Source organism: Panthera pardus, unplaced genomic scaffold (genome assembly GCF_024362965.1).
Source record: "Panthera pardus isolate Hobbes unplaced genomic scaffold, ASM2436296v1 HiC_scaffold_13, whole genome shotgun sequence".
NCBI classification, from domain to species: domain Eukaryota; kingdom Metazoa; phylum Chordata; class Mammalia; order Carnivora; family Felidae; genus Panthera; species Panthera pardus.
Genome location: NW_026526688.1, coordinates 171271960 through 171332907, shown reverse-complemented (window position 1 = coordinate 171332907; position 60948 = coordinate 171271960). Strand labels below are relative to the sequence as shown.

Sequence of the window (60948 nt, the reverse complement as noted above, 5' to 3'; positions counted from 1 at the left end):
CTGCTTCCGATTCTGTGTCTCCCGCTCTCTGACCCTCCCCCGTTCATGTTCTGTCTCTCTCTGTCTCAAAAATAAATAAACGTTAAAAAAATTAAAAAAAATAATAGCTACCATGTTAATTTGTGTCTCCTACATTTCAAGGACTTTACAGCTTTTTTACAAAAATCCTTCCAAGAAAGTTCTTATTATACCTATTTTCCAGATGGGACAACTAGAGCCGTATCCTTGCAATTAAATGGAGATGGAATTTGAATCTTGCTTTGTCTTAATTCAAATTTATACTTTCTCCAAAATGTCAGATTACCTTTGGGTACACACTTCAACCTGTTCCCTCCAGAACTGTGCAGGAGATCTGTTATTTTGAAGAGATGGCAAGTTAGCACTCACTGGTCTCTGCTTTATAACTGAAACGTTTGCAACCCCCGCTCCGAGCAGGTGTGCTGAGTTGCAGTTACCCTGTGATGTTTGTGCCCAAACTGAAGATCCCTATCAAGGCAACGAGTAAAATATGAATGTGAGAAGAAGCAGTGATGGCCTTCTTCCTCTTTTTTAAACAAACCAGAATTTCTGCATCAGAGTGAATGTTGCGCCCTTTGCAGGGGTCCCACGGGAGTTTATGCACTTGACCCAAAGACACTGCTCTTACATCATGTCTCAAGCTCCTCTTCTGGATTTGCTCTGAACCCGAGGCACATTCTTTTAAGTTTCTTCAATGATAGCAAATCTTTGTCCTTTTCAGGTGGATTTGATTTTGGGAGACAGCCCTTTGGAGCTTCAGCCAGTGGATAAGGTGGGTGACCAAGCCAGATTATATTTGGAGTTAAAAACACGTTGTGAACAGAGGGTAGTGATTTTGGTTTTCTTTTGTAGTTTGTTAAACCGTGTCAGGAGGATATTGTAAACGTTTCTAAAAGCGCTTTGACTAATGCCTGCAATGTCGGAAAAGTGCATCAACTACCAAGTGACTGCTTTGCAGGATAATGGTCATTTGACTACATTAGCTCTGTTCCAACAGTTAAAAAAAAAAAAAAAGTACCATAACTTTAGAGCCACAGCTTGAATGATTACTTTGGGTGCTATCATCTTCTGCAACAAGACCCTGCATTGTTATGAATTATGGCTTTGCAATAAAAAGAACCAGGATGTAAATGTTTGCTAGATAAACACAGTTACACAGGGCAAACAGACCAGGATAAAAATGGCAGTTGAGAATCCGGAGAACCTAATATTCACTAACACAAAAAGCAGCATGTTGCATTAAAACAGTTAAAGAGAAGATAGATGATGGGAAGAACGGCGGGGAAATGATAGTCTTTATGGTTATGGCAATAAGAGAGAAGCTAGAAGATGTTTGAAACGATATTCTTATCTGGTTAAGGTGGCTGTTGTTTATAACGAGTTAAAATGTGCAAGGAAGAAATTGTTCATGTGATTTCTAGCCTGTGGCGTTCCTAAGATATTTTAATATGTAGAATTTTAAAGGGTATTTTCTATGAATGTATTTTACACTGATGTATTATACATCAGAATTAACCTCTTTATTTTATGAAGGGCTAACATTTTGCAATCCCCATCATGAAATCTCTCAATCAGAAGGATACGCGTTTTGGTTTAATACAGTTATCACGCAGTGGGGAGCTGGGTAAAAATAATTACAGTATGACCAATGCCCTGGGTTTCAAAGCATTCAGACAAGGTTTTAGTACCTATATCCATCTTCAGAACCCACTGAAATATTTTATCTTATTAGGTGGCATATCACAGATGAGGGTCTGTGTAAACATTAAAAGCTACCCACTACATCTAAATCATTTCAGTTAATAAGCTAATAGTAAGAAGAAGGAGAGGCATCTTACTAACCAAGGGCAGAAATAATTTAGTAAATGATTGATATCGCAAGGTCTCCAAGATTTTACTATACATTACGATTACCATTGTCATTAAGAGTCCTCTTGGGAATAAATGGCAAAACGTGTTTGCAATGGGCAAAAATACCACTTATGCCTGAGTTCGGGGTATACAGACATTTGTCTTATTATTTAAAAATCCTCAATAAAAGAGGCCCTTGTTCTTAGGAGACTGTTAAAGAGAAAATAAACTGTTCTTCTGCCATATCAGAGGGCATTTCAAATGAAGGTGTTTTGAGAAAGCAAGTCTTGACCTTAAGCGGATTGTGTTTGCCTGGGAATCTCAGAGGAGGGGTACCCAAAAGAGGAAAAATGGACCCGTGGCCTGGGGGCTCTGGCTGAATCTCCCTCCCCTCAATGGCCCAGCTCTCTCTATTGGCGTAAAGAGCCAGGACAGCTGGATGGGGTAAAACTTTTGTCACCTTTTCATAGGCCATAGAGTTTCATTTAGCCAGCTGAGGTCTCCTTGTCTGTAAAACATATTTTAAAATGTTTACCACATAGAGTCATCGTGAGGATTAGATGAGAGAATCAGTCTATCGTTCAGCAAATGGTTCTTGCATGACTTTTCAGTGCCTAAGATACACCAGTGCGCAAGGCCAGGCCATAGGGCTCAAGGGCCTCAGTACTAGACTTTATAAGACTGTTGGTGAGGGCTCTGGCAATGTCAACATGGGTGGTATGGGAGCTCATGGGAGGTGAGTTCCTGGAATATGGCTTATAATAGGGTCTGTTCCCTGTTAGGAGGCCCATACCCATAGCTGAATTCCCCAGGATTTCCCCCACCTTGGGCCCAAGTCATCAGAACTGACGCCCTGAGAGGTTTGGATGTGTGTGTGTCTGTGGATGTGTGGTATATATGTGTATTTTAAGTCATTTGCTTCCACCCCCAACAGTATCCCTGTCTATTAACAGAATGAGGGGGAGAAAGAGAGAAAAAGAGAGATTGGGACAGAACAAAAAGAGAGATATCCAGGAAAGGAAGAAAGTTAGATAGCTCTCCCCAACCCCCTCCCACCCTTACCACGAAAATACCGTCTGGGATTAAACTCTATGTGAAGATTAGAGGTGTGGGAGAGACATTAGGAAAAACTGTTTCTCACGTCAAGAACAGGAGGAAGCACAACGCCTATATGAGAACACCGGAAACGACAAATTACACACACAGAGTGAGCCAGTCCATCAGAAGAAGAGGGGTCAGCCAGGGAGCCAAGCGGGAAAGGGCAGTCTTGCAGCCAGACCCAGCAATGCCCTTCCCAGCACCGTCCAGGATGCTACGGGAGTGCTTGGACCTGCAGACACACCCCACGTGGCCTGACCCTGGGAGTATGCGTGCCCTTTTGTGGAAAAATGCACAAGGCCTGAGGCCTCATGCTTATGGCACCTCTTGCTTTGTGTCTCAAAGGGCAGAGTCTTGCCTCACCTTCTCCTGCAGGTGGAGGGGGGTTGTCCATGCAGGCCACTGTCCCTGCCCGACTCCTCCACTTTCTCAAAGGAAATGGGGACACAGAAAACCCCTAGGTCTCTTGCTGAAAGTATGACCAATTTTGAAGTCACTGCTGCCCCGATTCTTTTAGAAGCTTGGATGAGAAAACTCTTCTATCCCCAATTTTCTGAAGGAAATCTGAAATTGATCTTCATCTCTGCACTAATTTGGCACCTCATAGCAGTGCCCGGGGATAGTGCACCCTGTATTAACCACCCCCTTCCGGCACACCCTCCCCTACTTGCACCCTGGGATTGCTTTTAGTCAAGTGTTTCAGGAGATGAAATCAGCCTGCACTGAGAAGCAATGTAAGGAACCACCTTGCAAAACTTGTCACTGGCTGTGTTTAGCGTAAAGACGGTGTTTCATTTCAGCCATTATGTCCTTTCTATGAGAATTCAGGGGCTGCGTTTCTCTTTAGTCTCAGAAATAGTCATTTTTATTGAGGGGCACTCAATTTTTTATGTGGAAGAATTTGTTATTTCATATGGTTGCTTAAAAGCTTAGCACCACATGGCATATCGTTTCTGTATCAACCTCACCTCTGGTTTTAGAATCTTTGTCTTCATTTTTCTTGGCCTCATCTTTTCATTTCTTATTTTCAATTGGTTTTATCTTGCTAAGGTATATGTATCCTTATAAGCTGCCCTAAATCTTTCGATGAACAAAACCAGAGGTAAGTAACTAAGGTATCCACAAGTTATATGTTCTACTTATCTAATAATATCATGGCGGTGATCTGGCTTTCCACGGAGAATTTTCTAGAAGGAGATAATATACTCATCAGAGAGCTCAAGGATCTCACCCGGCAGATTGAGTTCTTAGTGCACATTAATAAATGGACACTTACGTTCATGTAAGGGTCTCTTATGGGCTTAGTGTCCCTCTCTGAGAATGCCCGTCTTGCACTGTTTATTCCTGCCACTGCTGAACACTAGACATATTAATCCTCTTCCACTCCCTTGAACACAGCAAACTCTTTCCTTCATCAGGGACTTTGGACATATAAATTATCTCTGCTCGGAATGTCCTTCCTCCTTTTCTCTCCACACCCCTCTTTCTCATCATTAGAGCAGTAGCGGCACATTAGAATGATTGAGGGTGTGTGTGTGTGTGTGTGTGTGTGTCTTATTAATACCCAGGATCCAAATGAGACAAATTAAACTGAAATCTCCAGGGGTGGAGCCTAGGTACTGGTATTTTTTAAAAGCTTCTCAGATGATTCTAATTTTTAGCCAGGACGGAGAATCACGGCTGTAGGTCTCAGCTTAAATGTTAGCTTCTTACAGAGGCCCTCCTTGGCCACCTCTAGGACACAGACATTGTCACGCTCTCCAGCTCACCTTCTTCCCTGATTCCTTTGTAATAATCACTACAATTTGTAACTGTTGCATATATTTGAATGTTTTTGTCCCTCATCCTCCACCCCTCAATTAAGACATAGGTGCTGTGAGGACAGAAAATATATCTGTCTTGGTCTTTGTGCTTTTCTTCTTGGTCTTTGTACAGTGTCAGGTGCATAACAGGATTCTGAGTCTACAGTGATGAGGATGACCCTCAAATAATACTACTGTTCTGTGGGGCCTCCTGGAAGCCAGTGAGGCTCCCTGGAATATTATGAGAGAATCCATATCGATGCTCAGTGGCTATTTTACTGCCAAAATTGTTCCACACTCTTTCCTCTTCCCTGACCCCTGTGTGCCGGGATTTTTTCAAGTGAGATCTATAAATAAATCCTCATTTGGAGCATCTCTTTTATGTCTGTGTCCTCCTTTATTTGATTTTGACCATTGTGAGTGAGAGATTCCAACTTGTTCATCTTTGTGTTCCCACCCTACTCCAGCACCCGGCACTGAATCTTACACATAGCGGGGCTCCATAGCTGTTTGTTGACTTGAATGGAGTTGACTTTATCTTTATGGCATGTAGATATTCTGACCAAGATTTCACCCTGGGCAGTAGCATTTATGACTATCCAGAGACTTGAGGCATGGGGGATCGTGAGCACATCATGAAAGTTAAATTTGTTGGTCTAGGCAACTTCACCATAATCTAAATGCAGATGGTCTCAACACCTGGATTGCACAGAAGGACAAAACAAGTAAATTTGTGTTTGGAGGCAGATAATGAAACTGTGAGGAGTCTGAAAACAACTCAGTCACCTACCTCATAACACAGGTGCTGGTCCAAAAAAGGATAAATTCATTGTGGGGCTGCTTGAGCTTTCGATATGGCTGAGTCAGTTCTTTCTAAATTATTATTTGATAGTTATTAATAAATCAAAGCAAACCATCCACCTACTGTTTTCCCTCCACAGTTAGTATGTTCACCAAGTTGACGTTTATGTTCTAAGGTACTTTTTTCCTAAGCTTAAATTAACTAAGACCGGTTAGAGGAGTGGACATTTTTTTTCTCCTTTCTTCTGCTTTATTTCATTTCCTTAAGGAATCATCTTGGTTTTTCACTCTTCCTTTCCTCAGTTTTACGTAGGTGTTGTGTTGGTGGGAAATGGAAAAGCCTCTTATCTGGGAGTTTTCATATTGTCATGGAGAGAAATGCATGTGCGCGCACGCGCGCACGCGCGGACACACACACACACACACACACACACACACGCTCATAAACCCACACAAATGAAATCCCCTCTTCAGAGGAGCCAGCTACAGGAAATTGACTTATGCACAGGAACTTGCTAATCTCTATTGTCACATTCGGATTGTTCCTGCCACCTCAGTCACCACGCACATTAAACCCAACCATCTTGGGTTGGATTCTCTACCAGCTCAACTCTTATAGTTTTGGTTCTTCCAGTGTGAATCAGCTATATCCTTGGGGAGGAAGGAAAAGTTGATCCCAGAGGAATTTATAACAGCGCTTGGGCAGCTTTTGCTTTTACTTACCTGCACTGAACAAATTAACTTCCGGAGTCCGTCATTTTGGTGTAAAGAAATTTCTTTGGCATTCTACAACAGGTAAGACTTTTGCTTCTTTAAAAATAGTTCCTCGGTGTCAAAAGAAATCTCTCCAATGTATTTAGCTTTACTCTAGGCTAAACACAGTAATTATCTTTTTCTATAGTTGTAAAGTATGGTACCATATTATAGGGGAACGGGGACTTGCCCTGGTATCCAATCCCCCCGCCCCGCCACGCACCATCCTAAAAAGATGCATATCATTTTTGAAACTTTACAAGTTATAATAGTTGGTTTTTGGTTATTCAGATATTCTCTTAGAGAATTCATATGTTTATTATTGACTATGACTGAGTTCAAATATTTGGGTAGTTGAAATATCACCCTATGTTTGATAAGTAAACTTAAAGATCCTCTCAGTTGTATAAATAAGAGCTTTAAAACGTTCTAAATCAAAAAAGAAACCAACCCAAATCCAGATGATGTGGATTTGGAGCTGGAATTTCTAGCTTGTCTGTTTCACCTATTGCCAATGCTTGAGTCCTCTTCCTACAAGTGGTATATGAAGCATAAGTATTTATTTTTAAATTAAATTGAATTAAATTAAATTTAGCTTTTGAGGTGGTTTGATTTGGGGACATGCTATGAGGTACCATCAATAGCCTGGGTTATAGCTAAATGAAGGTAGAGAAATCACTAGTTTAAGGTACTTCACTAAATGAAAGTTGCCATTGAAATATTCAAGCAAGCAACAACTAGTCAATAATCATTTATTGGTTCCGAGCTGATGCTGTGGAGGATATAAGAAAAATATAAGGAAGTCTCTATCCAAAGGAACATATAATCTAGTAGTCATGGCAAGAGGTAAAATTCAGAGGGGAATTGAGTGATGACTGGGATTACATGGGTGGTAAGTTATAAGAGTTCCAAGAAAGGGGGTTTGAGGGTAAGCGAGAATGGTCTGGAAGACATGGCTTTGGAAAAACATGAGATTTGAGTAGATGGAGAATGTGGAGGTTAATTCACATGGGAGGATTGTGTGGGCAAAGGCACAGAGGTGAGACTGACGAGATGAGCAGTCCAGTTGAGGAGACTGGCCCTCAAAAGAGGAAAATTTGTTTTACATATTGGCAGGAAATAAGCTTGGAAAATTCAGGTGTAGACAAGTTATAGAGGACCTTGAGAGGTTGCTGAACAGAACTGACTCCATTCAATAGTTTTCTAGTCTTCTTATGCCATTAGGCTCCTTTTCTGAGCTTTCATAGCACTCACAGAATTCCAGGTGAGTGGGAGCCCAGAGATCCCTGAGTCTTTTCATTTTGGGACTACTTTTTATCTTCTACTTGCCTTCCTTTTACTGTCTTCCTTTACCATACCATTTATGCTAGGAAAGGTTTGTGTGGCTCAGGGATCCTGTAAGACCTCCATTTCTGGTTACTACAGGTCAATCATCAAGTATTAAAGTGGCCTTCCTCTTAGGAGAATGATTTGGTTGACCAAGCAAGCCTATAGTCTTCAAAAGCCAACCCAAAAACTCCATGAAATATGTGTTACTTCCTTCACATGTCTGACTGAGATGCTATGGATCTGCTGGTGTTTTTGTCCTAATGATTTGGAGCACTTTTTTTTTTCTTCTGAAGTGTGAAATATTTGCATCCATATAATAGCAAAACTACAGTATGGTGAATAAGAATCCAGACTTTTGGAGCCAGATTATCTTGTGCTGAACCTGGTGTTATTGCTTCTGAGCTGTGGGAACCTAGGACACATTACTTCACTTCTTCAATCCTCAGATTAAAAACAAAAATCTGTAAAGTAGCTCCAATAACTGAAAATACCTATGTCAGAGTTGTTGTAAGGATAAAAATGAAATATAAATGTGTGCAGCATTTAGCTTAGTGCCTGGCATAAAATAAACTCTGAAGAAATGTAGCTATTATGATTGTTACTAAGACTTGGCTGGGGACACGAGAGTGAAGATGATATGGTGTCTGGCTGGGAACGAGATAACTGCAAAGTAACTCTTTTAATGCCGGTGCTCCTTTCAAAGGAAAATGGGGCTGATGGGTGAAGGCTGGAAATTAATATCTTTTGAGCACCAAGTATGGAATAGGCATGGGGTAGTCTGTTTTATAGCAATAATATATATGAAAAAAGGAAAACAAGATTTGAAACTGATTTTCAAAAAAAAATTTTTGATGTTTTCATTTATTTTTGAGAGACAGAGAGAGACAGAGTGTGAGCACTGGGGAGGGGCAGAGAGAGAGGGAGACACAGAATCCGAAGCAGGCTCCAGGCTCTGAGCTGTCAGCACAGAGCCTGATGCGGGGCTTGAACCCGCAGACCGTGAGATCATGAACCTGAGCCTAGGTTGGATGCTCAACCGACTGAGCCACCCAGGCGCCCCAGAAACTGATCTTTTAAGCCGTTCCATATCTGATTGTCAGACTTATAGGACAACTATCTGAGTGACTGCTGTGTTATTTGTGGGCATCTGTGGCTGATGTTGCTTCCTGAATGCTTTGGGTGGAATTTTAGAGGTGTTTGGCATTAGAGGCAGAGAGTGACTCTCCTTCCTTGGCCAGCTTAAATTAAATTATTTTTAATTTTATTGTATTCTAATTTTAGTGCTAGCAAGACATAGCCAAAAACCATTTCTATTCAAACGTTGTGACCATTTTGACAAGGAGTACCCAAAGCACTTATCTGGATTCTAGATGCTTGGGTGTGGGTGAAAGCTAAGATTGAAAAACGTCTTGCTTGCTCGTTCCACTCTCCAAACTAGAGAGTTTTTTTTGGGGGGGGGGAGGTTAGTAAGCCCCCTTTTAAAAAATGCAAATATGGCCAATATGTTCATTATGCAAGGGATTTCTCAATTATATGTGCAGATTACCTTGGTCAAATAGTAATATTGTTTCCCTTCTAGAGCCCCACTAATAACAAAAGGGAGGAAGATTTGGGGTTTTGTGTATGCAAAGGGGTGGGCCCAAGTCAAGATAGGGTGCGAAAGGGGAGCATGACAGTGGTGGGTGCTGGGATGGGGAGTGCAAAGGAGGGCATCTGAGATGGAAAGGGTGAATAGAGGCAGGTTCGTGCCAGAAACAAAGGCTCCTCCTACGTGGCTTTTAAATCATTTGACTCAAACAGCTGCTTGAAGTCCCAAGCAACCTCTTGGTATTTTGCTTAAGAAGATGTACTGTTCCCTGGATGTGGACAGTTGTTCAGAGATAATGTGATTTGTTTGGTTCTGGCCTGGAATTATAGTTCCTAAAGCTGGCTGGACATCAAAACCACTTGGGGAGTTTTTAAAAAACTAGCACTTCCCAGGTATCACATAGAAGCCCTGAGATTTAGTCCAGGAATCTGTGTGATAATCAATACAAACCCTTTCCCCCAGGTGGCCTGGAGGCAGTTGCTCTATAGGTGAGCATCTGAGAATCATTAATCCAGAACTCTTCTACTGGGGCACCAGGCACCAAGATGGTAAGTTACGTAAGTGCTGAAATGGTGCAAAATGATCCTCCCACTGTTGTGATTAATCTCGACACAAGTAATTTCTGTTGTTTTGAATTTATTTCTTAGGAGAATTCCTGCGGATGGGTTGACAGAGTTAAAGGTGTGAGCATGTTTAGAGTTTTCATCAACCATATTTACATTTTTAACGCTCAAGTGGTAGGGTGCCACTTTCAAAATTCTATAGTGTTAAATACACATGGAGGCTGTTCATTATTACTCAGGGAAAGCCCAAAGAAAGGAATTTGCTTTCAAGGGAGAAAGTGCCAAATCATTCTTCCATTTCTCTTTTCCAGTAAAACAACGCTAATGAATTACGTTTGGAAGAAAATTTCAAAGTATTACAGAACGCTCAATTGCTTCTTAGAGCATAAATTGGAGTCTTCTTATCTCTACATTTAGTTTCTTGTAAAACTGTAGTCAGCAATGACCTCTTCCCCATTTCGTAGAAAAGAAAACCAAGGAAGAGAGTGGTTAAGTAACATGCAGTATGGTTCTCATCACATTTGCCATGAGAACTGAGTATAGTCATCTAGTCAGTCATTGTTCGAGTTAATAAATAATTGAGTAGTTGCTATAGGTGACCCCGTGAAAAAACACTAGTAAATGAGTCCACAAAGAGAGTATTGTCCCAATTGGGGGAGGGTGGGTGGAATTAATTGACTCAGATAGACCTCCTGCTCTATTTTTTTTTTTTTTTTTTGCATTATGCTTTATTCATCATATATTTGCATAACTTGCTAACCTAAAAGCATGGTTATTGTTTGTGACAACAGATGGGAATAGGGTGAATTTTCAATGGCTTCGATGAAAAGAAAAAGCCGTGCTCTTACAAAATATCAAGTGAGATATTTGTAGCTGTGTGCGGGAGCCTGCCTGCATTTGTTTGCAAGAGCTGCCTGTAATATTTCCAGAAATTTTGCAAGCCAGTTGTTGAACACAGACACCAGGAAAAATTAAATTCTATAACTCACAGTTAAACAAGTTATGTTAAAAATAAAGGCAATAAATACTCAAAACTCATTACTTCCTTTTTATTTACTACATTTTACTATTATTTATGTCCTTGAACTTATTTCAATAATAGTGTGCTACTGAGGATCTCTTTCCAACTCTGCATCAAGTTTGTAGCTTGAAACTGGCCATGGTAGGAATATTTACACCATGAAAATTGGCGAACACCGTAAATCAGGCTCCCTATACTTTTTTTTTTGAGGAGAGGCTGTTAAACATTTTATCAGCATGCCATCAAGGAACTGTGTAAAATACAAATATGGCAACTTGGCAATGTGTCAAGAGCCATTAAAACGCGCATACACTTTGATCTCTTAATTCTATCCCTGGGAATTTATTCTAAATAAATAATTCAAAGAAGGAAAAAATAACATGCAGGAACACATTCACTGTATTACCATTTATAACAGCAGAATCAGAAAATAACCTAACTAAGCAATAATGGTTCTGGTAGCGTTAACCCCATGGAATACTTTGTAGTCATTAAAGGTAATACCTATGGTAGTTATATGAAAATATATTGGTATAGTGTTAAATTAGAAAAACAGGACTAAAAAAAACAGGATGAAAAATCTCACTTACATTCTGATTTTGTTACGAATGAAGATTAAATGTGAGTGTAAAACAGTGCAAGCATTTGGTGTGTTAGTATGGTGAAATGATAGAATTTTGTTTTTATTTTGTTTATTGGAGTCGTGATGTGTGTGCATTTTAAAAATGTGGAGAAAGCCTGTAAGTAAGTGATCTTAAGTAGTTTTAACATTTAACTGGAAGGCTGAGCAGTTTTGTGGACCAGATGAGGTTTGGCTTTGACATGCAGATGTGTACTATGATTCTCTGGGCAGGGTATTGTAAAGGGAGTTTGGATGAGGCAGTCTGGAGTGGTAGATGCTAAAGGGCTTTCTTTTTTTTTATTTAAAATTTTTTTAATGTTTATTTATTTTTGAGAGGGAGAGAGAGAGAGAGAGAGCATGCAAGTAGGGAAGGGGCAGAGAGAGAGAGAGACACAGAATCCAAAGCAGACTCCAGCCTCTGCACTGTCAGCACAGAGCCCAGCACAGGACTTGAACCCACGAACCATGAGATCGTGACCTGAGCTGAAGTCAGATGCTTAACAGACTGAGCCACCCAGGCGCCCCTAAGGGTGTTTCTTTGGGGCAGCTCATGAAGGAGGAAGGAATGACTGGATGGGTACTAAAGACTTGCTAACATAGACTGCAGAAGCTGAGAAATAACCCAGAGGAAAAAAAACCCAACTGGCAAAGGCCAGAGAGAGAGGAGAGGGCATTTCTTAGGAAAAGACAGGGAGATGCTGATTTCAGAGATGAACATGATGGATGTGAAAACAGTTCTGTGTAGATCTGAAAACAAGAGCACTCCAGTCAGAGAGGAAATGATTCTTCTAAATCGTGGGTTCTCAAATTGTAGTTCATTTAAGGGTCACTTGGATGGATGTGGGGGTCATGTTAACAAATGCAACTTCCTAGGTTCCACCTCCATGGATTCTGATTCAGTTGGTCTGGGGTTGGCAGGAATATGCATTTTTAACAAGTCTTACCACGCCATAAAGCTTCTGACACAAATGGTCTGCAGATCATACTTTGAACAACACTGCCAGATTAAAGGTAATAGTTTGGATTGGCCGAGGGAATGTATACCAATGTGTGTGTGTGTGCGTGTGTGTGTGTGTGTATGTATGTTGGGGGGGCGGTGAGGCTATTACCTTGAGGCTTAGGATCTAAGGGCTTATGACATAAAGGGGTATGACAACAGAGAAAGCCCAGAAGAGACAAGTTATTGTATTGAATCTGTAGAAACAAACTAAAAACAGGAGGTGTACTTACGCTACTCCTTAAAGAAATACAGTTTGTACCACCGAATTCCCTTCCACTGTGAAACGATTTTTGTCAGGCATTTGGACCAACTGGAAGCAGCTGTGAACAAGAGAACTACAAGCAGGTGGTACAGAGAGGAATGGTCATAGGGAGAGTCTAGGACCCACAAACATTCGATTTCAGACCACTGGAAGGTGGTAACTAAGAATAAACGTGAGTAGAATAAGTGGGGCTGTGTCCAGAAAATATTTTGGGCCCCAGTGTATGATAACATTACATTAAAGAAAGAAAGAAAGTCTGATTTTTGATGCAATGTAGTACTCTATATATAGGACTTTATCACTCAAAATAGTAATAACACTTAGACATGTGCCATTAACAACAACATATCACAAAATAAACATATTAAAAGTAAATGATATTACAGGGACAGGAGCTATGGTACTGAGATTATCTGTTTCACCTGGCTTTAGAAGGACTTTAGTGATTGTAGGAAGCTCTCAAATAGCCTTTAATATCTTGAGTTCTTCCAACTTAAATTTTTTTTTAAATGCTTATTTATTTTTGAAAGAGAGAGAGAGAGAGAGAGAGCGTGAGTTGGAGAGGGGCAGAGAGAGCGAGACACAGAATCTGAAATAGGCTACAGGCTCTGAGCTGTCAGCACAGAGCCCGACCCGGGACTCGAACTCCAGAACAGCAAGGTCATGACCTGAGCCAAAGTCAGACGCTTAACCTATTGAGTGAGCCACGTGCCCCCTCTGTATACCGAAGGTGATTCTTTTACTTTAAAAATGTTTCACATTCCCTATCACCAGGGTCACTAGTCTCTTGGGACATAGCAGGATAAACCAAGAATAAATCACAACTCTTCTTAGCACTGGAGGCACAACTCAGGGTCTATTGGATGTGTAAGGGTGCACCTGCCAACTATCCTATTCCCCACTTAACAGGGTTTTTTCATGGACTGATTGGCTTACACTTCAGAGCAGTGTTTCCTAATCATTTTTTTGCTCACAAATTCCTTTGAGAATCTGTTGAGAACCAAAAGCCTTCTTGAGAAAAAGCACAGAAATACAGGAACGTGTACATTTGCCATATAATTTTAGAGGATTTGGGGGCCCTCTAAAACCCACCCATGGCCTCCTAGTAGTCCAGAGTCCTCATATTAAGAACTCTTGCCTCTGAGGTTGTCAGTACAGTAGAGGAGGCCCTGCAGAGGTTGAGAAAGTTCTGATTATTGCTGATGCTGGATTTAGCTGCCAAAGAGAAATGCTGACTCTCCAGTTGATCGATAAAATGAGGGCAAGATGGCAGAGATGGGTGTAGTTTTATAGTACTGAATCCTCAGCTTGAGTAAACGTGTGCGGCTGGAGAGTATATATGACTCCTGTTCTAAGCCCTTAATGCTGCATTCTCTTAAGTGAAGCCAGAGTTAGTTCCCATTTGGGAAAGCAGTCTCTCAAAATTCTACTTTAATACTTGTTTATAGTCACGTGTTTCCTTTCACAGTACAAGAACTGCAGGCCGGTTGTAAATACTGATATGGCCAACTCCAGAGTATGGTTACTGGTGTGGGGCCAACTGATGCCCCTCAGTGAATACTGGATGCCCAGTCAGGCTGTTTTTTGGGGTGAAAGGCAGTAGCGAGTGTGTAATATGCTTGGTTCCGAGTGTAAAATGCAGGTTTTCCTATCTGAAGCTGAACATCTGGGCCCTGATGACTTTGGAGATAAGTCCTTTTCCTGTACAGCCTTAAACCACAGAAGCCCAGTTGGCTGTCTTTTGTTAGTGGGTACCTCACTTGCAATTTGGGGAACTGGGTGTTTTCGGAGGAAAGGTCGTGCCTTTGTTAATCTCTTGTCCGCTTGGACTGTGATAGAGGCTCAGGCAGGGTCTGGAGATTTACCCGAAACCCAACTGTTTAAATTAGCCAATTCTGCTGAAAGCGATAAGACCATGTTATTGTGTCATGTTCGTAGAGTGGGCAGATACAGGACAGGGAGCGAAAACGCACACCATCTTCAACCGTCCAGAGGAAAAGTATGTGCAATTGGCTAGATTAATTGTGAAATAGAGTCAGACTTCTCTTGGTCTAGCATAGTGTAAGGATTATTCATCTTTTTCCAGGTAGAAAAAGAAAATCTATGACAAATATATTCAAGTAATTAGTGCAATTCAACGTCTACAACCAGTTTAAGTATTGTACACCCATGACTGGGTCTCCTGCCAATTTCAATTCAATGTAGTCAATGTAGTCAATTTACTGTAATTTAGTACATTTAATGCATTTTAATAATAATACTGCATCATGGAATACTCAGTTACAGCCCTCAAGACAGAAATAATCATGTACGCCAAAGGCTTATAGCAAACGCTCTACCTCTCCTGTCTCCTGGAGACTGCTCTCACTGCTATGTCCGCATGCCTAGCAACCTAGTTGCTGATGCAGGGAACTGACTGGCACACATGTCTTCCTTGATGCTTTTGCTTTCTTTCAGAGGATCCATTCTTTGCAGCAGGACCCCTACTCTTCCCTTGCTTTCCCCATTGGTATTCCAGCTGTCGTCTCCTTAAGCCCTCCTGAACACATAAATCCGAATGTGAACCTTCTTCTCAGCTGCCACAGAAATTTTTTTCTGTCTTTGTTCCAACTGAAAATGACCTCAACCATGATCGAGAAGTATAAGAATGTCTGTGATTGTTCCTTGTAACAAGGAAAAGGAAAGCCATATATTTGAATTCAAATTTAAATGATGTAAAACCATTGCCATCAACTACAAAAACCTTTAAAGGATTTAGAAATTCCCTTTGGCATACTTATTTCGGATAAAACCTGATTTTTCTTTAAGCTCCAATATCTTTGGTCAGCAACTGGCCGAAATTTATATCAGTAGTCTCTCCCTCTTCTTCTGCTTGTGATAAGGGAGTAGAAGAGGGTGTTGGATGTACATACAGGAAATAGGAGGGGAAAAGGCAGAAAAATCTTACATGTTGACAGTACCACAATTTCCTACATCTTCTAGAATAATATTGTCACTCTATCCCTACACACAGAATGTCTGGTAATATCAGAGAAGTATCTGTAGTAATGTGGGCTTTAAAAAATATAATGGGGGGCACCTGGGTGGCTCAGTCGGTTGAGCATCCGACTTCGGCTCGGGTCATGATCTCACGGTCTGTGAGTTCGAGCCCCGCGTCGGGCTCTGTGCTGACAGCTCAGAGCCTAGAGCCCGCTTCGGATTCTGTGTCTCCCACTCTCTCTGTCCCTCCCCCGCTCATGCTCTGTCTCTCTCTCTGTCCAAAATAAATAAACATTTAAAAAAAATTAAAAAAAAAATATAATGGTAATAATGTTCATTATAGCAAATGTGGCATATAACTTTTACTTTAAATATATGTGTATATGCTTTACTTGTAAGCATTTAATTTAGTTTTTACATTTTAAAAATGCCATCATGCTAGTGCTTTCCCTCCAAAACGTGCACAATATGTAGAAAGAAGCTCAAAAGTGAACATCGCTTCCTAGTGTATAGGAAGCATTTACCTAGTGTAAACATTGTATACCTAGTGTAATAGGAATACAGCTGATGCTTAAATGGATCATTTGAATTAATGAAGGGCAAGTAACTAGGGTATCTTTGCTGAGTCCTATAGCTGTCTTTTCTTTGTTTCCATCCTCTCTGTCTTAGGAAAGGCAATTTCTAAATGTGAATTGTGGCAATGTTTCTATTAAATTTTAGAGCCATAAGAACACATGGATGGTTTTTGCAAGACGGCAGGGGAGTTCTATGTAAAACTTGGATCAGAAGTTCAAAACCCAAACCAGTAGTTTCGGATTTCCCCAAGGGCTACCCGTCTGACATGTATGTCATCCAGGAAAGACCCAACACACATATATATGGAAGGAAAGATAAAAATTTCTCTTCCAACAGGGGCTAGCCTCCTGTGGTTTTCAGTTTAGAAACTAGATTGTGCAATTGTATTCATAAGAAAAAAATCACCAGCACTTTCAGCTTTAGTTTATGCTTAATTTTGTTTTTGAACTGTGACCAGCCAAACTTACGAAGTTATTTTATTTTAATTTTTTTGAAGTTATATTATTTTAAAGCTTCCCTGGTTAGCTAGTCCTTTCTTTGGAGTGCTGAAATGATCATATTTTAAACTTTTTCCTACATTTATTCATGCTACTTGGAATTTAAATGTTAGTGCTCCTTCCTTTATATATTTGATCATGACTGGTTTTATTTCTCAACAGGTACGTAACTCATTATTTTATCTGCTAACTGATTACTTTTCTTTCTTTTGCCGGTTTTGAGAATGTTTAACAATTCTTAAATACTTGATGTTTAACAAATAAATTACTAAGGTAAAATGCAGGATAAATAACAAAAACAAATTTAGTTGCCTTTACAAACTCTTTTTGAGTTCAATCAGGAACTTCTAAATTATTATCAAGTTTTCTCTTTTCCTATAAAATATTGAACAAAATACAATTTATAAACAATATCACCAACTGGTCAGGGAAAAGAGTAGAATGATCCTTTCTTCTCACCATTTAGTAGGCTCTGTTCTAAATTATTATTTTGAGTTATTTTAGACGGCTATAGAAAGGTCTTTTTTCAGAAAAATGGCAAGTAACTGGGCAGTAGGAATGAATAGCTTCAAAATGTCTATAGCCTTTTACCCCTTCTGAGAATTATCCCTAAGAAAACAGTAAGTATTTTATTATAAAATAAAAGCTTTTCAACACAAAGTGTTTTTTTTTTTTTTACAATAGAGGAACCTAAAAATCAATTTAAATGTCCAACAGAAATAAATTATATTTAAGCCTCTTAAATATTTATTAAAATTTTTTTTAAAGTTTATTTTGAGAAAGAGAGAGAGTATGGATGTGGGTGGGGGAGGGATAGAGAGAGAAGGAGAGAGATAATCCCAAGCAGGCTCTGTGCTGTCACTGCAAAGCCTGATGAAGGGCTTGATCCCACAAACTCTGAGATCATTACCTGAGCCAAAATCAAGAGTTGGACACTTAATTGTCTGAGTACCCAGGCACCCCTAAAATATTTTTTGAAGAATAATGACAAGTAAAAAATTAGAGGATATAGTATATATTTTTGTTTAACAAGGCCTATATATAGTTTTTATACATGAATTCAGAATGTGAAAATAAGCCAGTATGTTAAAAATTGTCATCTAGTGTATGGTAAGATTACATATAATTTTAAAATGTTTTTCATTTTTCTTGTAGTTTCTATAATTAGTACGTATTATTTTTATAATAAAAGGCCCAAATTCCTTATTAAAATAGAGTCAATTTGTGGTATTATATTAATAATGAAACTAGTAAAATGATTTTGATATGAAAATTATTTTGACATTTTGAAGGCAACTCAATGCTTTGAGAGCCCTAAGCCTATAATTACATTCTATCTTTTAAGATTTAGAGGATCTTTAGACTTAGAGGGATCTCAAGTCTCTTCTATCTTGAAACTTGATAAGCTATAGAAAATCACTTTTAAAGAGAGATGTTGGAGTTATTAAATGGGTTTGTGAGTGGTTTGTGTTTTAAAATAAGAGAATGAACTTTAGCTAGAATAATTTAAGCAAAGTATAAAACATTTAATTGATGAATACAGATGACTACTTAAAAATTTTTATGTGAGAAGATTCCCAAAGGTATCCTTTAAGAAGCACATTTTCCTAATGCATCTAAATATTTAGAAATAATTGACTTTTAAATATCTTGAAAGGCATACCTACTAGGCAAATCATAGATGTATTCATTCTGGTATAAGAAAATTACCTTGTTGCCTTCCATGGCCATTTTCTACACAATAATATATCTAATAAAAGTTTATTTGTTTTAAATGCCAAATATTACTTGAAATATTTTTACATTATTTCAAAGTTGATTAATTTAGCAAAGAAAGAGAATTTTCCTTTTAAACATGAGCCAGGTTTTGTGTTTGATTTGTGTAATATTCTTAATTACATTTTTCATTTGTTTTTGTCTGTGATTGTCTGTGGCTTTGGTTTAACAATAAGTCATGGTCTTGTGAGGACAGCTATTGTCCTTAGTAATGATTTCAGCTGCAAGTTATACAATACCTGACTAACAGTGACTTAAAAACAATCCTGATTAATTTCTCCCATATAACAAGAAGTCTAGATGTCTCTCTCTCTGTCACGGGCTCAATGGCTCAGTGGCTCAGTGTCACTGTCTCTGCAGTTCTCTTCTCTTCCATCATGGATGCAGATCCTTGCTGCCGCTTTGAGCCCTGTGTATTCGTCATCCATCCAGAGGTTTAGGGCTGGGTGGAGATGAAAGGAAGCTAACTTGGCAGTGGCTATCTCTTGTTCTAAGAGAGTAAAAAGTAGTTCAGAGACCTCTCAAATAGGTATCCTTCTGTGTTATTGCCAGAACCGGGTTACATTGCCAGCCCAACTTCGAGGCAGGTGGAGAAACAGGAAATAGAATTGTTTTCATTGCCTTAGACCATGCATTCATAATGGGGAGGGAGGGACAGGTTGGGGGGTGGGGGAAAGGGTAAGGGTGGGATAGGGTGGTGCTAATGATATCATCCCTAAAGTGGAAGATAAGACTTTTTGGTGGAAAGAAGAGGAAGAGAAAAATCTTACTCTTTTTATGTATAAAGATATACAGATATACACCAATATACATATAATACATAAACAGACATATACATGGTATTAAAATTTCATGGGTGAGGCGATTAGGAAAAAAGTGTCTAAAAATGCTCTGGGGAATGATCGTGAAAAAAAGGTTGAGAAATACTGGCCTAGACCAAAAATGATCCATTCCTGAGGCTTTGCACATAGTCTTACAAATAAAATTGGATTCTATTACTAATGAAAAAGAAAGGTATAGATATTGAATAGAAAACTAACAATGCCTGCCACAGACAATGTCATAAATTAAAATAATGAACAACTTACACCACCTTGTAATTAAACTGTGAATTCCTTTTTTAAAAAAATATTTATTTTGAGAGTGTGGGGCACAGAAGAAGAGAGAAAACCCCAAGCAGGCTCTGCACTGTCAGCACAGGGTCCAACATGGGGCTCGAACAGATGAACTGTGAGATCATGACCTGAGCTGAAATCAAGAGTTGGGCACTTAACCAACTGAGCCACCCAGACGCCCCTGAACTGTGAATTTCTTAAGAGTAGGAACTGTCTTATTCATCTTTGTATATTAATACACCGGGCCCTCAATACATGTATTTTGTAGATTGAATGAAACCTAACATATGTTTTACAGCTGGACCAGTTACCCCCAAACATTAATTTGAACATATCTCCTTACCCAGCAGCCTTCAGCAGCTTCTAATTCCTTACAGGAATGAGGTCCGCCTTCTCATTCTCATTTCCTGCCACTTTCTCAACTATTATCTCAACGTCCCTGCACATTGATCTGCTTGGTCCCTAAACACATCTTTGGTCTCACTCATCTGTGTTTTAAAAAAAAAAATTTTTTTTTTAAATGTCTATTCATTCTTGAGAGAGAAACACACAGAGTGCAAGTGGGGGTGGGGCAGAGAGAGAGGGAGACACAGAATCCAAAGCAGGCTCTAGGCTCTTAGCTGTCAGCACAGAGCCCGACACGGGGCTGGAGCCCACAAACCACGAGATCATGACCTGAACCGAAGTTGGATGCTTAACTGACTAAGCCACCCAGGGCCCCTCACTCATCTGTGTTTTTGCACATGTGGTTCCCTCTCTTGTTACCCATCAAACTCCTTTTCCCTCAAGACTCTATTCGAAGTCCCTTCCTCTGGGAGTCCTGAGGGGGTTCGACTTGCTTGGAAGGCCTTTCCCTCCCTCTCCAACTTTTTCAAACCCTTCCCTTCACAGCCTCATTTAAGTTCAGCACCCCCCACCCTGGTTCTTGACAGTGCCCCCAGCCCACACGTGTTTGAATCCTATTGTGTTTCTGGTCTGTGTCTTTCTGGGGTGTGCCTAATTAAATAATTTGGTGTATGTGATGTCTTTACTTGTTTCCTGACTCAAGCACCTGAATCCTGTCTCCACGAGACATCAAGGAAACTCCTACAGTGTCTGGTGTAGTGCTGTGCATCCAGGAAACAATAAATAAAACTTGGTTGAATAATAGATATAATCGATAAATATCAATAAATAAAATGAGAGCCAATAAGCAGTTGGCAATTCTGTTTCCTCCTGTTCTAAAACCCACTGTATTTGTGTTTTAACATAAGTATACCCAGCATCATTGGGATCCATTCATAAGGAAAAATCTAAAGGCCTTACTTAGGAGCTAGAAGCTCCATGACCCCATCACTTAAACCAAATAAAAACCATACCTGTTTAGAGAACAAATGAGAAAAAAATAGATGTGCAGGGGATATCTGATACATAATTATGCTTATTGGCAAGATTTTTTTTTCTTAATAATGTTAGTTTGGGGGGCACCTGGGTGACTGTCGGTTGGGCCACCAACTCTTGATTTCTGTTCAGGTCGTGATCTCACGGTTTGTGAGTTCAAGCCGCCCAGCGGGCTCTGTGCTGGCAGAGGGATTCTTGGGATTCCCCCTCTCTTGGGATTCTTTCCCTTTCTTCCTCTCTCTCTGCTTCTCCCCTGCTCACGCTTTCTCTCTCTCAAAATAAATAAATTTTTAAAAAAGATTTTTTTAAATGTTATTTTTTAAAGTTTATTTATTTTTGAGAGAGAGCCCATATGTGTATGCAGGCATGTGCAAGCAGGGGAGGGGCAGTGGTGGGGTGGGGGAGAGAAAGAATCCCAAGCAGGTTCCACACTATCAGCACAGAGCCTGACTTGGGGCTTGAACCCCTAAATTATGAGGTCATGATCTCAGTCAGTTGGAGTTAAGCGTCTAACTGACTGAACCACCCAGGCACCCCTGAGAAGATGTTTTAATAGGCATTGAGACTTTACCTTTTGGAGGGAAAAATGGCACATTAGGGGAATGAAGAAATTTTTTTTTTAAGTTATACTATTTTATTATAAAAATTTAAATACATCTAAGAGTCCCTATGCCAATCACCCAAATTCAACAATTGTTAAGATACTGCCATATTTGTTTCATCCTCTTTCCCCTGTTTGCTGATATAGTTTAAAGTAAATCTCAGACATCATGTCACTTTCCCCACCTATGGTATGCATCTCTAAAATCAAGAGTATTTTCTTACACTACAATGCTGTCATTATCCCACCTAACAAAATTAGTAGTAATCCTTTGGAATTTTCTAAAACCCAATTTATAATCATATTTCCCTGATTGTCTTAAAAATACCTTTTAACAATTGGTTTATTTAATTCAGTAGGCAAACAGAGTTCATCCATTATACAGGTATTATGTCTCTGAAGTATCTTTTTTTAAAAAATTTTTTTTAACGTTTATTTATTTTTGAGACAAAGAGAGACAGAGCATGAACAGGGGAGGGGCAGAGAGAGAGGGAGACACAGAATCTGAAACAGGCTCCAGGCTCTGAGCTGTTAGCACAGAGCCCGATGCGGGGCTCGAACTCCCGGACCATGAGATCATGACCTGAGCCGAAGTCAGACGCTTAACCAACTGAGCCACCCAGGCGCCCCTGAAGTATCTTTAATATTCATTATTTTTAGTCACACAAATGAACTGATGAAGAAACACATTGGTTGATGTATTGGGGTAATTCTATTAGGCTGACAGTAAGTTGTTATATTGCTCTTATGTAGATGGAAAAACCAAAAGAGGTTTTGTAAATAGGGATGTCATAAATGATTGCTTATAAGATGGCCAATTATGATAGTTCTATTGCTTTGTTTATAATAGATGAAAAAGAAAGAAAATGGAGAGGGATTTTGTCTTTTGGGTTGATTGTGTTTTGTGTGTTGAAGCTGATTCATATGTAAACTGGAGATAATAACATAATAATCCTTACTTCCTAGATTGTGAAGGTCAAATGAAAAGCTAGCGATCTGAGGAAGCTGTGTTTAGCTGTGGTACAGCATTTCTCCAATCTGACTGTGCTTCTGAGTCATCTAGGGCTTTAAAAATAGTTTCTCCGGTTCTTCCCAGACCTACTGAATGAGAATATCCTCATGAAGGTCCGAGAGAAACATTTAAAACAACCTCTCAGGGTAATTGTGATTTTGATCAAATATGGGGATCACTGACCTTATCTCCCTGCACCTTGATTGCTTTCTCTACCAATTGTGAATAATGACAAGTCTCAGGGCTAATGGTATGTTACAGAGTTGTGGGTGGATAACAAACACAGCAAATAAACACCAAATGCTTCCTTAACACCTTACTCATGATCAGTATTATTATTTCAGGTGATCCTCTTCCATACATTGGACACTTGACTTTGGGATGGATTAGAATTCCTCAGCACATGTTGTTCCCTGTGTAACATCTAGTATGGTGCCCAGCACACAGTTGGAGGGCAGTACATATTAGAGGAATGAACACATGAATGATATTATTGAGAATTCAGATCAATGACCCTTCAGATTACCCATCCACTGACAATATAGAAAACTAGTAAGCCACCAGTGTTATTCTAATGTAGGAGGTGTCCAGACTTAGATGGGTAAGACCCAAAAAATGGGATTTATGCCCAATAATATGTATCTTCCAATGTCTTACCTTTCTTTATATGCAGTTTTTGTGTCTTGTAAAACTTCCTCTTCTTCCAATCAAAACTGGCTTTGAGGAGACAATGAGACTGGAAACACATTCATATAAATGTGGAAATGGTAAAAAGGGCTTTACCTTCCAAGGATATTCACATTTTACCAAAGCACCAAGCTTCTAAAGAAAGGGTTATTCCAATGGTGGGAGAGATGTTTCAGTAGGGAGGGGACTTCTCATCACCCTGATGTCATGCCACCCCAAGTAGGTAAGTACCTTCTGGTAAGACTGTTCCTTGAAGAGAACATGCTGGATGCCTCCTGTGCCAGCTTGCTGGAAATCCTGAGGGTTGATGTTTTTGCAGGGAATTCTTATCAGCAGGGATGACAGCTGCTGCTATAGATTGGGGAGCTACTTTCTTTGCCATCTTCCTGTGGGAAAGGTTCCCCTGAGCTGTGTCTTCAGTCTCCCAGATTGAAAGTTGTGCTCTGGGGATCTTATCAGATGCTTCTGAACTACAGTCCTTCAAAATGAAGCATCCAGAATACTCAGTTCTGTGCATGAGTAACAGTGACACTGGAATTCAGGCAGGAGAATATCATTAAAGAGATAAGATGAGATACAAACTTTTCATGTGATAGATAAGGGGAGCCCTCATCTCATTATATGCCCAGTGATACAAAAAGGAGGGGTACATGGTTTATCCACTGATGGTTGACTCTATGGTAGTGAAGTTTCTTGGGATCATATTTTAGAAAAATAGCGAGTGTGAGTCTCCTTCTTGATTCCTGATTACACACACACACACACACATACACACACATACACCCCTTGGGACAGTCTAGTAAAGCTTCATGGGATATGGAACCCTGAAGAGTTCACTGGGAGATTTTCAAATGTATTCTTACCAGGTAAGCACTTGTAGGGTGATAAAGTAGAAGGAAGCTTTCTGATGGATGTCTGCATACTATTTGTGTTACAAGATATCACATAATGTGCAAGAGAAGAGGTGGTTAGAGGAAGATGGAAATGAGGTTAGGGGATTACCTTCTGGTGCATTTCAGTTGACTTTGGGATTACGGATTTAAAAAGGATGGCGAATGATGATTTCCAGAGTGGTTCCTTTCGGTGTCTTACTATTGTCTCTTGAAACTAATTTCAGGTGGGTTTGTACTACTAAGACAAGACTAGGGTAACCTAGTACATGAAGGTGACTAGAGGATCATCTCCTAAGAAGCTGGATTTATATGAAGAGATAGTAATCAGAAAGAAAATGGTTGGTCATCCATGGAAACAGAAAACAAGCATGTTTGAGAATTGTACTTAGGCAGTGCCCATATGTGCACTGTCGAGAGAGAAAATCTTGGCTAATTGACTTTCTGTATTTTGATCATTTCATTAATCCAAGGTTGATCCTGACCCAGGATGCATGGCTCCTGTGCCACACTTTCTTAAAAGTGACTATCCAGTGATACTAGCAAATGCTACTTCTACCCAGGAAGGAACTGCAGGACACATTTATATTTTCTTCTACAAAGGATCATGAGCTAATTTTACATCTCCTTGTTGTTGTGACAGAAGCAATATATGTTTATGAAGGAAATTTGGAAACTACAGATAAGCACAAAAAAAGGGAAAAAAATCTATAATTGCACCAATAAGAATATTGTTAACATCTTGATATAGTTAATTACTTTTCATTCTATTTTTATTGAAAAATCAAGGTCATGCTGCCCATAGTGTTTTGAACTTACTTTTTAAAAAATGTAACAATATTGTCATATGCCTTTTTCCATATTAAGTATTTTTCTAAAATAGTAAGGAACTCGATCATAAGAATGTATGCCTTTCCCCTCCCCCTTTGATAAGTTATTCTATGTGACAAGTTGTCATATATTTAACAAGTAGAGACAAATGAGGGCAAAAATGAGCAGAAATAAGAAATCAGTGTGTTTTCTGAAAGTCCCTGCTGCTAGAAACAGATTTAGGATCATGCCTTTTGGTTTCAAAGACGTCGATGATAGATGTGTACAGACACGAGAGTTGTCACAAAGGGTGAACATCGAACTCCAGGTAGGAACCATGGATGATCTAGAAAGAGCTGCAAGTCCCTTGCCAAGAGCAGATGATTTTCCAGCAACTCTCTCCCTGCTAGGACTTGTACTAGTTGCTCCTCCATGGACATCTGGTCCTCAGGGTTTGATTGTTTTAAGGTTCTAGGCAATGCTTTTATAAGGCTTGAGAATTTTTGTCCTTGGTATGCACATTTGGGAGGGACATTTTGTTTTTGTTTCGTTCAGGAAAGCCCTGAGGATAACTTAGAGAACTGAGGGAGTTTTGGGGGGCTCAAATGACCCTCACCTTTGGGCCTTTGGCCACCCTGGACACCTAGTTGTTCTGCTGCTGAGGTCTGTAAATGGTCTGGGTGCTCTCTCCAGTCTCTGAAAACTCTCTAAGGCACTCAGTGTTTGCAAGTTCTCTCTGTCACAAACTAGGCCAGTGAACTCTAAATTTTCCTGAGACATATTTCCAGGAAAAGAGGTTCAAATTCTGTTTGTATTTTGTGTAAATCCAAGATAGTTGCTGCTGAACACGGTCCTGAAATCAGATAATTGGGGCCCTTTGTGCTTAGCTTGGCCGATGTGCCCATGCTGAGAGGCCTTATGAGCATGCATGCCTCTGGGCCAAGGTTGGAGGGTAGAGGAGGAAGGACGAGCAAAGCAACGTAAAAGGAAAATCCTGGGAACAGGGAAAGATCATCATGGCAAGAACTTTGAGCTATCTGCCCCTTTGTCTTCTTCTCTGGTAACATCTGCTCTCCAAGCACCATATGTTATCAGTGCTTTCATAGAAACGTGAAATATGAGTACTGGTGAGGCCCATTTTAAGTCCAATGCCTAATTTTACAGATGAAAGAAGTTGAAGTCTGGAGATGCTAGCTGGTGTGAGCAAGGTCACATAGTTAGTGGTACAGCCAGGATTTGAGCCTGACTCATAGTCCAGGGCTCTGTCTGCTGCAAGCAGCCTCTACATACAACACAGTGAGAAAAAGTCTAAGTCCCCACACTGATTCTCCATTTATATTTAGTATACACTTATGTCTTCAGATTGATCCATAGCTGAGGAAGAACTGCTTAGTCCTCTACTAAAGGTATTTAGAATCAGGCAACTCAAAACCTGCTGATAAGGACAAAGTTTCATGATATATTATTGGGTGAGAAGAGCAGCAGGGAGTATAGTATAGTAGACTGTAGTTTGCATATTAAAAAAAGAATGTGTCTATAGAATAATTACACATATGCATTCATGCATGTGTGCAGGTGAATACCTGTCATAATTTAATAGTTTTGGAAAAATGCATGAGAAACGTAATACACTGGTTGCCTCTGGGAAAATGGCCCAGGGCCATGGAGGGCAGGCATAGGAGGGAGACATATTTTTCACTTTTGTACTCTTTGAATTTTACTACAGGCATGTATTAACTGTTCAAAAAAGTAAAATGTAAACACATTTAAAGATGACATGTGAGCTCAAATAAGGGAAAAGCTAATGCTTAGTGGGAGTTTCTGGAAGCCTTTATGGAGAGGTGGCATTTGAGCTGAGCTCTGGGTCAGGTAGAACTTGACCAGGAAAAGTCAGAACAGGAGAGATCATATTTTAGGAGATGAGAACAGGATGCTTAAGGTTATTGAGGCAGGGAAGGCAGGAAGAGTTTGGGGGATGCTACATAGTCTGGAGAGATTACAGAAATGGCTAGGGGACATGGTGATAGTGACAAGGAAAAAGGTAATGAGAGAGAGACGTCTGGATGGAGGTTATTTTATACTTAATGTGGAGTAAATTGGCCCCAGGGTCCCTCCTCACCTCACCTCCCACCTGTGTTTCAGCCACAAAAGTCAACTGTCTACACTCCAAACGCACAGACCTTTCCCACATGCATAACTGGGCAACAGCTACTTCCTCTGTGTGGTTCAGGTCTTCCCATCCTATTTTCTTTGCCTCCTCCAAGACCATTTCAAATGTCACTCCTCTCCATTCCCTCCATCCTCACCACCCTCGAGGATGTAAGTGCTCTGTCCTCAGTCTCTCTTGGCATTTTGAATTTACCTTTATTATAGCACTTGTCCACTTAAGTTTTAATTTTTCTGTGGGATGAAGCTGAGCATGAGGTCGTTTGTATGCAGGATGTTGCTTCTTTTCTCTCTAATGTAGGATTTTATTCTCTAAGGTCTCAGTTTTATGGGACCTTAGTATGATGAAGCACAGCCATAGCATTCTGCCTTTGCATGGCTAACACATTACTTTTTTCCATGAAGTCATTTCTTCTATAGAGAAAAAAAAAGGGAGGGTCAGAGACGTTATTAACTAAGTAAGAAAAAAGTTTTTTTAAAAAAACCTCTAGGCCTAAACGATATTAACATTTTCTTTATTATCTTTGGCCCCAGTAGGCTCTTTAAAAGTAGCCAGTTTAAAGGCAATTAAAGGCAGATATCCTGTCATTTTTTTCAGACTTCTGTGAATTTGGAACTTAATGTTAATAGAACATTATATATGCATAAGTGATGAATTGAACAGGTGAAAAAGAATTTTGCTCTGGAGTATCCTGACAGTTTCAGGGTCATTATAAGCTTGTTTCTCCCATTGTCTGTAAGTCCTTGATCAGAACTTGAGCATCTAGGGGGATATTTAATCCTGCTATTATATATTATGTCTGCAATATAATTCATATAAAAGTGCATGCATCTGTATTACAAAAGGGGATTTAAAACACTTTGGAAAAGCTATACAAACTTGTGTTCTTAGGTTATTCCTCTTTGTTCCTTTTCTCCCTTAGACAATTAAGGAATAGCTGCTCTTTGTCTATGGAGGGTCATGTATAACAGGAGCTGAGAATTCATGGCAAGCCGGGGTTTGCTCCTTGTTGCACAGATACCTTGTCGCTGCCTAGACCAATGCCCTTCTGAGCATTCTGGGCATTTAGGGGCACCAGAACAAGCTTGTACATTTACTTTTCTGCATAAATGGGACCCTTTACCAAATTATTCAACTGTTTGCTTTTTTCAGTTACGAACGTATCATAGGCCTCCTTCTCAATACATACAGGATGACCTAATTCTTTTTAATGCTGTATTGGATTGCGCTGCATGGATATGGCAGAATTAACCACTGCCTTTTGATTGACTGTTCAGTTATTCCCAGTTCTTTTCTTGCTGTTATGAATAATGCATCAATGCAAGTTCTTGCACATACGTCTTGACTACTTGTATAGGTACAACAGGATAGTGTATTCAAAGAATTGGAATTGCCAGGTTCAAAGGTATGTGTGTTTAAAATTTTGGTCGCCAGTGGCAGGGCATACCAAAGGCAGGGTGGTGGAAGGGGTCTACCCCAGGGGCAGGTAATAAGGGAGATCATCACCTGTAGAGAATTTAAAAACAGCAATAAAACCAGTGTAGCTCTGAACTTAATTATCATGATGCGCTGGCAGTGATAGAGTCAGAGTAAGTTCTTAGGGGTGTGTATGGAGTCCATTAGGCAGATTGCGATTCTCACTTTTATGGTAGTACGTAATCCTGAGTTTACATAGTAGATGAGGAATAAAGAATGATTGCACAATGATTACAGAGACTCTGAAATAGTACTTGGCTTACTTCAATTGTGTCATTCTATGTGACCTCTTGGAGTTTTGTGTTTAAATTTAAAGCAGTGAGGCAGAGCACAAACTGCAAAGTATAATATTTTTGATCAAGAAGTGCAAGTTTTAGGGGCATCTGGGTGGCTCAGTAAGTTAAACGTCCAACTCTTGATTTCGGCTCTGGTCCTGATCTCATGGTTTGTAGGACTGAACCCTGCACCAGGCTCTGTGCTGACAGCACGGAGCCTGCTTGGGAGTCTCTCTCTCTCTCTCTCTCTCTCTCTCTGCCCCTCTCCTGCTCACTCTCTCTCTCTCTCTCTCTCTCTCAAAAATAAATAAATAATAAAATAAAAATAATAAATAATAAAATATTAAATAATAATAATAAATAATTATATTTATTTTTTAATATATTAAATATATAAATATTATAAATATATATTTATAAATATATATAAATATATATAATATAAATATAAAATATATATAATATATATAATATATATATAAAATATAAAAATATATAAAATATAAATATAAATATATATAAATATATAAAAATATATATAAATATATAAATATATAAATATATAAAAATATATATAAATATATAAATATATAAATATTAAAAATATATTTATATATTTATTTATAATAAAAATAAATAAATAAATAATAAATAATAATAAATAAATAAAAATAAACAAATAATAAAAAATATTATTTAAAAAAATAAATGCAAGTTTTACTTCATACATGAAACACTTCACTGCATTTGAATAATTTAAAAATTGAAATAGGTTTTTCTTTGAATTGTTACTTGTGTTAAAGCTGAAGAATGGATCAAGAAAATAATGATTGTTCCTAACTCTTACACATTATTACTGACACCAATTTTGTCATATAGACTAGAGAGGTTAAAAAGGGATCAGCCTCACATGACGAATAGCTTGAGCAGGCACTGGATCCTGTCAGGTCGTCCTCCACAAAGGTATCACTCTTTGGCACACCTCCCGATGGTGAGAATGCCCGCTTAAGGGAGAAATCTTTCAAATGTTGTTAGAAATCAGGATTGTAGTAAGAAAGAAATCATTTACCAGCTGAAAAGTGTTTTGCCAGCTCTTTCTCCTCCTCTTTTACCTTTATTTTAGGATTATGTCTTAGTCTGTTTAGGCTGCTGTGACAAAATACCGCACTATTTTATTTCTTGCAGTTTTGGAGGCCTGGAAGTCCAAGATCCTGGTGGTAGCAGGCTTGGTGTCTGGTGAGGTCCTGCTTCCTGGCTCATAGAGAGCACCGTCTCACTGTGTCCTCACATGGTGGAAGGGGTGAGGGAACTCTCTGGGGTCTCTTTTATAAGGGCATTAATCCATTCATGAGGGCCCCAACCTCATGACCTATCACCTCCAAAGTCTCTACTTCCTAATACCATCACCTTGGGGTTTAGATTTCAGTATAGGAGTTATAGGGAGGCACAAACATTCAGACCATAGAAGATTGCTTTGTTTCATCAAAATTGCAGTGGTAGGTAGGCTTACCCCAAATTAGACGCAGTGGGAGGGGAAGTACACAGCACTATGAGTGGGCTCAGGGGCCAGACCACCAGGTTCCAGTGCCTGCAGCCCTCCTTACTAGCTTGTCGTCTTGGGCAAATTACTTTATTTCTCTGTGCCTTGGTTTCCCCAGCTGTAAAATGTGAGAACAAAGGTATTAACCATATAGTGTTTCATGATTGATGGGCTAATTTTCATAAAGCATGTCAAATAGTGTCTGGCTGTTGTTAAGTACCACATGAGTATTTATTGGTATCCTTTCTACAAAGAGTCAGACACCCCACTAAGCACGGGAGATAGATTCTTTTTAATCACCTTAAAAATCCTAGGAACTATGCATCAACATCCATATTTTGTTCTTCTGGTTATGCGATTTGCCTAAGGATACTGCTAATCAGCAATGGGGATGAGAATCTGAGACCCTGACTGCAATCTCACCTCTTTGCAAACAATTAAAAATCAGCAATTTCTTCTATTGAACCTGAAACTAAATCATCTTCACTTCATTCCATGCTCTTGGCTAAATACTCAGAACAAAATACCTTGACTTCTTTTATAGTTTTAGCAATTTGTAAGTTAAGGGTTTATCCTAATTCTAGAGAATTAGAATTAGTGGTTGCCCCTAAAGAGAGATGATCTATCTCGAAGGAAGTTAATGAGAAGGGGAACATCTGTTTAAAAAGGAGGTTTATATTAAAACCGGGAGCTATTTGTTGAGTAAAAAGCCACTGATTTGGAATATCTACCTATAAGCCGTCTATATGCACTTTGCATTTAAAATACTGGGGTGCATGAGTGTCTCTGTCCGTTAAGCTTCCGACTTCCGCTCAGGTCATGATTTCACAGTTCCTGGGTTCAAGTCCCACATTGGGCTCTGTGCTAACAGCTCAGAGCCTGGAGCCTGTTTCAGATTCTGTGTGTGTGTCTCTCTCTCTGCCCCTTGTGCTCTGTGTCTCTGTCTCTCAAAAATAAACATTAAAAAATTTTTTTTAATATTAAGGAAATTAAGTATGGGCTGTAAAATGCAGACATCATATATATGTGTGAACTGAAACAGTGCTGAGTCAGCTGATCCAAGTTTCCGGGCCTCGAGTCAGCCACCAGGGGCTAAACCACTGTTCTCAGCCTTGGCTTCCTCATGGGGGAAATGAGTGGGTTGAACTAGATGACCTTTTGAGCATCTAATCATGCTAAGTTTCTTTATCCATCAGGGGATATGTTACTTTACATTTTGTTTAGTGGTTACCCAATGATGGGGGAGTGCCAGGAATTTAGGGGAATTCCCAGAATACATGGGCACAAAATATATTTTAAAAAGTTTGCAAGCTTACTTAATCAAAAGGATTAATATCTAAAGAGATATTAAGACATTGTTAAGAAATAATGGCTACCTTGCTAGAGAAGTTGGTAAAACAGACGACTTCTAGAAGAAAAAGTAGAAGTGGTCGACAAACACATGAGCGAATTTTTATTTTTACTGGTCATATATGAAATGCAAATGAGAACAAATCAAATCGGCCAATGCTCTGCCCAGTGGCAGTTGGTAGTGTGATGAAATGAATGCTCTCATACACTGCTTATGGAGTTTCATTGGCTGATTTTTTCTCTCTTTCGTTTCAGGAGTTGCACTCGTATCTATTTATACTAAAGAAATAATTGTGTATTTATACAAATTTATTTTTAGAGTGTTCACCCAGTGTTATTACAGTAAAAATCAGAAGCAGTTTAAACGTCTAACAACAGGCAATTGATTAAATAAGCAATGCTACATTCATATAATGAAACATTATGTAGTCATTAGAATATGTTTGGAGAATCTTAATGATACAGGAAATATTTATGATGTAGATATTAAATTTAAAAAGCAAGATACTAAGCTCCATATAAAGTATGGCATTAGTTTCAGAAGAAAAAAAAAGATGCACTGAAAAAGAGAAACAGGAAAAGGTACGCTAATATCGTGTAGCTTTTGGTTCTAGTTGGCAGTTGGTTTTTTTCCTTTTCTCCTTTGGGTCTTTTAGATGATTCAGTATTTTGAAATGTTCTAGAACGTGTATGTACTACTCAGAAAACAAAACAAAACAAAAAAACGGCCTACAGAAAGGATCCAGAAAAAATGAGGAGAGAAGTTAGAGTGAGGCCATCTCCAGTCTGATTGGATCAGCAAAGAAAAAGAGAGCTGCTGGTCACCACCCATGGCTTGGCTATGTGTGTTCAGTTACGGTAGTGGAGGTGCCAGCACTGGGGTGCTGGGGAAACCCTGGGGTGTGATGGTTTTCTTCATCATAGATGCTGCTTTAGAGCTGGGAGGTCTTGGGCTTGGCGGAGGTCTATCCAGATGTCATGCAGAATTCATATTTTCACAGTAAGTAAACATCCGAAAGAGAGCTACTTAGGTCCAAGGGGAGAACATAACATCCTAAAGCCTAAACTTCCCATTGCCTGCCCCCTCACCTTTGCAGACAAAAAAGACTCCCAGGGCAGACGGTCTCCCTGACTCTCAGAGTCACTTTGGTTTGGGATCTGGTTTTGTGTGGGTAATACATTTTCACTCTTGAGTTTCTTTCAAATTTTCATTATGACTTTTTTGCTTTTTTGCAAAGAGCTAATTCTGCAGAATTGGGGTAAGGAAGACCAAAGGAAGTCGGAGACTGTAATTACGCTGTTTAGAAAGTTAAGACTTCAGGTAATCTCAAAGTAACTTCAAGAGTATCCTTTGGGTAGTGTATTTTCCAGAAGTTGCCCTTACTTCTCAGGGACAGATGATGATATATTGAGATGCAGGTAGAGCTTGTACTTGAAGCTAATGTTTTTCTTTTAAAGACTTGCCTGGGAATCCTAATCCAGGGCCATGGCTTTTCCTCCTCTAGATCTATCCTAAAGGGAGGCGGGCTCCAAGCCTTTGCTCTGTCTACCTTTAGGTCACTTGTTATTTGATGCACCAACATTCTTTAAAATACTTGAAAAAGCCATTGTAGCATAAACTGTACTTTTTAATTTTGGGTGATACTTTTTTTGCATTTTCTCTGCAACTAAAGATGAGAATAAAACTACAGCTTGGACAAAATGCTATAGAAAATAAAAGATTCCACCGTTTAAAACTTTCATCATAAAATTTTTGAAAATACATTAAAGTAGAGAAAATAGACTAACACACCTGCCATGTAACCATCATTCAACAGCTGTCAACATTTTCCCACTCTTATTTCATCCATCATCCTTACTTCTTGTTGTTGTTGTCTTTTATGGAATAGTCTAAAATCCCAGACAACATATTCAATTCACCTGTCAGATAAGGACTTTAAAAATATGTATGACCACAATATGATTATCGCCTAACAAAATTAGCAGTAGTTCCTTAATGTCCTCTAATACCCAGGCCATATTCAAACTTCTATGAACATATAAAAAACAGAAAAAAGGACTTAAAAACTCTTGTGAGCAAGAAGAAGAGAGATAGGCTTGAGACAGTAAGAGAAGGTTAAATTACTCAGTTTTGCTTGTCTTCTCTCCAAGATAGACCTTTAAAAAGGAACCAGAAGCCATTCCTAGAAGTAATGTTCAACAATTTAAACTGTCTAGATAAAGAAAAGTTTTGTCTTTGGACGCTGATGGGGACCCAGAGAAATTCTCTATAGCCTCAAGGGAACTCAGATCAGCCTTTTCTTTCCCTTCCAAGCCAAATTTAAAAAAGAAAACCATATAGGGGCGCCTAGGTGGCTCAGTCAGTTAAGCATCTGACTCTTGATTTAGGTTTAGGTCATGATCTCACAGTCTGTGAGATAGAGCCCTGTGTCGGGTTCTGTGCTGATAGTGTGGAGCCTGTTTGAGATTAATTTTCTCCCTCTCTCTCTCTCTACCTCTATCTCAGAATAAATAAATAAACTTAACAAACAAACAAACACCAAAGTCATACATACAAAACACTTCAAAATTGCTCAAGTAACAGAAGCATATTGTGGAAATGTTTTACGGTGCACATAAACAAGGACCAGAAAATGAGAGTCCTACAATCCTAAGACTGCAGACAATCTACCTTACCATGTTGTTATATAGTGTTCTGGAATTTTCATACCTGTGGAATCATGCTGTATATACCGTTTTTAAATCTGCTTCTCCCCCCTCGCCCCACCCCATTCAACTTAGGAAGACTTTTCCTTGGCCAGTCAACATACTTGCGCACTGCTATTTTAAAGGATATTGATGAATTAGCTTATTCATCCAAGAACCGCCTGTTCCTACATAATTCTCCCCCATTATAAACTACGTAGACAAGAACATGTGTGTAACTGAATATTTCACCCCAAAGTTCATGGAAGTGTAAGAACTATTCTTCTGCCATCACTTGTTCCCTTCCCAGTCGTTCTCATCCCTTGTGATGTGGCCACAGCCCCCTGGGCTCTCTGGAAATCTCTCTGGCTTATCAGCAGGCACCGTCATCTGAAATACCGAACTCTTCCTGGTCTCAGAGACCTGTTTGCCAATGGCTTCCTCCCAGGCCCCCAGGCCCCCAGGCCTGGGGCTTCAGAGTCTTCTCACTGTGGGCCTGGGTGTGTCAGTTCTGCCTCAGGGATGTGCTGGGGTGTCTCTCCTCCTTTCTGGCCTCCTAGCTCTACATGCCGGAAGTTTCTTTCTTTCACTGGTCATGTTTCTCTTTCTCTTTCATCTTTGTGCATCTCAACTCTATTGTTTTAAGGGTCATGTTCTAATATCCTGGCCTCTACAAAGCCTTTCTGGATTCCTGCCCATTGTAAGCAGCACTTTTTCCTTTGTTGGCATCTGGCCCTTCTTTAGGCACTGTTGAGGTTTATGGCTTGTACTGCCTAATTTAGATTCTAAGTTTTGTGAGGGCAAGGGATGTGTGTTATTCAATTTAGAATCTGCCCCATTGGATGGCACAATGCCCGACACGTAATGGGTACTCGAAGTCTAGTGAATAGGTACTATTTAAATCAAAAGAGAAATGGATTAGTAAGAGTATATGTGCAAAAAGCCCCAGGGATTTTAGTTGGCTATAGAGCTCATAGTACATGCTGTTGGTGCTGACAGGCCTGAAACAATTTTGGATTATATGAAAACAAATACAGGAGCATTTCCCATAATTCCCTCTGCTGTCCTCTCCTCTCTCCCCACCTAGCAACCCACAGGGCAGCCTCCTGGAACTACTTTCCACTTCCCCAAACCAGACATGTACTTTCATGCTGCTGGGCCTTTGTACGTGCTTCCCTCCCTCCTTCCCATGCCCTTTCTTCTTCTTTGTCAAAATCTTATTCATCCTACACATCAGATGTCACCTTTGAAACATAGGGTTTCTTTCTCACCACTCTTTTCTCCCACCTCCAGAGAATTAATTGCTCCTTCTTCCGGGTTTTATAGAACTGGTTCATATCAACATCATCACAGCAGTTACTAATTGTGAGTGCTTATTTTGTTCCAGGCAATGTTTTAGGCTCATGATGTATACTAGTTATAATAATCTTACAACAACCCTCCTAGGTCAATAACTATAACAGTAGATACTTCTATAGTACTCACTCTGTGCCAGGTACCACGTTGTGTGCTTTGCCTTCACTAACCCATTTAATCCCATACAACAACCTTTGTTAGGTAGATACTCTCACTGTTGCCTATTTACAACTGAAGAAACTAAGGTTTAGAGGGATTAAGTAACTTTCAGGAGATCACACAGCCAGTAGATAGTGGAGCCGGGAGGCAATATGTTTCCCAAATCCATACTCTTAGTCATTATGCTATACTGCCTCTATTGAGAAAGGAACTAAAGCTCAGAGAAGTTAAGTAATTTCCCCTAAGCCACACAGTAAGTGTCAGATGTTGGAGCCAAACTCAAGCTTGCCTGACCCCAGAGTCTTCTTCTTCTTCTTCTTCTTACTTGTCTTGCTCTCTTCTTAACTCTGAACTGCCTCTCTTTATAGCAAAGGTTGTCAAACTTTTTCTGTAAAGGACCGAATAGTAAATAATTTAGGCCTTGTGAGCCATAAGGTCTCTGTTGCAACTTTATGTTGTAGCAAGAGAGCAGTCATAGACCATACATAAATGAAAGAGCATGACTGTGTTCCAATAAAATGTTATTTATGGACACTGAAGTTTGATTTTCATATAATTTTCACATGTCATGAAATAATCTTTTGATTTTTTTTAATCGTTAAAAAATGTAAAAACCATTCTTAATTCATGGGTCATACAAAAACAGATGGTGGGTTTGACCTGCAGGGGAGCCATAGTTTGACAGTCTTGTTTGAAGGCAACATCACATCATAGGGTGGTTACATATGCATGTATCTGCCTCTTTGCTCACTCTTTCCTCAAACAATTCAAACTGGGCCCCAAACATGCATGCCCAATTGAGAAAATAGGAGTCCTTTGGTAAACGGTTCCTTAGACGTTAGGAGAGCATGTGACCTTCTTTGAGTGTGCCCCATGTGGATTGCACACCGAGTTCCAAGCAGTTTTTCAGAATATGCCTTCTATTACTTTGAGAAAAGCCATTAACTACATTTTCCCACCTCTGTAGTTTTGAGATGAGGTTCTGGTGTTCCCTAATGGTGCTCCGGGCAGCTGGCTGGCTGGCCGGCCTTGTGCTTTACTTGGATCAAGCTGAGAACTCTAGACCAGTGGTGGCAATCTGATTATTGTGCTCCTGGGGATGGAAGAGACCAGTCTGGGCAGGGTGGCTGGAACAGAGGAGAGGAAGGGTGCCATGCTCCCTGCTTGGCCTGAGGGTCAGAGGAGCAGGGCTCTTGGCTCTTGGCTTTGAGGCTCAGGGCACTGAGATAATGGGAAGTCTTAGTGCTTGATGGTGCTCCATTTTAACTCAGTTATGGTGAGATGGAATAGGGTTTAGGCTTAGACACGTAAATACTGCTTAGAAACTTGACTTTGGAGAACAAGTGTTAAAAGTTGCAAACCAGGTACCTGGGTGGTGGCTTAGTCAGTTAAGCGTCTGACTCCTGATTTTGGCTCAGGTTATGATCTCGTGGTTCATGGGATAGAGCCCCACATTGGGCTCCATGTTGACAGTGCAGAGTCTGCTTGAGATTCTCTCTCTCCTTCTCTCTGCCCCTCCCTTGCTCTCTCTTTCTTTCTCTCAAAATAAATAAATAAGCTTTAAAAAAAAACCTTGCAAACCAGCATCTTGTAAGCAAAGTTTCAGAAAAAATCCATTTGAGACAGATGATCTTTGTATCAAAATAAACCGAGGCGTGCCTGGCTGGCTTAGTCGGTAGAGCATGCAATTCTTGATCTCGAGGTTGTAAGTTTGAGCCTACATTGGGTGTAGAGATTACTTAAAAATAAAATCTTAAAAAAAAAAACAAACAATTTTCTTCTGTGATTTTTAAGGGGAATTTAATCATTATTTGTAACAATTAGAAACATGCCAAGGGGAATTACTAATGCAGGGCTGAGAATGAGTGAAACGAACTCTCGAAAGATAAGACTTAAGATAAAATACTACTTGAAAAGATGTTCATTGCAAAGGCAGTGACCTTATTTTAAAATATACTTTTTCTTGAAGTTTAACCTACATACAGAGAAATGAACACATTGTAGATCTACAGCTTGATGAATTTTCACAAAGTGAACACACTTGGGCAACTAGCTTCCACATCAAAACACAGCACACTTGTAAAATACCAAACTGGTTCATTTGTAGGATGAGAATAAGGATCTGATTGGAAGAGGTGGCTAAAGACAAGTGTCTTGAAACTGGGTTTTGTAGAAAGCATAGTTTTATCTGAGATCCTTTGGCTCAGGCTGGTCGGAATTATGGGTGAAGGGTGACACGTGGAGCTGCTGTGGCTTGGAGTCAGACTCTAGCTAGGGCTCACTTTGCCTCTGCCGTGTGCTTGCTGTGTGGCTGTGGGCAAGTCTCTACGGTTGTGAAACGTGAATCTCTGTGCAGACAGCAACGATCTTGTTTACCGGGGTGCTCTTGGGACGTACTATGGTGCCTGCCACACAGGAAACCCCAAACAAAAATTTTTTAAATGAATAAAACAACTAATCAATAATACAAATTGCCTGGTACGGTCCCTGAAAGATGTTCAATAATGTAAATAAAAGCCACGAAATGACCCAATGACCCAGTAATACCATGTTTGTGAATATATCCCCTAAGAAATCATCCCACGTAAAAGTTACTTATATATATGTATATGTGCATATATACTTTTTATATGTAAAATAGGACAGATGTGGGGCACCTGGGTGGCTCAGTATGTTAAATGTCCGACTTCGGCTTGGGTCATGACCCACAGCTAGTGGGTTCGAGCCCCTCATGGGGCTCTGTACTGCCAGCTTGGAGCCTGGAGCCTGTTTCAGATTCTGTGTCTCCCTCTCTCTCTGCCCCTGCCCTGCTTGCACTCTCTCTCTCTCTCTCTCTCTCTCTCTCAAATAAATAAACATTAAAAAAAAAAAAAGCACAGATGTGAGTTATAGTGAAATACTGGGGAACTAACTCAAAGGCTCTGCTAACAACGGAGAATGGCAGTGCAATTATGAATTGTTGAAACAATGGGAAGCAATTTAGCTAAAACCTGGCAAGTGTGTAGACTATATTGAAAATCAGCATTTTAAAACAATCTGAGAAAATGTTTAGAAGACATAGATACGAGTGTATATTTATTAGACAATGAGTAAGAATTTGGAGTGATAAAACTTAGAGATAATTACATTTTTTTTTCTATTAAGTTGCTTAAGATTTTTTGAATTGAGCCCCCCATCCCCCACCCCTGCCAAGGAAAAGAAAGGAAATGAAGCACGCAGCTCTGTTGCCAGATGAGGAGCTCTCCGTGGGTTCACCCATACAGGGCAAGGCCTGTTCTTGCTGTGGTGTCCCTGCTAGGCAGTGGAGGGGCCGCTGATGGAAGGCCCTGGCAGGAGATGTGTTGCTGAAGAACATGATGCTTTCTTAATCACCTAAGTGTGTTAGATTCGTGGTAGAATCAATTTCCTTAATGAATGAATTGGCTGCCGCTAGAGCAGTTCCTTTGCCCAAAGCTCTTTTGAGGAGGATGACATTTAGACGTATTCTCTGTAATCGACAGGCCATTCTTGGCTGATGGCAGCCCTGGTTCACATTTGGCAAAAAAGATAGTTGATGATTCCATCAGCATTTTGAAGTAAGCCGCCTCAATCCAAGCCCAGATAACCTAGAACTTGGCATTAGTTAATAGTGGTCCTGATTTCACCTTAGTTTTATCTAGTGCTCTGTTGTTCTAAGGGGCTGTCTCACAGAATAAAGGAGAGAAGACTTCTAAATGCACAGTTGTGTAGAAGTACAAGCACGAATTGTTGCTGTGTTGTTATAATTTCCACCTGACGCATATCAGCTTCCTGCAGGGAAGGTCAGGCAGATCTTATTCTGGTTTTATAGAGGAGGATAAGCGTAAGAGGACCAACTTCTTTATCGGGGTGTGATGAAGATTACGTGAGAGGTTCATGGGGACAGATTATGACAAGACAGAGGGGAACGCCTGATCCAGCAGTAGGTCAGATCATCAGAAACCGTTTTCAAGAAGAGGTGGGAGCTGGGGGGTGAGTGAAGGGCAGGTCTTCGCAGGCAAATAGAGACGCACTGAGTTTGTCTGAAGAAAGGTCAGTAAGGGAGAGTAGGTACCCATTAGTTGGGATGGGGAATTGAGGCCCAAGTGAAACCAGGATTTCCTACTGGATGTCCCTCAGCTTTCCGGGAGATGAGGCAAATTAGGACACCTCGTCCCTATGCCCTCCTTCTCGTCTGCTTTTGTTCTTTTGCTGCAGTAGACAGAAGATCCTTCCACTGTTGCCCTTGCGAGGGGAAGCCTCACTCCCCTCTTTCCTCTGTATGTGTGAACATCCGGGCCTGTGGAAGGTGTACTTTCTGTGAAAATGGTGAAAAAAAAGAGAAAGGGGGCAAAAATCAAGTTACTGAGAACTGAGAGCTTCTGAGATTAAAAGGTCGTGGATTCCAGTGTGACTTAAGTCCTCAAAGGGTCACTTGGTGGCGTTACTCAGGATGCCATCTGAATTCGCTCTCAGTTACTCTTCTGTGTGGAGAGACACATAAGTGGGTCATCCCTGCCGGTTGGCCACTTGTGCAGTACCACTGAAACCCACATCTATTTTTCACCTACAGGTCCATTAGTTTCTCCTAAAGGGAGGAATTCCACTGAAATCAAGCCCATCAGCCTTCCACACTGACTATGGGACCCACAACGGCTCTTTTGTGGGTACATGTGACACGCCGACTGGAGATGATCTCTCATGTCTATATAGGGTATTGCTCTAACATGGACTGGAGCCCCTCCCCTCCCCTCTCCCAGCTCCATATTTAGCCATCTGCTGAAGGCTACGTGTGTCATCAAAGTTTATCATCTGCCTTTACTGCTATGGAGTAATACAGAGGTTTACGTTCTTGTTTTCACCGAGGCAGGTAATAACATTTTCCCTCGTGGCCTCCGTTTTAATAGAACCACAGAGAAAGCTAATTTTGTCAAATTACTTTATAATTTGGGAAACTGAGGCCCTGAGAACTGATTTGATGTGCCTCGGGGTGTTAGAACTGGCTAAGAATGAAGGTCACTGACTCTTTGACGCTTGCTAGGTGGAACAGCTTAGGCAGGAATTTCTTTGTTTACATGATATTTTTGTTTTCATGCTACAAGAAGAAATCCCCCTCTTTTTGGTCACGATGGCTTGGTATAAGATACACAGGGCACTGTTTGGCAGAGAAAACTCTATAGTGCCACTTGAAATTCCTCACTTATTATTAACATTTGTTTAGCATTACATTTAGTAATTATTATTTAACAATGCTATTATTAGTAAGGACTACTTATTGTATGTTTGCTATGTGTTGACTATGTACAAATAATATGTTTACATTTGCTAAGGATTCTTTCAAATGCTTATTTATTTATTTTGAGAGAGAGAGAGAGAGAAAGCTCAAGTAGGGGAGGAGCAGAGAGAGAGGGAAAGAGAGAATCCCAACAGGTTCCTTGCAATTAGCACAAAGCCCAAGGTGGGGCTCGATCTCATAAACTGTGATATCATGACCTGAGTCAAAATCCGGAGTCATACCTCACCCTCCACCCAGGAGTCCTGCTCTGTGCTAAGGAGTGTATACATCTAAGCGCACTTAATTCTTTCAGCAACCCCATGATGTAGATATTATTACAACAATTTTCAGAGGAGGAAATGGAGGCTGAGGGACATTAAGAAACTCTGCTAAGGTTGTTGCATGGGTGGTCAGTTGGGAGCTCGGATTCAACTCCAGATCCACCCAACTTTAAAGTGGTGTTCTCAACAATTTCGCCTCATCTACTTATTTTTGCAGATACTTACTTAGGAAATTTGGCTTTTACTCAATCAATCTATCAGAAAGATTTTATCTAATAACCAAAAGCCTGACACATGCACATTTTTCCTAGTTCCTCATTGGCATCAAAATGAAACTCAAAAATGTCTTAAAAGGTCTTGGCTCTGGACCAAGTAACGAGAGGATCACAAACGCGTATATTTAAGTCATCTATAGTTCTAAAGAGCTAGGTCTGAGACCTGACAGAGCCCCCCAGGGGAGACTTTGCTCAAAGGTCTGGTGACGAAGAGGTCAAGGACCATAGTGCATGAGTGACCCAGTGTGAGTCTTCAGACAGAGTCCAGCTGAACATTTGACATCCCAGCCCCCATGCCACAGACATTCAATATTTGGCATTTTAAATAAATTGTAGTGGAAATACATAACATGATGGTTCCCTATAGGTCCCACATGCCAGGTTCTATGCTAAGACAGCCTCTCCACAAGCTGCATACTCACAATAATTTCATGAAGAGGTAATTTTCTTATTCTCATTTTTATGAAGAAACCAGGACTCTGAGAGGTTAAGTAATTTGGCCAAGGTCACCCAGCTCACATATCGTTAAAAAAATGAAAATGCGAAAATCATGTGAATTATATATTTGATTAACTTATTTGCAAATGCTGTTACGTCTAATTAAACAAACAGAAACTACGGGTTGATAAGAACAAAAATTTCCCGGAAGGGAATGTCAGGATTTAGAGGAGTAATTTTTTAAAAAATTATGTTTTGGGGCGCCTGGGTGGCTCAGTCATTTGAGCGTCCGACTTTGGCTCAGGTCATGATCTCACAGTTCGTGGGTTCGAGCCCCGCATCAGGCTCCGTGCTGACTGCTTGCTCAGAGCCTGGAGCCTGCTTCAGATTCTGTGTCTCCTTCTCTCTCTGCCCCTCCCCCGCTCAAGCTTTGTCTCACTCTGTTTCTCAAAAATAAATAAATGTAAAAAAAAAAATTAAGAAAAAAAGTTACGTTTTGAAGCAGACCTATGGGTCTGTTTTACATTGCTTTACATATAACAAGTCAGGAAGACAGCCTGTGGGGGAGGTTATAAGCCCATATTGCATTAATAACCTTTACTCTGAATTTTGGTCTGAAAGATTTTTCCTTCGTCTGAAGCTGGTCTGTCCTGTGATGATGTCCCTGAGCGGAAGGGACACCATCTCCAAAGCTGATCTCATTGTCTGGAGCTCTTACACCTGCAGTGAATGAGAATTTATTTGACCCTTTCTTGAAATTCAGATGCTGTCATATTTGTACAGTCCTGTTTAAGAGACAGGCACTGAATATGTTTGCTTTTAAGCCAGTTATTTTATATGACTAGGGCCCAGTGGTGTTCCTGGTGCATACGTAGCTGTTTCGAAACGTTGGAAAGAAAGAACTAATTTAATCCTCACCACATCTCTGAGAAGTGGTTCCTCAGTTTATCGCATTCTTGCAGATGTGTACACAGAGGCTTGGAGATGAAGTCACATGCTCAAAGCTATGTCGTCGTATTGGTTACGGAGCTTGATTTCAGATGCAGAAAACGCCAAGGACAGTGCTCTCTCTATTACATCTGTAGCCAGTTTTTGACAAAACCTGAAAAGAAAAACCACAGCAAAATTTTAGAGTTCTGGTGGATTCCTTTTCTCTGACCTCAGCATGAATTCCCACGTAAACCAAGGACTGGCTGATTAATCAATAAATGAAGAGAAGTGCCTACATCGTCACTCATTACATTTCTCTTTCTTGCAGTTCCCGAAGTGGCTGGGGTCCGTTAGAAACTGAAGCTGCTGTCTGCTGCCTTCTCCACTTCTTGGAGCAGAAGCCAAGAGAGAGCTGTTTGAAGACGCCACATTCACACATCAGGTTGCTATTGAGGTCTTTTTCGTGTTGATATCGGAGCAGTTGCTGGTATTTTTATCATTAGCCTGATTTAGAGATAAAATCAGCTTCTGCTTCTTACTGGGTGGGGTTGTGGGTGTCTGTGCTGGGGTATGTGCCCAGCTTTTCTTGCCAAAGGGAAGAGTGAGTGGACAGTGGGTTGGACTGGCTACACGGAGGTGGGCGTGTTTAATCAGTTTGCCAATGAGGAAGTTCCCCGTCATTGAAAAGGGAAAAAGAAAGACTCAATTCCCTCCACCATCACCCCCCCCCCCCTTGTTTTCTCTGTTGCAGTTGAAGACTAGCCGTTGAAGGTTTTCAACGTAGATTGTGTCTCCCTTAGATGGACGAGGAGAATTGCTGTCAGGGGTCCTGAGAAACCCCATCTGGTTTCCATTCCTTGTGTTGAATGGCATTTGCTTCAGCAACCCACTGAGGGCCCTTTTACTTGGGATTCTGAACTTGTAACCCAGAATCCAGGCTGGGAAGATGCTGAGTTCCATCAAGTGTGTGTTGGTGGGAGATTCTGCTGTGGGGAAAACTTCTCTGCTGGTGCGCTTCACTTCAGAGACCTTCCCGGAGGCCTACAAGCCCACGGTGTATGAGAACACAGGTGTGGACGTCTTCATGGATGGCATCCAGATAAGCCTGGGCCTTTGGGACACGGCGGGCAACGATGCCTTCAGAAGCATCCGTCCCCTGTCCTACCAGCAGGCAGACGTGGTGCTGATGTGCTATTCTGTAGCCAACCATACCTCTTTCCTGAACCTGAAGAACAAGTGGATTGGTGAAATCAGGAGCAACTTGCCCTGCACACCTGTGCTGGTGGTGGCTACTCAGACTGACCAGCGCGAGATGGGGCCCCACAGGGCCTCCTGCGTCAGTGCCATAGAAGGAAAGAAACTGGCCCAGGAAGTGAGAGCAAAGGGCTATCTAGAGTGCTCAGCCCTTAGCAACCGAGGGGTTCAGCAGGTATTTGAGTGTGCCGTCCGAACTGCTGTCAACCAAGCCAGGAGACGCAACAGAAGGAGGTTCTTCTCCATTAACGAGTGCAAGATTTTCTAACTTCCCGGAGACTTCGCCCACACTCATTTACTCACCCCAAAGACTAAAGGGACAGGGAGAGCAGACAAGCTGGCAAGAACTGATGCTCTTTCTAGATACATACTGCACAGCACCTCCTTTCGGATACAGTTGTTGATGAGACTTGGCCACTGGCTGTTTTTATGAAATACACTCTAGAAATGGACTGCTTGCCCAGTCCAAATAGAAGGACCTATAATGAAGACTCTATCTTCGATTAAAAAGCCAAAATAGCCTCCATAATTTTGGACAATGAAGTGAGTTTTTCAAAGAATTCCATATTTAAAGACACATTCTATTTAAATAATAGTAAAATGTATATCTCTTGTATATAATTAGTTTTTACATTTGGAAAGTCTTTCCCTACGTGCTCCCACACACAATTGTAACCCTATGGGGCTCTGCCAAAGGTCTGTAGTGTTTTCACCTGAAGTAGTAATTTTGTTAACACCACTTGCCTGCTTGATTACCAGGTAATCAAATTTTGAAGTGACCATAGCCTTATCCTTGCGATTAATTTTCCATCCACCTGTTACTCTCCGTTGTGTATAAAATACAGTTCAATAACAAGATTCTTCAATGCTGTCTAATTAAAAATTAACATTTGCAGTAGCTGTCACTCGATTTCTCTGTAATTATATAAAAAAGCATTTCTTATTTATGACACTACCTTTCACCCAAAGAACTTCAGTTATGCACTAAGCATTCCTCCCTCATTTTCCAAAATAGGTGGGAGGAAGACCTTCCAGGTAGGGAATCAGACGGCTCACATGGAGCAGAAGTGAGGAAATCACACTTTCGTTTCAGGAACTGGTACCTGCTTCTTCCAACACCACAGTTCCTAGCTGGCTGTAGGTCTTGGGAAGAAGAGCAGGCCCAAATTTCTGTGTGATGGTAATTTTGCAAATTCGTTATTTGAGTGCTAACCTGAGGTGGCATGGCAACATCATGTATTAATTTTAGGACCCAATCCAAGCAATTGGGAAGGTGTTGACCTATATGTGCATGTAGGTAAGGGGAAAAATGGAGGAACTTATAATTTTTACTATTTCACGAATATGAAGCACCCGTGTGAAAAAAAAAATTTGCAGAATCCAAGCATAGGGAACAGACAAACTGCACAGCAGTTGTTACGATAATAAAAAGTTATCAGGGGAAGTACTGAATACAGGAGGATACTTCCCCACCCCGCCCCCACTCCCCATTCTATCTAATGGCTTAAAAGCAATGATCTCATTCAGCTGTTGAAGTTGGGAATAGAGGTCTACGTAACTTGAGAGAGAACTTGTGACTGCAGACACCCAGGTATATCATTTGCTCACCTAACCACGTTTGTTAAAGTACACCATTGTTTTAATACAGCATGGCCACTGCATACAAACGGTAAGAGAGTTGACATAAATGACTATGATTAACTTATATTGGCATACCCAACCTAACCTTCTGGTTTCCTTATGTGCTCAGTCCTCTGCGGCTATGCTCAGTACCAAAATCAGGTTTGTGCTTGTCCCCAGATTCCTTTCTCCTTCTCTTCTCTCATTCACATCCAGGAAAGGCCCAGGACCTGGAGTTTAGTCTCTGGAGACCGGAGTTCCCCGGTCTGCCTTCACCCAGACATCCCCAGTCCCCCAGTCATGTGGCTTATCCTCACCTCTGTGTCTCCCGTGTGCCTGGCTTGAGAGCACCTATATCCAGCTCTCTGCACTGCGTGTCCAGAGGGTTGGAGTGCTTGAAAGCTGACTAGGCAGGGAAGACGAGCACAGCTCACCTCTGATTTCCCTGTTGATTCTGACCCTCTCCTCCAACATACAAACAGTATTTTTTATTTTTTATTTTTTTTTAGAGAGAGAGAGAAGGAGAGAGAGAATCCCAAGCAGGCTCCATGCTCAGTGCAGAGCCTGATGCTGGTTCGGTCTCACAACCTGATCATGACTGAGCTGATCATGACCTAAGCTGAAATCAAGAGTCAGATACTTAACCAACTGAGCCACCCAGGCACCTCCAACATACAAACAGTTTAAAATCACTCATTCAGGTGTTTTTTCAGGGACAGGCTTTAGGGTAAAGGGGTATTTAACATGTTAGCAGGAATGAATTTCTACTCCCTAAGATTGGCTGTCCCCAGGCTTTTCATTTTTTTCTTGTCGAAGGGAGGTGGGAGGGTTGTCTGAAAATGGGAGGGCCCAGGTACCTGATGCAAAGTGAAGGAAGAGGAGGTGATTCCACGGTGGAAGGGGAGGAAGAAGGGAAAGTCAGAGATGGCACTCAAATGGCTTTGCCTTCACCCGGGCACATGCACAGATAATAAGCCCTCTGCCTATTGGCAGGAACCAAGCTCAAAGGCTCCCTCTGGGTATGCTCACACTTGAGAACAGGAATCCATGTATAAGCCCTCCCCAGAGACCTGGCAGAACTTGAGGCCAATTAGTGTCTGTCTTCCCTGCTAGACTGTGAGTTCTTGAAGGCAGAGGGAACTCCTCTGCATCTTAGTATCCCCAGGGCCCAGCACAGGGGAGGAACCGTCGCTAAACAAGGTTGTGTTGAGCTGACTTGGAAAGAGAGACAAGAATTGGGTTGCTATGGTGCAAGGTGGTTATGAGAAGGAAGCAGATCCTTGCTAGCCTAGGGGGTAAGAAATGAAAATAGGTCATTTTGTTGGAGTCCATGCAGTGTATGTTCTATGTGTGTGTACATTTGTTTTGCCTGCCTAGACTTAGGCATATGTTTCTTGCATTTCAAAACTCATGGTACCATTTGGTAGACTATTGTATGTTGATCCTTAGCTATTCTAAGTAGCAACATTAAGTATGCTCTTGTTTATATTAAAGAATTGATTTGAGTGCTTGAGTAATTCATCCCATTCGGTCTTACTTAATACTGACTATCTGAATGGGGCAGCAGAGTCTAGTGTGATGAACTGAGGCTGAGCAATGAGAAAGCCCAAAGCATCCTAATGGTTAAAGTTCACTGAATGCCCGGATGTCCAGGCACCGCGCTAAACACTTGAGTGTGCATTATCTTACCACATGGTGTGTGTAGATGTCGACACTAGTAAGCACACTAGTAAGTACATCTTGCACGAGGAACCAGGCTCAGCCTGCTGATGTGACAAATCTTAGGTCAGACCGCAGGTGAGCGCCAACACCAGGAGTCTTGAGCAGGTCTGTATGACTCCAAAGCTCTGCTCAAAACCACTGTGCTCCACTTCCTCTCAGAGCAGCCCAGTTGTATGTATGGTTTTGCCACATCCGATCTCAGGCAGCCTTGTAGACCCCACCCCCACCAGTCTAGCGGCTTATGTTTTAAAAATTCTTTTTAATAAAATATTCCAATCTGATCTTACTCCTCCCGTTTTATCTTTCTTTCTGCTAATGAGAACGAGATCCCCCAAAGTCACAGAGCACCGTCATTCGCAAAAAGGTCCCTGCTCCAATTCTTGGTTTTTAAGGATAATTTCATTGTTAATTTGGAAAGCCTGGTTCTTTCCTTTTAAGGATTTGGTACCAAGGAAGGGCATCTATCCAGCATGAGATCTGTAGGGTTATGATAGGACATAGGGGACAGGGTATTGGTGAGTATTCATCCTCACTGCCAAGAAGACAACCCTATTGGTTGAGTCACATCAGAACAACTCAAGGGTAGGGCCTTATTTTTGCTCAGGCTGTATCTCTCCTGCTACTACAGTAAAACATCAAGATGTTGAGTAGCTTTTCACCATTAAAGATCAAATGAACGCTAGAATTTACTTGTGATATAAGTTCATTAAAAGTACTTGATTCAACCTAAAGTCCACATTAACTTTTTTGGTTGATTCTAAAATATATCCTAACGTGGAACTTAATACTTAATGGTAGATAAAGAGCCATTTGGAGGGAGTAAGAAGCCAGACTTATTTTGGAGTTAGAAAGTCTGCATCATGTGTCTTTCAGTCTCAGTTTCCTTGTCTTAAAAAAGATATTTATTCCTGGGTTACTTTAAGAACTAACACAGCAGTGATTGTGGAAGTGCTTTATGTTGTAAACTATTGTTCACATGGTGGTGTCATTATGTTTTTGGTGGATTCCTATGCAGATACATAGGCTGAATATTATAGATCAGGTTAGAATATTCTAGAACTTGTCAATAGTGGGTCACATGATGGGATAGCTATGCAGAATTAGGAGCCATTTGTAGCAATGTTAACTAGAGCAAGAAGAGTAAATGACACACGATGATAAAAGCAACAAACTACATTTGAATGCCTACTGGTTCCAGGCCCTGAGCTAGGAACTTTACATGCATCGTCTCATTTAATCCTCATCCAATGCTCATATTAGGTATTATTCTCTTTCTGTTGACAAGAACCTGAGGCTCAGACAGATATATGGAGACATTTCCCTCGTACAGTTACTTTTCAAAATGTCTCAGTTTTACCATGTAATTTTACTGTGTTAAACTCAACCAGTTATGATAAACTGTATTTAATGTCCATTACACTTGTTAATTTAGCTAAGACAGTGAGAATGATCCCTGTTACGCACTGTAGGGGCACACTGATGATTAGGACTCTGCTGCCTTTCTGTGTGAGCTTCCTTTTGTCATTTTTCCTGTGACAAAGTCTCAGGTGGTTTATATCCCACTGTCCTGGTGGCCGCTGCTGGCTGTCTTTACTCCCCCCAGTTCCATTTTCCATTCTTGTTGCCCTCCTCTGAGCCTGAAGGCTAACCCTGTGGACTTTATAACCCAGGACCTCTTCCTGACTGGCTTCCACTTGGATGTGGCCAACGGGAGACTCTGGTTGGAACTCAGAGGATAGGAGGAAAAAGTGGTTGGATGTTTTCTTTCCCCTGCTCCTTTCCAGCTTTGGTGACGCTTATCTGTCAATAGCTGTGAGTCCTTTCATGGCTACAGCTCTGGGCAGCCTCTCCTCCACATTTCCAGCTTTCAGTGGGCTCCAAGACAACATTTCCTCACTTTGCCTCTCAGCCCTAAAGGAAGTAATGGCTTCCTGCTGGTGCTAGTTTGAGGATGCAGCAACATTGTCCATTATGTTCTCTTAACTCAGACCTGCAAGTTATGCCTCATTCAAGTTTCTTCATCTGAATGACCTGGGATAAATTTGGTTTCCTGTGGGATTCTAATATACACTCACTAAATTTTAAGTCATCTGTATGTTCTAACATAGAGTACTGAAACCTCTACTGAAGGGTATGGATTTGGTAGCTGGCTAACTGCCCTGTCGTAAGCCTCAAAGCCCAGGAAATATCACTCTCAACATCTATTTGCTTGAAAGAGAAACAAAAAGTATGTTGACTAATCTGAATAAGCAAAAGAATAGTTTTGAGATAGCAATGTTCAAGGATTGTGTGTCTTCTAATGACATATTTACATTTAAGAAGCTCTGCTATTATCCACAATATATAAAAAACTACTACAAATCAATAAGAAAAACAGCCTAATGTAAAAATGGGCATTTCTCAGAAGAGGAAACATGCATGATATGACCAATAAACAATAGAAAAGGTGTTAAGTTTCATGAGTAGTCAGGGAAATGAAAACAAAATCCACATTGAGATATCATTTTCATACCACTACATTGACAAATAACTGAAAAGTATCAGTATTAAGCCTGGCAGGGATATGAAACTATTGGAAATCTTATATGATGTTTGTGGGGGTGTCAATTGGTATAACATTTGGCAACACTCAGTAGTGATGCATAGCCTGTATCCTTGACCCAGAAATTCCATGCCCTAAAAATACACATGCTTAGATTTCCCAGGAAGCATGTATGAGAATGTTCTTAGCATCACTGTAGGTAATAACAAAAACTAGAAATAACCCAATGTCATCAACAGAAAGTGGCTAAATAAAATTTTGGTATATCACACACAGAATACTATGCAACAATAAAAATGAATGAACTGTAGGCGTATGTATCAATATTGATGAATATAGAAATTCATCAGTTCATCAATATTGATGAATGTTGAAAAAAAGCAAGCAGCAAAATAATATATACAATATGATTCCATTTAGTGGAATTCAAATGCAAGCAAAACTTAACAGTATAATCTTTAAAGTGAAAAAAAATTTAAAGCGTGGGAATGATTAACACAGCATTTAAATAAGTGGTTACCTCTTCTGGGCAGGGTAGGAAATACAGTTGAGCAGCATCATCCAGGAGTGTCACAGGCATTAGTAATGTTCCATTTCTTAAGTTTGAGAAGTTGGTACATGAGTGATCATTAAATTTTTTCTTTTATTTAATCTTCAAAAAATATTCTTATGTGTTTTACACACTGTTTTGTGTGCCTGATATTATTCATAATTTAAAAAGTTTTTTAGGGGTGCCTGGGTGGCTCAGTCAGTTGAATATCCAACTCTAGGTTTTGGCTCAGGTCATGATCTCACGGTTTGTGGGTTCGAGCCCCGTGTTGGGCTCCATGCTGACAGCGTAGAACCTGCTTATGATCTTCTCTCCCCCTCTTTTTCTGCCCCTCCCCTGCTTGTGATCTCTGTCTCTCAAAATAAATAAACTTCAAAAATAATTTTTAAAAAGTTTTTTAAAAGTTCAGATTCTACAAATTGCTTGTACTTGAATTCCAGTTCTGCCACTCACCAGCTTCCCAGCCACCTGCAAGTTAACTAACTTGTCTGGACATCAGTTTCCTCATCTGTAAAATGGAGACAATAGTATCTTAAGGTAGGGAGGATTAAAGGAATAAATATAGGTAAAGGCTGAGAGCACCTGGCTGGCTTAGTCAGAAGAGCATCCGACTCTTTATCTTGGGGTTGTGAGTATGAGCCCCACATGGGGCCTAGAGATTACTTAAATAAACAAAACATTACTAAAAAAAAATATGGGTAAAGGCTGTACAATGTCTGGCACATAGTAAATGCTCAGCGAAGGGCAGCTGCATCATTTAACTGTCACATTATGTACTTTAGAGCTGGGACGACGCTGCTGTTTTGCGGATGAAGACACTAAGATCTTGGGACGGTTAAGTGATTTGCCAAAGCTCCACAAATTGGTGGCAAACCCAGACCACCAGATCACCTCACTCTTCCTACCACCCTTTTGGGTACTCTTTTTCTAAGCTTCATGAGTAGAGAGTTTGTTTTGTTTTGTTTGTTTTTTCACCTGTTTACTTTTTGTAAGTTTGCTTTTCAATCCGGGTTTCCGGTACTTAATAATTTGTAGTATTATTTCTCAACACAAAGCAGGTGCCTTTCGAGTCTTACAGAAGGGATCAACAGAAGCTCAGTTCCCCAAGTGGAAACAGATCTCTCTTCATTTATTTATTCATTCAGCATTTACTAAACTCCTTAGGCTCTCTGTTGGGGGCGATTCACAGGAAGTGGTGGACTCAGTCACTAAAGGAGGTAACGGCCAAGCACACCTCCATCACTGGAGTCACCATGTTTCATAATTACATGTTTATGTTTCCAACCTCCCATTGGACCATGACCTTCTTAGCACCACGACTGCACCACTGTTCCTGCTTTTGTGGAGTTTAGAATCTAGCTGGGTAGGGATAGGTGTGTATGTGTGGATAATTATTATGTAAACAAACCAGATAAATTGGATGGGTGATCGGTGCTATAAATAAAATAAATTAGGAAAAGGGAGAGAGAATATTCAGTAGTCTATGTTTTTAATCGAGAAGAAGCCAGGATGATGTAGGCATACCACATTATTTAACGATAAACGACTCCTCTGAAAAAGGAAGCAGACTTCACTTTTTCTCTGCTGTCCCCAAGAAAGGGACGCACATGCTTTTCACAATAATCAGTGTTCACTACCCAGCTTTCTTCAGAAGTGACTGACTTCACTGGGGATTCCAGACCATCGCCTGTTGGGTTAGGACTGTTCCAAGGGCTGGATTGGCACATAGGCTGGAACGGAAAATGACATGATTTACAGAAGCAGGGTAGTGTTGGGGCTTACACAGGCAAGAAGTTTCCCACAGATCCTGAAAACAAGGAAGGAAATGACTAGACCGCAGGGTGTAGATAGGACTCAAAGTAGAGCCCAGAGCCTTCCTGCGGGGCCCTTTGGAGCGATTCCAAGAATCTGCATGTACACGCAGCATGGGCCTGAGAAGCAGCAAGGTCCCAGCACACCGGAGCCCATCTGCTGATACAGCCGCGCGTGATTGCCCTTTTAGAAAGAACAGAGTCAGGTGCCCCAACCTGCCTGTGGAGCTATTACACTGATGCAAACAGGCAAGGGTACAATTTACAAGTGACTCACCGGAGTTAACCCACGACAGTTGTCAGATGGTAGAGCTGTGGTCTCAGGGAACTGGAGATTCACTGAGGGTTTTGACTGAACGTGTTTTTCAAAAAAGGTTTCGCAGAGTCCCAGTAATCACTGTTCAGATGTACTTCTAGAATACATCCCCTTTCTCTTCTCTTCCTCCTCCTCCCCTTCGTCATTTTCTCTCTGCAGCCGGGTACCCGCCTCCCATCCCTGAGTGCTCCAGCATCTGGAACGGTGCCATGGCCATAGGAGACTGAATTCCATTCCTTGAGTGGGTCAGTCCTCACTGCCATTATCTCACAGATTCATTCACGTAGCTCTTAAAAGGCGTCCAGGCTGCTTTCCCATATCTTAACAGTAATAATCACCAGTATTTACCTAGCACTTTATAGGTTATTAAGTACCTTGTGGACATTGTCTCGCATGACCTCACAACAATGCCGTGGGTTATTGCTGGGCTCATTTTACAGACAAAGAAGCTAAGGTTTGGGAAAGCTAATGCCTCATCTACACACACTTAACTGATGCTTGGCAGAATCGGAATTGTACTTAGATCTCTTGGCACAAACTTCCCATTTTCCACTCTAGCAGGCTTTCATCTGGGGCTCAAGGTGACTCTGTGAAGTAGACTGAGAGAGATGAGGCCCAGGAAGGTGAGGATGTGTCCGGGCCTTACATGTGTGTGTGTGTGTGTGTGTGTGTACATAAAATACATATAATATATACTATATATTAATATATAATATATAATATAATATATGTTATTATATAGTATATATTATACTATTTATGTAATATTTATAATATATTATGTAATATAGTATTACTATTGTTATATTATCAGACTCACACTTTTGGAGTTGAAAGGGATGTCAGGGAGGAGTGAGCCCAACTTCATCACTTTACAGATGAGGAGACTGACTCTCCTAGTTGTCCAAGGATATACAGCTTGTTTCAGGTAAAGTTGGGGCTTGAGTACTTGGTCCTGGGAGCTTGTGCCTCTTCTGTCAGGCCTCCGACCTTCCAGCCTCTACCTTTGAGCTATGGACTCTGTGTCTATTTGTTTCAGGTCGCAATTATGGACATTTAAAGATTTACCCTTTATTTTAAATGTCAGGGGCATTGACAGGTGATTAAAAAAAAAAAAAAGAAAAGGTCAGAGACAGAGAGCCTCCCCACCTCCATGAAACCAGCAACAAAAAAGCAGGAAGACGCAAGACACAACAACCTGCCAGCAGCACTGTCTTGCTTGTTATTAACAAGATCAATAGCCAGAAATACAGGCCCACAATTCAGGGCTGAAGCTTGAAGGATTCAGGGGAAACCTGAAGGTGTTCTCCCAACCCTCTACGCAAATGCTCAGAAGGGCAATCTGCAAGCCAGCCTGCTGGCTGGGGCAGGTTAAAGGAACATAAAGGAAACAAATTCTTTACATCTATTTATCTATCTATCTATTTAGATATAATGGAATATATATAAAGATTATTATAGGGGCATCTGGGTGGCTCAGTCAGTTAAGCATCTCTTGACTTCAGCTCAGGTCATGATGTCATGGTTCCTGAGTCGGAACCCTGCATTGGACTCTGTGCTGACAGCATGGAGCCTACTTGGGATTCTCTCTCCCCTTCTCTCTTTCTCTGCCCCTCCCCTGCTTTCTCTCTATCTCTCTCCAAACAAATAAAAATAAACGTAAAAAAATATTATTATATACATTCTATATGAATATTATATAAATTCCCCCACAAATGTATGCCTACTGTTGAAAAGATTAAAAAACACCAGCAAAGCAAAAAGGCAATAATAAAAATCACTGGGATAATCAGCATTACATCATCTTTTATATTTATCCTTCCAGAATTTTTCTTACACACATATGTGTGTATTTTTACCATACAAGGATTGTATGGTATAATCGGATTTCCAATCTGCTTTTTTTGCACTTACTATATTGCAAACAGCTTTCAGTGTCAGCATACTAATGAATATACATACTCCTACGTTGTGTATAAAGGCAGTGTGGTAACTATCCCAGATTTTTCCGAGGAACCTATTACCACATGCTTGTTCATTGCATCTGTGGTCGTCTTTTGAACTTTGCACTGGAAAGGTAAGAGTGTGTGAGTATGTGTGTGTGTTGGGGGGGGGGGGGTAATGCCGTAGTAACAACCACAGATATATCCAGCCCTATGTGCTTTACATATATTAATTTATTTACTTGTAAATAACCAAGATAAAGTCACTGTTATTATCTCCATTTTACAGATAAGGAAACTTACCCAAGGTCAGACACTGAGTTAAGCTTCAGTCCAGGCATCTGGCTCAAGCCCATCTCCCGACCACCTCACTTTCAACAGTGGTTCCACACTCTAGCTCTTAGGTCACATAACTGGAAAGGCCTATGGGAACATCTGGAACCAAAAAGAAAAGTCTTGGTATGACCAATGTGAATTCCAGAGATTTCTTTCCTAGAGAGTCACCTGTCTAGTTCATCAGTCTTGTTATTAACAGCCATCCATCCAGTTCTTCTCTCTCTGGTCTTTTCTCCTGTATTTTCCTCCCAGTGTCCCTTGATTTTTTATATCTTCTTTGCCCTTCCCACAGGGCTGAGATCCATGTAGAAGCTCTCTGGAGGTGGCTTAACCCCTTCAGAGCAGAAGAGCTATGAAACAAACACACATTTCTATTGTTAGTATTGACACCCATCAGACAGAACCTGTATACATTGTCAGGCTTTCATGGTCACTTTCCTCTATTTTACCAGACTTCTGCCCAGGAAGGGCTGGAGGGGGACTAGAGAGGAAGGAAAAGAGGGAGGTGGGGTGGAGGAAGAAAACCCCCATCCTGCCACAACACAGAGTCTCAGATTTTGCTCTGCTTTGATGCTAATGTCTCTGATTCTCCCTGGTTGGGTCTGAAGTTTGGGGGTAGGGTAAGGAGGAGACAGTGATCGCTGCTGAGTCGCCATGCTATGGCATGGCTCTAAGAAGCTGTAGTTGAGGAGGTAGAATGGACACTTCTATTTCTCTCCCTCCGAAAAATGACTAGTCATCTTAGTTAAGGCTGATGTTAGACCTCATTGGCTGAAGGTTTGTGTAAGGCAGACTCACGGTCTCTTTCTCTGCCAGGGTATTTTTTTCAGAATGAAACTTATCATGTGATAGAGTCATCTGGCTTTTCCAACGGGTCTGTCTGTGATCGTCTGATTAAACTGCTGTAGTAAAAGATCTCTATTACTATTTTTTAAACTTCCAATCTTTGCAGACCAATAATGTTTAAAAGCACATTGAATTCCTAGAAGAAAAGACAAAGAATTAATAGGAAAAAATGAAACATAAAGGGACATATAAAATGTAAGTCCCATTTTTTATTATTAGATTCAATAATTATCCAGTTGCTAAAAAAAACTTCAAATATGTCCTCTTTCTTTTTTTTTTTAAGTTTATTTATCTATTTTGAGAGAGAGAGAGAGAATGTGGGCACAAATGAGGGGGGAGGGGACACAGAGAGAGAGAGAGAGAGAGAGAGAGAGAGAGAGAAAGAGAATCCCAAACAGGCTACATGCTGTCAGCATGTGGCTCAACGTGGGGCTTGATGTGGGGCTCAATCCCACAAACCTTAAGATCATGGACTGAGCCGAAACCAAGAGTCAGAGGCTTAATGGACTGAGCCACCCAGATACCCCATGAATATGTCATCTGGATTTCTGTGCTTATCTGGCCATGGTCTGGTAGTAGTTTGTAGACCTACCCTGCCTGGTCTTTGGATTACACTTTGAGCAGGGTTGATTTAGTTCACTAATTTATTCTCTGTTTGCAAAAGTTCATTCTTTCACTTATTCATTCTCTGAATAAACATTCAGTAAGTGCCAGTTATAAGCCAGGCACACAGGTTGATGCTTTTTTGAGATTACTGTGACGTCATGCTTATGTGTTATTACTACATAATTAGATTGCAGCAGTCATGTACCACATCAATATAATGTGATGTTCACCATAAGAGCATTGAAAGAAAAATTGTCCCAGACCATGTCCAAGACCCTTTCTGTGTGTGATGTAATTCAAAGCCTCCTCCTGGAAAGAAAATCGGTACTCATGATAAAACACTTATGCAATTTTCTGATGGAGTTCTAATGGAATTGACTTGTTCTGAGAAACCAGTCACCCTTGTATACCCTCCCCTTCCATCCCCAGTTGACTGTCAGACAACAGTCTAGTTGACTTTTAACCAGACATTCTTTTCTTTGTGTCTAGTCTAATAATGGTTATCTGGCCATTTTATCAAGTGTAGATCTTTGAAATGGCCCCGACCTTTGGAGAAAGGCTGCAATACAGTTTGACAGATGTCTATATCTAAAGAGGAAGGAGGAGGTCCCATTTTGGTTGGATTGGTAGAGTGTGTGGGAGCTAGTGACCCTTGCAAACTTTACAATATTTCTGAGTCTCAGTTTTCTCATCTATGAAATGGAAAGAATAATTCCTCAGGAGATGGCTGTAAACTAGGTGAGGTATGGAATGGAAAGGAAAAGGCTTGGTACGTAATATGTGCACCATAAATGCTCACCGTTATTATGATGATGACTATGGACCTTGGTCAAGGCTTGAAGTGAAAAGCTTTGTAAGACCAGGTTACTTCTTGGCTCCAAATCAAGCTCCGGGTCTTGGCTTGCTCCCACAGGAATGAGAGGAGGAGGAGCAGAGCCACTATGGGCCTCAGGAAAGGGACCATCTGTGGCAGCAGGAGCCTAGTCCCCTGGGAGGAGGAAAGGGCTGCCTGAAGTGGGTAAGTCATCTGGGCTTGCATGTGGAGTAACATTTGCATTTCCCACACTTTCAAAGCTCCCCTCCCCCAAGATAGAGGGGAGGGAATTAAGCTATGCTGAGCTTGGGGCTGATTCCAGCCAAGAAACTTACCCCAGAGCCTGGGCCACAGCAGGTGTGTGATCTGGAACCCAGCCAAGTCTGTTCACCCCACAGCAGTGGGAGAACACAGAGCTCTTCTGTGGTTTCAATTCTGTGGCTGTTACTCAGGTACCATTTATGGGCTGCCTTTTTTTCACAACTCTTCTCTTAGCTCAAGGCTTTGGCCAAGGGGAGGAGGGAGGCTGCTGTAGTCTGTCTGGGTCGATTTTCTTCTTTCTGTGCTTTCTGTGCTTTCTGTGTGGAAACACACTTGTCAAGTAGTGAGTCATTTTTCTCCTTCTACCTCAATCTACTTTCTTGAGCAAGTGAAGTCCATGTGTAAGAGGCTCTGGGAGACAGGTAAGGGAGGAATGGAGGAGCAGAGTAAGGAGAAGGAGGAGGGGAGAAGGGAGTCTGTGCTCCCAGCTCACATTATATTGTGGAGACAATAACTAACAGTTCTCTGCCATGGCCTCTACAGTAAAGGGAAGAGGAGGAAGCAGAAGAATAGAAAGTGCTGATAGCCTGCAGGACACCCTTGTGAGAATTAGAAACAGCTCTTGCTCTGGGTGCACATGGACCCGTGCCAACCCACAGAGCCCGGCAAGCTCAGCACAGGCTGGTTTCTGTCTCTCCTATCTCCTTTGCCTAGAGCCTTGTTCAGTGAACAGCCTTCACAACTGTGACGAGCAGCCCTGATGGTGGGAAGACCAGTCCCAGTGGTGTGGAAGGTGAGGGGTCACAAGGAACTGAGATAAGTGAAACCAAAACCTGCACTTGGTAATGGTTACAATATCTGGTGGGTGTAAAGGTAGAGTGCATTTCCAGAAAGAAAGCCTTATTTCTAGGCAACCACTCCTACTCATTGAGTATGGCTCTTCACTTTCTCCATTGAGCCATTGGTCAAACACTGCATGACCTTGTTCAGCCCCTCCTCTTCCACCAAGCTTGGACTCTATCCCTGTTTCCCCCTGGATTGCTTCCTTTGGGCTCCCCAGGAGGAAGCTTCCTGGACTTCAGAGTGGAATTTCTACCCCTTGCTTCCTGCTGCTACTGTTCACTGCCTCTTTGAGGAAAGCTCTGGTGCCTTATTCTGCTGAAAGCATTCTTTTTTTCCTCTTACCAAATGACACCTATTTTTAGAAAGAAGGAGAAAACGAGAAGGTAAAAAAACATGAGAGTGGAGAAAATCCTGCTTAGTCACACGCAATTTTTTGCTTTATTTCATTTTTTTCTACGTGGAGAATGTCTAACGCTTTCATCAGATTTGAAAAAGAGTCCATGACCCTAAAATTTCAAGAGCTGCTGTTATAAAATGATTCATGAAATCCAAACTAAAAGGGCAGAGAACGTTCAGGGAGGGTTTATTGAACTTCATTCCACTGTCTGATTTTCAACGAATTATCTAATTTCTTTGGGACCATGGTCATGAGCACTGTTGCTTATTTTCCTGCCTGGCTTGGATGGCCCCGGAATCACATTATTCTAATTGTCAACTAGCAGGCATGCCATTCTCCAGTCCCTCACCCTCCATGATGTCACCAGAGTTGTAATCCTAAAGCCTGTCTTGCGTCATCTCTCACCAGACTCCAAGCAGCAAATTGGGGTTAACCTTCTCCATTGTCTGGCCCAACCAAACTCTCTGATCTCATCTTGCTCTGTTCTTTAATTAGCCCTCAAGCCAGCCATGCTGGTCAACTTCCTGCCCCACCACATTGGCATCATCACCATCTGCCTCCAGATCATCACTCATAATCTAGATCCTTTTCACCCTTTCCCCCCAGTTTTCCAGAACCTTTCCAACATGGAAGGTTAGCTCTCTGAAGTGGAGTGCTTTGCCTCTGTGTTCCTGTCACAGTACCCCATTAGCTCCATCATAAACTCCATGATTGTGTGCCGGGACTCCTCCCTGCCCTGTCTGTCTCCCCCACTGGTTCATGAGTTTCTTCAGGACAGGACCTGTGTCCGGCCAATGTTCCCAATGTTGCCTGGAATCTGATGTGTGCTAGATAAATGTTTGATGGATAACTGGAGCCTTTTCTGACAACTGTTGCACAGACCCAGCCAAGGGGCCGTATTTCCCCGAACTTCTATTATGTGTATTATTTCCACCAGTGACAGTGATCACAATTACCAGGGAAGTTCTTACAAAATACAGATTCCTAGAGCTCTTTCCCAACTTAGCTGAATCAGAATCTAGGAGGCTGGAGCCTAGAATCTGTATTTTCACAAATTTCCTCAAGTGATTCTGATAATCTAGTTTGCTTCATATCTGCAGTTCTCAAATTTTCTGGCCTTGGGACCATTTTACACTCTTAAAAATCATTGAAAACCCAAAAGAGTTTTTGTTGATGTGAGTGGTAGCTATTAATATTAACCAAATTAAAATTATAATGGATAAATGACAAAACATTTATTAATTCATTCAAAGTAAAAATAACATATACATTAAATGTTAACTTTGTAAACGACACATTCTTAAATGAAAACTCACTATATTTTCCTAAAAAAAATTGTAATGAGGAGAGTACCATTGTTTTACCGTTTTGAAAATGGCTCTAATGTCTAACTTGACTAGATTTCGTATCAGCTTCTGCATTCAATTTGCAGCTGGTGCAATTTGCAATGTGTAACTTTGGATGCACTATATGCATATGGTCTGAAACCATATCGGTGAACTCTGTACACTTGTAAAGAATGTGTGAAATAGGCAAGTAAGGCTTTAGTAGTATTATGAAAACAGTTTTTTTTAATATATGAAATTTATTGTCAAATTGGTTTCCATACAACACCCAGTGCTCATCCCAAAAGGTGCCCTCCTCAATACCCATCACCCACCCTCCCCTCCCTCCCACCCCCCATCAACCCTCAGTTTGTTCTCAGTTTTTAACAGTCTCTTATGCTTTGGCTATGAAAACAGTTTTGACCTCCTGGTCCCCTGAAAGTGCCTTGGAAAGCTCCCGGGTTTCCTAGACCACATTTTGAGAAACACTGCTATATTCCATAACATGCAACATTTATATCTTGATC

At 40.8% G+C, this 60948-nt stretch overlaps 1 protein-coding gene and 1 long non-coding RNA gene across 4 annotated transcripts; one reads left to right on the top strand and one right to left on the bottom strand.

Moving 5' to 3' along the window:
• The first annotated feature begins 499 nt into the window (after window positions 1–499).
• RHOH (ras homolog family member H) lies at window positions 500–45387 on the top strand. 3 transcript variants are annotated; one of them, XM_019413681.2, is made up of 3 exons: window positions 500–790; window positions 43564–43677; window positions 43987–45387. In XM_019413681.2, exon 3 carries the CDS (start codon window positions 44182–44184, stop codon window positions 44755–44757), a length of 576 nt encoding a protein of 191 aa, XP_019269226.1. In that variant the 5' UTR covers window positions 500–790; window positions 43564–43677; window positions 43987–44181; the 3' UTR covers window positions 44758–45387. The 3 variants fall into 3 exon arrangements, with proteins under 3 accessions (XP_019269226.1, XP_019269231.1, XP_019269255.1); XM_019413686.2 differs by lacking the exon at window positions 500–790 and adding an exon at window positions 6023–6365; XM_019413710.2 differs by lacking the exon at window positions 500–790 and adding an exon at window positions 8000–9788.
• Window positions 36614–43638, bottom strand: LOC109246016 (uncharacterized). Its single transcript, XR_002071182.2, has 3 exons — window positions 43532–43638; window positions 43224–43407; window positions 36614–40354 (listed from the first exon to the last, which is right to left on the bottom strand). It is a non-coding gene; the product is annotated as an uncharacterized LOC109246016 (long non-coding RNA).
• Window positions 45388–60948: the final 15561 nt, after the last annotated feature.

Excerpts from the sequence above, each read along its gene's own strand:
- RHOH (XM_019413681.2), top strand. The coding sequence starts at position 44,182 with ATGCTGAGTTCCATCAAGTGTGTGTTGGTGGGAGATTCTGCTGTGGGG.